The sequence below is a fragment of the Equus asinus genome, chromosome 11 (assembly GCF_041296235.1).
Source record: "Equus asinus isolate D_3611 breed Donkey chromosome 11, EquAss-T2T_v2, whole genome shotgun sequence".
Lineage (NCBI taxonomy): Eukaryota > Metazoa > Chordata > Mammalia > Perissodactyla > Equidae > Equus > Equus asinus.
This window is the reverse complement of record NC_091800.1, coordinates 2398157-2469165: the sequence shown is the minus strand read 5'-3', so window position 1 is coordinate 2469165 and position 71009 is coordinate 2398157. Positions and strand designations below refer to the sequence as shown.

Sequence of the window (71009 nt, the reverse complement as noted above, 5' to 3'; positions counted from 1 at the left end):
TTCTTATTATGGACTTACTACCAATTCTTCCTAGGTAACATTTGTTGGCACTTTCCACGTGCCAAGTACTGTCTGAAGGCTTTGTACATCTACCTAGTCCTCATCACCAGCCTGTGAGGTAGGTTCCATCACTGTCCGTGTCTTAGAGATGAGAAAACTGGAGTCGAGGAGGTTAAGTGACTTGTCCAGGGCCATGCAGCTGGTAAGACGCAGAGCTGGGTGTGAACCACCTTCTCCACTGCCTATAAAGCGGGGAACTTGAGACAGGTCCTCGAGCCCTAAGTGCTGTATGTTTATTTCCTTCTACAAGGAAGACCCCTGTGCGAGGCCAGAGAACAGCTTAGAGCATGCGATTGAAGAGCATGCCTAACCCCACCTCCGCCGCCCTTCCCCACTCTCCTCATGCGCCCGACACGAGAAATCTGGAAGACCTGATTTCTTGAAGCATCTACTGCTTATGAAGATGTCGGGGACTGCAGCAAGAAGCAACAACACACTCGACACATTTAACACAACCTGACGTCACCTTCTGTGTTGCTGGTTTGGGTGCGGTGGGCATGGCGGGGTAGCTTCTCCAGGCAGGGGTGCTTCTGTCTCATGTGGGCTGTTCTAGAGAGAGGAACAGGAAGCTTGTGCTCTGCCCTGCTAAGACCATCTCGGCCTGAAATACATGACAGTAATAATAAAGTAATATTTCAATAGCAAACACTTAGGAAGGACTTGCTATGTGTCAAAGCTCTTCTAAAGATTTAATTCTCAGGACATTAAATTACGTTAATTCTCATTTAATTCTCAGAACAACACCACGTGGGTATTGCTATCATCCTCATTCGGCAGAACCAGGAACGAGCGACAGAGGCTCCGTGTTACTGAATCTTTGCTACGTGCCGGTCATCACACTAAGAAAATAACTTGCAATATCTCATCTAATCCTGATGCGACCTGGTGACTTATATATTACTATCCTTTTACCAATGAGGAAACTGAGGCTTGGAGAGCTCGAGGAGCAAGTCCAAAGTGGAACAGCCCGCGTGTGTGGAGCTGGGGCTTTGAGGCCAGGCCCGTGTCCTGCGAGGCCTCCCCAGACCCCGGACACAACACGAGTCGCAGATGCTCATGGGCCTCCGTGCAAACCCTGGGAGAAGAAGGTGACCACGGATAGGACTCGTGTGCCACCTGAACAGTTGTTCCCAAATTCCTCCTGTCTCTCTCCCTGGCTGTGTAGTCCCCACCTCTCATGTTAGGTGTAGGATCCCTCACTTTCTACGACCTCAGAACCTCCTGAAAATGAAAATGATAAACCAACAAGCTTACCGTTTATACAATGCCAGCCACACATTGAAAGCTCAATGCAGTGTTTCTAATTCTACCGGCAGCCCTGCCAAGCGAGTGTTGTTAATCACCTAGTTTTACTGACGGGGAAACTGAGGTGCAGAGTTTAAGTAACTGGCTCAGAGCCCCTGGACCAGGAGGTGGCGGAGCTGGCAGTGAGCCAGGTGCTGGTCTCAGGCTGCAGCTCCTCTGGTGGAAGAGGGGTCCGCAGTGCCCGTGGAGTTTCCATTTGGTCCCAGCCTCATCTGTTGTGAAATGCAAATGCCTCGTTTATTTCTCCATTGCCCTGGGGGAGCATAAGCGTCTGTGGCAGCACAGGCCCTTTGTGCCTCTCTCTGCAGCGGGTTTACCCCTAGGAAAAGCCGAATGCGGGGGCTGTGAGGGTGGACTACCCCCTCTTCCCAAGGTCAGAACGCTTTCCCAGTGATCAAGACGGTGCTGGAGAGGACGTCTTTGCGTCAGTTCTCTGACCTTCCTGTCGCCGTAGCAGTGCTTAGGAAGTCGGGGCAGGCTGGGAAGCTGGACTGTCCTTGCGTGTGAGTGCTGAGTTACTGTTGTCAACAACACTGGAAGGGAGGAATGCAGGGCGGGGTGGGGCAGGGCAATGACCCGAGGCCCACCTGCGTGCTGGGGGCCGTCCCTCTTCTGGGGTAGGGACTGACCAGGCTGGGAGTGCCTCCGAACACGGAAACACTGAGGGGTTTCCCCTGAGACGCTGCCCATGAGGGGGAAACGATGGGGCCTTCTTTACAAAAGCAGCCGAGGCCCAGGGCTTCGCCTGGGCGGCAGGGCGGTCACTCTGTGCAGAGCCCAGCCCCAGAGCCTCGGGCTCACAGGACCCACAGGCATGCAGAGGCTCTCTGTGCGCAGGGGAACCTTACTGCCAACAAAATCTTCCGAGGAGGCAGTGTATGAAACAGAAAAAAAAGTTGCCTTTTAGTGCATACGTTATTTTATAGGGTTAAATTTATTAAACTAATTATAAGTAGTCAGTAAGAACAGTGAGGCTCTTGCGACAGACACAGACGTTCTAAGCGGGAGGCGTGGGCAGCGCCTACTGACTAGCTGCCGCTGATGCCTCACCTACCTGTTATTTGGTGGCACATTATTAAGAAAAGTCTGGATTCATACAGATCAACTACTATAAATTCCAAAAGTTAAAACGTCTTGCTTTTCAATTTCAGGCTATTTTAAAATTAGAGAGGGCAGGAGATTAATTTTGGAATCAACGTTAAAACAGACTAACCTAGCAGCTGAAGTTAAAACTTTGGTGATTTCGCGGCCGGCCCGTGGCCCAGTGGTTAAGTTCACGCTCTGCTCCGGCAGCCCGGGTTGGCCAGGTTGGGTTCTGGGCATGGACCTACACACGGCTCATCAAGCCATGCTGTGGTGGTGTCCCACATAGCAGAACTAGAATGACGTACAACTAGAATATACAACTACATACTGGGGCTTTGGAGAGAAAGAAAAAGATTGGCAACAGATGTTAGCTCAGGGCCAATCTTCCTCACCAAAAAAAATACCTTTGGTGATTTCCAATGATTTGTATGTTGGCTGTTCTATCTTTGAATATATTTTCTCAATTTTCAGTTTCAGAAATGGTTAAGAAGTTATACTTAGAAAGTGAAGGTGATCCTTGTAGAACCCTTGACATCAGCCCAGGGCAGACCCTAGTGTTCTGAGGAGCACGCACTGGCCCCAGCAAGGCAGAGACACCCCTTCTTTGGGACTCTGTGGGTACTGCTGGGCTGTTCATTACCAACTGCTTGCAGATTTCAGAACACTCACCAATGAAACCATGGCTGGGCACCACTGCACCTGGTGGTTAAGAAGGTGGGTCTTGTCCCAGACGTGGGTCTAAGTATGAACACGGCCACTTTATGGTGCTGTGGATCACTATTCTTCACCCTCGGCTTCCTCATCTGTAGGATGGAGACAGTGCCACGTAACCACTGTGATTCCTGAGGCTTAGATGAGACGATGGATTTAAAGCTCTTAGCCTGGGCTTTGGCATTTAGAAAGTACTTACTAAGGGGCAAGGGGAACAACCATTTTGGGCGGCTGCTCTGAGGTGAGCACTGTGCATGCCGCTGGGTTCTGTATGGATTCAGGGATGACGGGTGCACTGGGGGCTCTCCTGTATCCATCTCCCATGTCCCCCAAGCTCCAGCTTCATATGCACAGCTTGTACTGGATTTGGATGTCTAGTAGCAGCTCAAACTCAGGAATAAAAGGAGTTCATGGCCCCTTTGCCCTCCCAAACCCTGTGTACCCCTGACTATATTATTCTCCTGGTTAATGACCTTAAAATAATATCCACTTTCATTACCAGGCCTATGACCTTGGTCTCAAAGTGAGATCCACAGACTAGTAACCTGGGCGTCTCTCCTGGAGCTTGTTAGAAATGCAGACACTCTTGCCCCCCTAGAATCAGAAGCTGCATTTTAACAAGATCCCTGACAATTCCCTTGCACATGGAATTTGTGAGGCACTGAGCCCACCTTCCGCTCTGACTCCTCGGGGGTCACTCTGCTCTGGGCACATGAGGCCGAGCATTATGAAAGCCTAGACCAGCTGCCCCTCATTCTGGGTTCCCTCCTGTGGGTGAAGGGTGGTCTCCGAGTTTGCTAAATGTCTGGCTGCTCTGATGTTTGATTTAGGACCCAAGAGCTGGTCCTGAGCTCAGATCTGGGTGGACACGCCTCCTATTCCAGTTGACTCTTTCCAGGTGATCCTTCAGACTCATGGGTGGGACTCCTCTTGTAGACGATCCCTGAGGGCTCCCGAGCCTCTCTCTCTCAGCTCACTTCTGGGCCTCGGTCCACCCTGAACCACTTGTCTGACATGAGTACGGACAGACAGACACACGTTTGGGCTGTGTTTTGGTGTTCGATGGTGGCTGGAATGGGATTTCTAGGTCACTCGGGGGTCAGCAATGTCACTCCCAGAGGCCACTGGAAAGCAGCTTGAGTACATGAGGAGCTGCCTGGAGGCCCGGGGTCAGTGGGGAGACAGCATCATTGGTGACATTTTTCCCCCTGGAGTAGGGAGTGACCTCCCTTCTGTCCCAGCCCAGGGAGTCGCTGCCACTGAAAAGGACAGGAGTTACTCACCTCCACAGAGAACAGTGATGAACATTTCTGAGAAGGTTGTACCAGCCAGAGAAACAAAAACCAGCAGGGGGCAGCAGAGCCCTTCTTCTCACCCCTTGCCCACTAGCGAGGACTCAGCTGGGGACTTTGGCCCCTGTGGCCGCTTGCCCCTCCCTCTGTGGCCAGGAGCTCTGAACTGTAGGATCTTACAGGTAGAAGAGACCTTGGAGACTCACACCCCTTATGGCAGTGGCAGCTTCTGGCAGGGGGAGAGTCTCCCCAGAGAGTTTCCTCCTGAAGCATATGAGGCACGACAGGGAGTGGCCATGCTGACAGACCCAATGAACGGCAGGCTGAGGCTTCCTCCTCCAGGCCCTGTGCCTGCAGGACAGCTCCACAGAGGGGACTGAATGCATTTGACCAAGTTGACAAGCTATCAGAATCCAGGCGTGGCTCGATCTGGTCGCTGTGATGGCTGAGTGCCTTGCCTTGACCCTGGCCATCGGAAGAGGCTGGACATGGTCCTGTGGGCTGGCCTGGCAGCCTCAGCGCTGGCCTGGCTGTAGGCCTAGGAGCACTAGACTTTGCATGCTCTTCTCTCTCGTCTCTCTCTCTTTCCAGCCACCTAAGCAGCCTGAAATGCTCTCCCTTCTCCCTACCTCTTCCCAATCATCCATGTTTCCCACTCTGGAAGGCTTGGTCAAGTCCTAGCCCCTCCTTGAAGTGGTCCCAAGCTCCAGCCCTAGAGCCATCTCCCTCACCTCCAAGTGCCTTCCTCCGCTCCAGTGTGCCCACCAGGTTGGCACTCAGTTCTATGCTGTTTTCTTCTGCAGTTTCCCGTGTGCTGTTGTGGCCCCGACGTGATGGTGTGATTTCAGGGTTAGTGTCTGTATCCACGTGGCCAGTTAAATTCATGAATCATTTCTGGGTCATGATACCCCCTGTATGTGGGAAGCAACGTGCTGAATGGGGTGTGTGTGTGTCATACTTTCTGCCTTTAGGAAACTTATAGTCTAGAAGGGAAGATAAAACATGGCACAAACCACTATAGTAGGAATAAGACAAATGGTAGAGACAAGACGGCATGAGGATTGACAGAAGGAGAGATAGGGGAGGGGTCAGGAAGAGCTTCGTGGAGCGAGTAGCCTCTGGGGTAGGTCCTAGAGGGTGAAGAGAGTTTCAGCTGGCGTGACAGGAGAAAGGGAGGAGGGCCTTCGGAGGAGAGAACCGCTTGAGCACAGGCCCTGAGGGCAGAGGGCTCTCCCCTGGAGGCAGAGAGGCTCCTGTGGTACTGGAGGCCCTCAGAGCAGTGCAGGAGGCTGGCCCAGGGTACCGCCTGCCTCTCTGTCCTCCAAGAGATCACCAGAGCCAGCAAGGGGACATGGCCCAGTGATGGAAGATGGGGCTGGAAGCTGCAGCTGCACCTAGGTTCTCATGGTCCCTACCCCAAGCACATCTCACCCCTGAAGCCAGGTGCCCCAAGTGAGGTTTTGGGGGACCACAGCATCCAATGGCCAGTGCCCTGATGAGAGGATTGAGGGATGGACTCAGCGATGGGAACACACGTTGATATTCTCAACCTGTGTTTCTTTATTTTCCCTCACCCCAAAGGATCACAGATAGCAATCAGCACAAGCCGAGGTCCAGGCTCTGAAAGAAACCTGGGTGTTACCAGATAGGAGCATGCCATAACCGAGCTCACATTCCCAGCCAGGGCGGCCCCTGCGACGCCCACGTCTTCCTGCCTGGAGTGCGCAGAGTAACCTGGCCATGTTCTTTGTGGAGAAGGCACTGCCACAGATGGCCGCCGCAGCACCCTGGGTGACTCAGCGTCTCCCCAGGCTGGGCTGGCTCCCTCCTGCACACGTGCTGCCCTCTGCCACCTGGAGGAGCAGGGACAGCTCCCAGTCCAGGCCTTCGATCCTCTGAGCCAGGCAGGCTCTCCTCACCGCCAGGATCAGGGCCCGCTCGCTCTTCAGGGCCCAGGTTCCCATACTCTTTCTGTCTGGGCCGCCTGCCTCTGCTGGGTTAGGTCTGTCTTCCTGCTCTGCATGAGGGAAGATGCTGGGAACCACCTGAAAAGGACACAAAAGGAAAGCGGAGATGTGAGCCCTGAGAGTTCTGAGCTCTCTCTGCCCTGAACCCGCCGTGTGACCTGCCCATGACCTTGTCACCCTGGCAGTCTCTAGGCAACGACACTCATCCCAACTCTTGGGAAGATTACCTCCGGGGACTGACCCCGTGACTGATTAATGAAGACATTGTGTCCCCTGAGTTCATGTTGCCACATTAATGCACAACAACAACTAATTACGTCATTACACAATCGTCGTGTTTAATAGTTTGGAACATTTATTGAATAATTAAATCTTGTGGCATTCTATAGCCCCTCAGCTCATCCTGTTTTTTTCCTTCCTTCATACCAGGGATATTTATATAATGTCTCTTTAAGCATGAAGTTTTCCTGTTACTTTATCCTCACCAAAATCACTATCTTCTGTGCCCCTCAATACATCAGATGATACACCCTGCACCTGGTCACCCCACAGTGGCCCTGGCGTCACAGCTGCCTGTCTGGGGGCGGGGAGCTGCTTCCAGAGGAACTGACCCCACAGCTTAGTGTGCCCTCTGTGGAAGGAGTCTGGATGAAGCTCAGCGAATGTATGATGAACATGTTGAGAAGAGAACACAATGGGAGGCTGGCCTCTGCCTTTGGGTTTCACAGGGAGGACCGACCTTGGGGGTTCAAGGATCATGGGTTTCAGGGACCCTTTATGCCTTAGGAAACACTGTTTCTGCAGCCCCCCGGCTAGGGCATTTGTGCGTCTCATGGCTGTTACATGGCCCCGCCATACCCGGTTTGCATACAAGATAATTTTTCCTGCAGTTCTTTGAGAGTGACAAAGAAAAATGGCAAGTAATAGGATATATTGGAGTATATGAGGAAGCCATTTTGTGTAAACCTAATTCGGCCTCACCTTGTCTTTCCAAAAGGGCCTGACCAAGGCCGTTGAGCATGCATTGTATGTCTGCATTAGATATTCCCTATGGCAAGAGCAAAGGCCCTTGAGATAAAGGTGCAACTTCCCTCCCCCTCCCAACGTTGGCATTTCTTTAAGGATTAAGCATCTTTCCGCTCACCTGTGACCACCCAGCTCAAGACAATAGACTTGCCTCCTGCTACGCCCGCCCTCTGAGAGAGCAGACCCACTACCTGCTGTGTCCATCAAGTGCTGTGCTGACAGGGCAATCTTGTGACTATTGTGGGAGGGACATTTCAATCATATGTGAAACAGCCTGTTTGGGGGTATATAACCACTCTGTATACCTCACTTCTTTGGTGCCCTTTCTTCCTTCGGGAAGAAAGGCCCCAGGCCATGGTCCTCAGATTTCAGCTCAGAATAAACTCACCCAAATTTTCATTTATAGATTGGTTATGGATTATTTTTGTTGACAAGAGCATGGGTGCCTTTATTGTCATTTAGTCTTAAAAGAAAGGTGAGTTGACTAAGAAGAACTGATTTTTCCAGACCTCCCAACATCAAGGCCCAGGCACACAAGATGTTCTCATGGAATTCTCTGAACTCAGGGAGCATCGCAGCTCTCCCCATCACCAGCCCCTCAGGGCCCCACTCCCAGGGTCACTGTGGCAGGTGGCCCAGGTCACTGTGGCAGCTCTCCCTGGTCATGAAGAGGGGATCCTTGGTAACACAGGTGTCCCGGCACAGATGTCTGCTCCAGGAAGCTGGTGAGAGGAGGTGCCCACCCTGCCCTCCACCATCCAGAGTGTTGTCCATTTTGAGCAGCTCAGGGATGCGGGGATGAGGCTGGGACAAGGAAGGCCCTGGGCTTGGGCAAAAGTCAAGGGGGTGCCAAGAACTCAGGTCGAAAGAAATGGTGTTTTAATGCAGTATTTAAAAAATCAAACCGGCAAAACTAAGGCCTGCAAGCTGGCTGCCTGCTTTAGTAAATAACATTTTACTGAGCTCATGAAGACACAACTGAATGGTCACTTCTATCCCTTGTTTATTCCCCTCCAACCTTCCCTATGTCGACACCTTCAGAAGCCTGAGTTAGGACGGGGGACAATCTAGATGAATGATGCATCTCCTGGAAAACTCCTTGTTCCAGAACCATGCGCTACTACTTACGCTGCATCTGAATAGCTATTTTTATTGCTCCCTTTTCATGCCCTTCCTCAATCTTTCCCAACCATTCTTTTACTAATTGAGTGTGTTTCCCTGTCTCTGGATCCATTTGCCAAACCAAACAAGCAAAGCTGGACTTTGGCCGGTGGGCTTTCTGGTCAGAGCTGGTTGTTCTAATCCCAACCCTTCTATGGAAGGGGCTGAGACTCCATGAGCCCCACACCGTGAGCCCCAGCTCTCTGTGGACTCCGCGGGAGCTGAGATGGTGCTCTGCTGGGCTTACCGCAAATGTACTGTGTTTCCTTGGGGGCAGGTGGTCTGGCTGGTGCTCTTCTTTCTGGAGCTCTAGGGCTTGAGCAGTGAGCTGGAAGAACTCTTTATTCAGTTCGTCCAAGATGTCTTCCACCTGCCATATCTTTCTCTAGAAACAAGGGGCATAGAGTCTTCATTACTTTTACTTTTATTCCAATTTCATTAAAAATCCATTGAGCTCCTCTCCCAGACAGTGGGATCAGCATTGGGTAAGAGCTGAAGTCAGGTCTGCTCTGAAGGAGCTCAGAGCCTAAAGACAGGTAAACCCAGACCTACATTCCAGCATAGTAAAGGCTTTGTAGAGGAATGCACAGGGGCTACAGGAACAAAAAGCAGGACATCTAACCCAGGTAGGTGTGGTAAGGGAGAGCTTTCTGGAAGAGAGGACATCTCAACTGATTTTAATGATGAATAGGAATTAGCTGGGTGGACAATGGGAGAAGGGCATGCCAGGTAAGGGGAACAGCATGTATGAAAACACAAAGATATGAAAGAGCATAAGGAACATTTCTTCACCTGTCAGTCAGCCCATCCATCTATCCATCCATCCTCCCATCCATCCATCCATCCATCCACTCACATGAGACAGCACAGGGAACATTTGTCCATCTGTTGGTCCATCTATCCATCTATCCATCCATCCATTTACTCATATGAGAGAGGACAGGGAACATTTCTCCAGCTGTCAGTCCATCCATCCATCCATTCACTCACATGAGAGCGCACAGGGAAAATTCATCCATCTGTCAGTCTGTCCATCCACTCATCCCTCCATCCACTGATAAGTAAGGAAAGATTTATTGAGCACCCAGTATGTGTGAAGCCAATGGTCAGTTCTGGAACTCCATTAGTGAACTTCCATGGGGTTTACAGTCTGTCAAGAGTGGCAGACATAAGATAAGGACTTATGAATGATGAGTGTTACCGGAGGGGATGTTCAGCTTGTTGTGGGAAGTAGACAAATTTCAGTTTGGTGGCAGCATAGAATTTGTTTGGAAAAGTGGAAGGAGATGATGCTGTAGAAATGGAGGTAGGAGCTGGGCTTGGCAGGCCATGAGGGGCCTGGCATGCTAGTCTCAGCTACAGTGGCAGAGACTTTTGTTTGCAATTTGTAATTTTTGGGGGGATGTTTTTAATTTTTAAAATTTTTAAATTTGAGTTCATAATAGTTTACATCACTGTGAAATTTCAGTTGTACATTATTTCTTGTCCGTCACCACTTAAGTGCTCCCCTTTACCTGCTGTGCCCACTCCCCAACCCCCTTCCCCTAGTAAACACTGAACTGTTTTCTTTGTCCATGAGTTTATCTTCCACATACGAGTGAAATCATGTGGTGTTCGTCTTTCTCAGTCTGGCTTATTTCACTTAGCATAATTCCCTCCAGGTCCATCCATGTGTTGCAAATGGGATGATTTTTGTCTTTTTTTATGGCTGAGTAGTGTTCCATTGTATATATAAACCACATCTTCTTCATCCAATCATCAGTTGATGGGCACTTGGATTGCTTCCATGTCTTGGCTATTGTGAATAGGGCTGCAATGAACATAGGGGTGCATATGTTACTTTGGATTGTTGATTTTGAGTTTTTTGGGTAGATACCCAGTAGTGGGATAGCTGGGTCATATGGTATTTCTATTTTTAGTTTTTCGAGGAATCTCCATATTGTTTTCCCTGGTGGCTGCACCAGTTTGCATTCCCACCAGTAGTGTAGGAGGGTTTCCTTTTCTCTACAACCTCTCCAACATTTGTTATTTTTAGTCTTAGTGATTACGGCCATTTTACTGTTAGGTGGTATCTTAGTGTAGTTTTGATTTGTATTTCCCTGATGATTAGTGATGTTGAACATCTTTTCATGTGTTTATTTGCCATCTGTACATCTTCTTTGGAAAAATGTCTATTCATCTCCTCTGCCCAGTTTTTTTTTATCAGGCTGTTTCAGTTTTTGTTGTTCAGATGTGTGAGTTCCTTATATATTATGGAGATTAACCCCTTATCAGATATATGATTTGCAAATGTTTTCTCCCAATTGGTGTGTTGTCTCTTTGTTTTGATCCTAGTTTCTTTTGCCTTGCAGAAGCTCTTTAGTCTGATGAACTCCCACTTGTTTATTTTTTCTTTTGTTTCCCTTGTCTGAGAAGACATGGTATTCAAAAAGATGCTTTTAAGTTCGACGTCAAAGAGTGTTCTACCTATATTATCTTCCAGGAGTTTTATGGTTTCAGGACTTATCTTCAAGTCTTTGAACCATTTTGAGTTTATTTTTGTGTATCGTGTGAGACAATGGTCTACCTTCATTCATTGGCATGTGGCTGTCCAGTTTTCCTGACAGCATTCACTGAAGAGACTGTCTTTTCTCCATTGTATGTTCTTGGCACCTTTGTCGAAGATTAGCTGTCCATAGACGTGCGGGTTTATTTCTGGGCTTTCAGTTCTGTTCCATTGATTTGTGTGTCTGTTTTCGTACCAGTACCATGCTGTTTTGATCATTATGGCTTTGTAGTACATTTTGAAGTCAGGGATTGTGAGGCCTCCAACTTCGTTCTTTTTTTTTTCTTAGCAATTCAGGGTCTTTGGTTGCCCTATATGAATTTTAGGATTCTTTGTTCTATTTCCGTGAAGAATGTCATTGGGATTCTGATTGGGATTGCACTGAATCTGTAGATTACTTTGGGTAGGATGGACATTTTAACTATGTTTATTCTTCCAATCCATGTGCATGGAATCTCTTTCCATCTCTTTATGTCGTTATCTATTTCTTTCAATAACATCTTATAATTTTCATTGTATAAATCCTTCACCTCCTTGGTTATATTTATTCCTAGGTGCTTTATTCTTTTTGTTGCAATTGTAAAGGGAGTTGTAGTCTTGAGTTCTCTTTCCATAAGTTCGTTATTAGAGTGCAGAAATGCAACTGATTTTTGTAAGTTGATTTTGTACCCCACAAATTTACTGTAGTTGTTAATTATTTCTAATAGTTTCTGATGGATTCCTTAGGGTTTTCTACATATAAGATCACGTCATCTGCAAACAGCGAGAGTTTCATTTCTTCACTCCCTATTTGGATTCCTTTTATTCCTTTCTCTTGTCTAATTGCTCTGGCCAAAACCTCCAGCACTCTGTTGAATGAGTGGTGATAGTGGGCATCCTTGTCTTGTTCCTGTTCTCAGAGGGATTGCGTTCAGCTTTTTCCCGTTGAGTATGATGTTGGCTGTGGGTTTGTCATGCCTTTATTATGTTGAGGTAATTTCCTTCTATCCTCATTTTGTTAACAATTTTTTATCATAAATGGCTGTTGTAGCTTGTCAAATGCTTTCTCTCCATCTGTTGAGATGATCATGTGGTTTTTAGTCATCATTTTGTTGATGTGATATATCACATTGATCGATTTGCAGATGTTGAACCATCCCTGTGTCCGTAGAATAAATCCCACTTGATCATGATGTATGATCTTTTTGATGTATTGCTGTATTCAGGCTGCCAATATTTTGTTAAGGATTTTTGCTTCTATGTTCATCAGTGATGTTGGCCTGTAATCTTCCTTTTTTGTGTTGTCCTTGTCAGGCTTTGGTATCAGTGATGTTGGCCTCGTAGAATGTGTTAGGAAGTGTTTCATCTTCCCTGATTTTTTGGAATAGCTTGAGAAGGATAGGTATTAAATCCTCTCTGAAAGTTTGGTAGAATTCCCCAGGGAAGCCATCTGGTCCTGGGCTTTTATTCTTTGGGATGCTTTTGATTACTGTTTCAATCTCTTTACTTGTGATTGGTTGGTCTATTCGCTTTGTCTTTTTCTTCTTGATTCAGCTTTGGGAGGTTGTATGAGTCTATGAATTTATGCATTTCCTCTAGATTCTCCATTTTGTTAACATATAGTTTTTTGTAGTATTTTCTTATAATCCATTATATTTCTGTGGTATCTGTTGTTATTTCTCCTCTTTCACTTCTAATTTTATTTATCTGAGCTTTCTCTCATTTTTTCTTTGTAAGTGTGGCTAAGGGTTTGTCAATTTTATTTACCTTCTCAAAGAAATAGCTCTTTATTTCATCGATCCTTTCTACTGACTTTTTTTGTTTCAATAGCATTTATTTCTGCTCTGATTTTTACTATTTCTCTTCTTCTCTTGAATTTGGGCTTTGTTTGTTCTTCTTTTTCTAATTCACTTAGATGTAGTTTGAGATTGCTTATTTGGGATTTTTCTTGTTTGTTAAAGTGAGCCTATAGTGTGATGAATTTTCCTCTTAATATGGCTTTTGCTGCATCCCATAAGAGTTGGCATGGTATATTTTCATTTGTCTCCAGACATTTTTTGATTTCTCCTTTAATTTCTTCAATTATCCATTGCTTATTCAATAGCATGTTGTTTAGTCTCCACGTCTTTGTCCCTATGTCAGCATTTTCCTTGTAATTGATTTCTATCTTTATAGCATTGTGATCAGAAAAGATGCTTGTTATTATTTCAATCTTCTTAAATTTATTGAGGCTTTCCTTATTTCTCAACATATAGTCTATTCTTGAGAATGTTCTGTGCACACTTGAGAAGAATGTGTATTCTGCTGTTTTTGGGTGGAGTGTCCTATATATGTCTATTAAGTCCAACTGGTCTAGCTCTTCATTTAATTCCACTGTTTCCTTGTTGATTTTCTGTCTGGATGATCTATCCATTGATGTCAGTGTAGTGTTGAGATTCCCTACTATTATTGTGTTATTATTAATATCTTCTTTTAGGTTTGTTAATAGTTGCTTTATGTACTTTGGTGCTCCTGTGTTGGGTACATAGATATTTATGTGTTATTTCTTCTTGATGGAGTGTTCCTTTGATCATTATATACTGCCCCTCTTTGTCTCTCTTTATCTGTCTTATCTTGAAGTCTACTTTGTCTGATATAAGGATGGCAACACCTGCTTTCTTTTGTCATTAGCTTGAAGTATCATCTTCCATCCCTTCACTCTGAGCCTGTGTTTGTCATAGGAGCTGAGATGTGTTTCTTGGAGGCAGCATATTGTTGGGTCTTGTTCTTTAATCCATCTTGCCACTCTGTGTCTTTTTATTGGAGAATTCAATGCATTTACATTTAGGGAGATTATCAATATACGAGGGCTTAGTGCTGTCATGTTATCACTTGTTTTCCGGTTCTCCTGCATTTCCTTTGTTTCTCATCCTGTATTTTGGTCTACCACTCGAGGTTTTTAGTTTTTTATGATGTGTTTCTTTGTTTTCTCCTTATTTACTATTGGTATCCCTGTTCTGCTTTTTTGTTTAGTGGTTACCATGAGGTTTGTATGCAAAATCTTGTGGATAAGATTTTCTTTTCTGAGGGCCTCTTGTTTCCTTAGACTAAACCAATTTAGTCTCTCCCCTCATCCCCTCCTAAGTTGTTTTTCTCACATCTTATTCCATCTTGTGTTATGACTTTGTGGTTAAAACAACAAGATTATCTTTGTTTTTAGTGTTTTCCTTCCCTTTGTCTTTAATGCCATACTTGAGTATTTGCTATCCTGCTCTGATCCTGTCTACCTATTTATCTCCTTACTTTGTGCTTTTTAATCCCTTTCTCCCCCTGCCTTCTTTTTTTCAGGTATGAGGACCTTCTTGAGGATTTCTTGTAGGGGGCGTCTTGTGACTATGAACTCCCTTAGCTTATGTTTCTCTGGGAAAGTTTTTATTTCTCCATCATATCTGAAGGATATTTTTGCTGGATAGAGTATTCTTGGCTGAAAGCTTTTGTCCTTCAAAGATTTGAATATGTCACTCCAGTCTCTCCTAACCTGTATGGTTTCTGCAGAGAAATCTGGTGAAAGCCTGATAGGGGTTCCTTTATAGGTTATTTTCTTCTGCCTTGCTGCTGTTAATATTCTTTGTCATTCACTTTTGCCAGTTTCACTACTATATGCCTTGCCATAGGTCTTTTCACGTTGACATATTTAGGAGATCAGATAACTTCTTCCAAATGGATTTCTGTATCCTTCCCTAGGTTTGGGAAGTTCTCTGCTATCATTTCTTTGAACAAGCTTTCTGTTGCATTCTCCGTCTCGAATACCTATAATTCTTATGTTGCATTTCTTATTCAGTCAGATATTTCTCAGAGACTTTCTTCACTTCTTTTCAGTCTTAGTTCTCTCTCCTCCTCTATCTGGAGCATTTCAACATGTCTATCTTCGATTATGCTGATATGCTCCTCTATGGTGTCTGCTAAAGTGTTCGGAGAATCCATATTTTGTTTTATTTCTTCCATTGTGTCTTTCATCTCTAATATTTCTGATTGATTCTTCTTTATAGTTGCAATCTCTTTTGTGAAGTAGCTGCTGAACTTGTTGATTTGTTTCTCTACATTCTCTTTTAACTCATTGAGTTTTTTGATGACAGCTATTTTAAATCTTTGTCATTTATGTTATACATTTCTGTGTCCTTGGGACTGATTTCTGGGTACTTATCGTTTTCTCTCTGGTCTGGAGATCTAATGTAATGTTTGATATTGCTAGAGGGTGTAGCTCTGTTTTTTGACATCCTGGTTTTTTCGGTAGCAGTTACCACCTATCGCCACTGGGTTGGGGTCAAGATCCACGTATTCTGAGCCCTCTACCTTCAGCCAAGATCCCAGGCTCTGGAGCTGGTGCTGTGTAGGTTGGTGAGGGGTGCCTTCTCCCGCGTGCTCTTGGGATTTTCTTGCTCTGCCCTCACCATCTGCTCTCCTGGGGTGCTGGCTTGATGAGCCTCATGATAGCTTTCACCCCCATAGGGGGCTTCCCTCTAGGCTGCAACAGCCCACCACTGACCCTTGATGTTCCTGTGAACAAATGTCCCCTCCCCCTTTCCTTCCCTCTTGTAGACCTCCCGCGGTCCTGGATTACAGTCTTTAGGGGAGGGAGTGAAGTTTTCTCTTACCCCATTCCACTTCCCCTGAGGGGTCCAGCCTCTCCACCCTCTGTTGTATGACTGCGTGGGTCTCTTAGACATTTTTTGTGTTGTGTCTGCATGTCCTCTGTCAGAGTATGGATGTCCTTTTCATTGTATGTTGGAGGAGAGAGATTACTGGGGCAGCTCACTCCACCATGATGCTGACATCACTCCTGGCAGAGACTTTGTTATTAATAGAACTCAATTTGTTGGGAGTGTCTTGTGCCCAACTGAACAACTGCTTATCTCAGAATCTCTTATATATAGAGATTACCATATGACTAAGTTTTGGCCAATGAGATGTAAAAGAAAGTTGTTGCAGGGGTGGATTCTGGAAATCCTCTTTAAAAAGAGAGCTCATTTAGTTGGCCTGTGTGCCCTTTTATGTTTTGGCCCTTCCAGCAGCCATCTTGTGACCACAAGTGACCATCAAGATGAAAGTCATGTGCTAAGGGTCATGAAGCAGAAAGATAGAAGCAAGGATCCAAGAGTTCATAGGACATTGTGGATGCTGATGGGTTTGCTTTTGAACATATTAAATTGAGCTATCTGTGGGGCATCCCATGAGTTAATACAACGTCTGATAGCAGGGTGAACTCAGCTGTCACAGAAAGCCTACCCTTTGCTCCATACATGAAATGCCAGACAAAATACAAATACAAATTCACAGGGTCTGGCCTAGTGGCACAGTGGTTAAGTTTGCATGCTGCTTTGGCAACTTGGGGTTTGCCTGTTCAGATCCTGGACACAGACCTACACACTACTTATCAAGCCATGCTGTGGCAGGCATCCCACATATAAAGTAGAGGAGGATGGGCACAGATGTTAGCTCAGGGCCAGTCTTCCTCAAATAAAATAAATAAATGAATGAATAAATAAATAAGTAAATAAAAATACAAATGCAGGACCACATTTGAATGGGAGTGAGGAGATGAAGAGACAAGTCAGAGGTAGGAGGGAGTTGAAGGCATGTGGCATGTGGGTATTCCTCCTTAGAGGCTGAGGCGTTAACTCCTCCCTTTGTCAGGCCTTGAGGCCACAAGGTCATTTATGGTAGGAACTGGTCCAGCACTGCCTGCTTAAAGTCTGGACCCAAAAAGTGGCTGTCCCTTCTCTTAACTGGAATAAAAAACCTGCATCTGGCTGTGCACATAGCCCCGTGGCTGAGCAGGCTTCTTGTTCAGGCCTGAGGTTGGAACAGAACTGATGTGAGAAATTGGAACCATGGGGCTGTGCAGCACCCTGCAGGAGGCCAGAACTCTCTACCCAGGTGGGAGATGTGGAAACTAATCTACAAACAGGACAGAAAGCAGGGAACCCCATAGCATGCGAGTAGAGACAACCACAATTGCTCCACAGGGAGGCCCGCACAGAGGACAGTCCCACTGAAGGTGAAAACACAAAACATGGAAGGAAACCCAATGGTGAGAGAGCCAGTAGACACAATGAAAATACACCAAAGAAACTAGAGATAACTGTGAGATCTAAGCATGATTGGCATATAAACATGTTTAAAGTGTGAAGAAAGACAAAAGAAGGAATAGAGTCCATAAGGCAAGAACAAGAACATTATGGAAACAAAGAGAAATCTAGAAATGAAAAAATGTCAAGAGCATAACAATGTGATTGAAGGAACAAGTGCTCTTCTCATAGAAAGAGTTCCTCAGTCCGTGCCCACCCAGCCGCACGCGGGAGCCGCGCCAGCGAGAGCCGGAGGACGTGCTGCACCTTTAGAAGCAGGGTCACTTGTAAGTGAGTGAGCCAAACAGGGATTTCTGAGGCTGCTCTGTTGACAAAAAACTATGTTTCATAGGTTTACTTCCCATTTCTCTTCCCTTTCACACAGATCTGCCCTAGTATCTTTTGATTAAAAAGACAATGAAAAACAAAAATATGCCGGAACAAAAAGTCTCCCAAGTTTCGTTTTTCTAATTTGAAAGGCAACCCTTGTTCAATATGGAATATTAGTAAATATAATATGTAAGCATCTGAATGAGTGCATTAATGGCATCCTAATCCACTGAGGTAGGCTGTGCTGAGGGCCCTGATCTTTGCCCCTCTCTGTGCCCTCCCACTGGGGGCACATTTTTCTCACCCCTTGATGCTGGGTTCCAGCTTCTGACTTGCTCTGGCCATTAGAATACGCAGAAGTCACTGTGCCAGGCCTGAGCCTGGGCCTCAAAGCCTTTTGGGATTCTGCCACCGCCATGAGAAGGATGTGTCCAGACTAGCCCACTACAGCGCCCCAGGCAAGCCCAGCTTAGAGCTGGGGCCCTGCCAAACGCACACACCCTGAGATCTGGAACTGGAGCTGTCGGGCGAGCTGGACCGATCAGCTGAGGCTGACACTTACTCTTGTGGACTGCTGAGGTTTTGCCTGGTTGGTCCTGCCGCACAGGCTAACCCATCTGCCAGTCCTCGCTCTCACACTGCAGTCTTTCTCCCTGCCTTGGCTGGGCTCGCTCTGCCTCCAGGGCCCTCTCTTTCTCTGCTGTTCTTTTCTCTCCTTTTAAGATACGCAGATACATATGAAACTCTGCCATATATGCAATTCTCTGTCCTCATCTTTTACTTTAAAGACATTAAAACTTCTCTATACCATCATTTTTAGTAGAAGCATTAATATTTCATGATAGGTCTCTACCATAATTCAGATAACTCTTATATTATTGGAAGTTTAGGTCAGCTCCATTTATTTTTATATTACAAAAAATTGCAATTAATATGTTTCTTCATGTTTGCTTGCATTTAAAAATTATTTCCCTGGGGCTGGCCCCGTGGCCGAGTGGTTAAGTTTGCGTGCTCCGCTTCAGCAGCCCAGGGTTTCACGAGTTCAGATCCTGGGTGCAGACATGGCCCTGCTCATGAGGCCATGCTGCGGTGGCGTCCCAAATAGCACAGCCAGAAGGACCTACAACTAGAATATACAACTATGTACTGAGGGGGCTTTGGGAAGAAGAAGAAAAAAAAGAAAAAATTGGCAACAGATGTTAGCTCAGATGACAATCTTTAAGAAAAAAAAAAATTATTTCCCTTAGAGAGCTTCTTAGACCTGGAGATACTGAGTCAAACGGAAGGAATATTTTAGAGGCTTTTGATACAAATTGCCAGATTGCTTTCCAGAAAGGTTTTAACTTTTTGCCCTTCAACTAGCTGCATGGGGGGATGTCCATCTCTTTAATCCTCACAAGCACTGAGGACTTTGTGAAACATTTTAGGTAGATTAAAAAAGGCATCTAGTGTAGTGAACGTTTTTCAGATTCTGTGAACATTTTTCTTATAATTTTACTTCTTTGTATTTCCTTTTCGTGGGACCATTGACATATTTTTCTAATAGAGTAAAAGTATCTATTAATGGTCAATTTTTGACCTAGAGAATCCTGTTTTACATTATTATGTGATCACATCTATTGTTGCTGTCCTTTGGGATTTTTCCCATTGTTGTGAAAATTCTTTTAAACCTGCACAGGCTCCACGCCAGCCCTTGTGAGTATTCTAACAGTCAATGAACACCTGTTGATGGAACGAGTGATTTCTTGACCAGTGGTCTCCAATCCTAATTTTTTTCTCCACAAAATCTCTTCCCAGTCACTTTTCTCAATGTTATACTTGCTTTCTGTCTCCCAGAGTGGCCTACGGTGTGTAGGTAACAAGCAGGTAGGAGATGGGACAGCTGGACTGCGCCAAACCCATGTGGGGTGAGGGGCTGGAGGACGCGGTGGGCCAGGCGCCCCCTGATGTGGAGAGGACTTGGGTCACAGAGCTGGGCTCCTACCTGCAGCTCAGGAAAGGCTCCGTGCCTGTGTCCGGAAACTGGGCTCTCAGTGTCCCCTCCTTTGGCATCACCCTGACGGAGCCATCCAGGTCCTGGGGTCTTCTGGGGGCTGGAATAAGAGGAGGAGAGGCACCCTTTTGGGCCTCTGCTGCCCACTCGTACATCTCCCCTACCAGAATAAAAAAGACATTGGCCACTTTTAACTCCTCCCCGAGATGTCTGAGATTAGAGAAGGACGAGATGTTAAAGTGAAGGAGAAACTGAGAAACCTTTAGGTTCCTTGAAGCTAGACTAATGCACCCCCACAGGCTTCACTGCCTCACAGGTGAGTGATCGCTCGGTGACAGGTATGCCACCCCAAAATATGCCAACTTGGCATAAGGAGCATTTTGAGCTGAAGGCACTTGAGAAGCAGCAGATACAAGAGAGGTGTCTGCCCTCCCCTCTTTGCCTAAGAGCAGGACGAACATTTTAAAGGTGTCCCCCTCCCCTCTCTACCAGGAAGGACACAAGCTGGTCACCAGAGTCAACTCTAGATCCTTTCAGCGCAGAGACGGCATCAGAAGAACCTACACAAAACCCTGCTAAACCAGCCCACACCTGCCACGCGTCCCTCTCATGTTTACCTTCTCACAGTTTGCCACCCTGGACATTCAAAGTCCTTTTCTTTGTCTTCACTTTTCTGCAGAGTTATGGTTCTTTGGTCAAGCGGCTACTTGAGCCCCAGTTCCAACCACCCCTCTGAGCCGCTCATCCCAGGGCTCCATGTGTCTGGGCCACGCACATGCCACTGCACTGCGGTTTGTCTTTCTCCTGTTGATCTGCCTTTTGTCAGTCTAATTTACAGGGACCCAGGCGGAGAATCTGAGGTGGGTAGAGGGGAAGGATTTTCTCCCCTTCCCTACATCAGGCTGGCTTTGCCCTGCTGAAGGCTGCGGCCGTCAGGGCCTCTCCACATGGTGCCCCTTCTGTGCTCCAGTCACTGCTCTCTGTCTTTCAGGCTTAGGGAATTGTGAGGTCACCCTAGGGAACTGCACTGACCTGCGTGGTTACATGTATCTGCCCACACCTTTATACATCGCCCCGTATTACACTGTCATCAAATTTTTCATCTAGAAGCTGCCAGCAGCTTCATGCTGGGACCCTGGCCAACACATTGCTGTACTCTCCAGAGACACCTTGGGCAACTCAGTTCTACGTCTTAATCTTAGTGTCCACACCTTGAAATGAGAGGGCTGCACTGTCTGCAGGGAGACTTTGGGCCTCTGGAACGGTCTCAGTCCATGAGCCAGAACTGGGCTGTGTCACCTCCACGTCCCCGTCAGCACCACCCCTCCAGGAACACCCTTTCCCCACACCGCTGGCCCTTGGGGCCCCAACCTTGCTGTACAGCTTGTCTTAAACGGTACAACTATCACAAAGCCTTTCTTGATCCTTGCAGACTTCTTTAAACCTCCAGAACCTTTTACTAGAATTATTTGTTCTTCCTGACGCCTCCAGCCCTGCGTCAGAGACAGCGATAAACATCTGCTGAGTGACAGTATCCTCACGCTGTAGCTCGTGGAGCTGGTGGGAAAGGGTTTGCTCAAGATCCACGGTGTTCAGGGCAGAACCAGTCTGGAGTCCAGGTCTCAGGATCCTGAACTTGCCTTTCCTTTTCTGACCCTTCTTTCTGGAGTCCCTGATCCTCCAGGGCCCTCAGGCCCTGGGACTTCAGCAGGAGAGTCTAGATTTCTCTCCCCTGGCCTGCAGGAGACTTTAATTATTTGTATAAGCTTCCTAGGCGCCTTCAAAAAGAAAATCAATAGAGATGTTTCTGGGAGAAAGGGGTGTCCGAGGCTTTGGTTAAGGGATTAGAGGGGAGGTCAGCGCAAAGAAGCAGTGAGGGTGGGCTCTGAGAGCCAGACCTCCTGGGCTGGAACCCCCGCTCCGTCCTTAATTTCACCCCTGAGCCCGTTTCTCATCTTTTCAATGCAGTTAGCAATGGCGGTGTCTACTTCATGGGGCGGTTGTGAGAGTTAAAATAGAAAGCAGATAGAGTGCTCATCTTAGCAGCAGTAAATACAGCCGGCAGCCGTTGTTGGCAGCCACTGTTACCTCATCGTTGTTAAAAGAAGATGCAGGGGAGAGCAGACTGTGCATCTAAACACATGGATAGAGATGCAGCCAACACAAGCACACAAGCCACCACTAGCCTCGGGGTCAGCTCGGAGGAAGAACAGAGCCCACACAGCTTCCCCAGGAGAGATGTGCACCAGAGGAGGGAGTGGGACAAGGAGGGGTGGGTCAGCCAGAGTGAATGTGGTCTCACTCCCATGATGGGAACAACCTGAATAAATGACCTGAGTTCTGACAAATCACTCACGTCAGCGAACCCCTTGGCAGACAAAGCGCTGGTTACCGTGGGCAGGGAGCCCCGGACACTTGTCACTGGATTTGAGCGGGTTAAGGCTTTAAATCAGTTTCTGGTTATGAATGAAACTAAGATTCTCGGCGCCAGGGAGCTAAGGGCCACCCCTAAGAACACGGCTGCGGGGGCCTTGGTGCCACTGCCAGCCCCCACCTTGCACTTTGATGCTCCTCATCCGAGGGCTGAGGCCGGGACTTCAGGAGTGTGTCACTCACCAGTTGAGGGTCTTGTTGACAGGAGGGAAGAGGCTGTTCACCCCCCTGAGCGGAGGCCTAGGAAGAATGGACAGTCCTGTAAGTTTTCTTCGGCTCTGGGCCCAGAAGAGCACAGTGATGAACGAGGGCAGCGCTGCTCACCAACACAGCCACGTGCGCTGATCTGAGCTTGCGATTGCATGTCTCAGTGTGGCCCGGCTACAGACGGCCTGGCACTCCTGGGGGCCCCAAGTGCCCGCTGAGGGCTTGTGGTCTCCCTTTTTACTGCCTCTAGGCCCCTCGAGGACACGTGCCACCACAGATGCTGCCCTATTGCGCTGTGAGTGCACCGTGTGGGGACTCCTTGACAGAGGCCCTCTGCACCCCCCTTCCCTGTGACACTCTGTGCTTCCCTCCCGGGCTCTGTGTGAGCGGCCAGATCAGCTAGCAGGCTGGGGAGATTGTCTCCGACAACCGTCTCAGAGGAGATCCAGAGCCGAAGCCAGGGGTGAACCTATGAGCACAGGTCGCGCACCTGGGTTTCTGGCCAGAGTGCAGGGCCACCTGAGGGTGTGAGGCCCGAGTGAATGTGCGTGTGTGGTGTAATGTGTGTGTGTGTATGTCATGTGTGAGTGTGTGATGTCTGTGCACATGTGAATGTGTGTAGTCTGTAAGAGTGGGAACGTGTGCATGTGTGTGGTCATGTACCTGTGTGTGAGTGCATGTGTTTGCACATGTGGAGTGTGACTATATGGCCTGAGTGTGTGGTGCATTGCATGTGTGAATGTAATTGTGCATGTGTGTGGTTGTGTGTGGTGTGCACATGCATGTGAGTGTGTGTGCGTGTGCACGCTTGTGTGTGTCTACTGAATCTCCATGGGGTCAGGCTGACAGGGGAGCTGTTCTGTACACACAGGCCCTTGGGGATCTGTCACCTTTCTGCTGGCCCTGGCTGGTTGCCCACGTGCGTGAGAAAGTGCAGATGCCAGGGCTGCAATCATTCTGTCGAGCTTCGACTGAAAGCCCAGTGGAGACATGCTGGGGGTGCCGCCTGGGGGAGGACAAGGAGAAGGACCTCAGACACATCATCTTGTCTGACCACAGATGCCCCGCCTAACACTGACTTCACTCGTCCCTGTTTTCGGAGGCTCGTGTGTGGTTGTGTGTGCCTCTCGCCTCTTTATTTTATGTTTCTCTCTCATCCCAGACCCCACTTCCATCACTCTCTTTCCTTCAGGCAGTCGCTCCAGTGTGCTACGTGTATGTGGAATGAACCATGACGAACCCTTCATGGTGTTCTGTGTATGAGTGGTTCCATTTTTATACAGGGTCTCTTCCCTTCCTACACATCTCACTCTGTTTCTTAGTTTTTTTAAGCACAGACATGTTTACAGATCTACCCATCTTTTATTTATGCTTCTAATCTGCTACCTGTGACTGCTCTATGCTTCTAAGTGCTGTGTTCTGCTTGCATGTCTCCCAGGCCACCCACGACACCCCGGCCTGGGCTGCGCCGTGGCTCTGCACGGGCTCCCCTGGCTGCGCAGTGACACTTCCTGGAAGACCCACCCGGAGAGAGTTTTCTGGGTTGTAGGATAATTTCGCCAAAGTGTTGATTAACTGCTTTTTTCTTTTTAATTTGCCAAAACTTCATCACATAACTTTTTTGGAAAAAAGTGCCCCCCACCAAGAAAAAGTTGCAATCGTTGGCTTCAGTTAGCAGTAGCTGGGAATGGAGTAGGCTTCACTCAGCCCTCCACACCCAGCTCCCTCTGCGCCCATGGAGAGGGTCTTCAGGACACAGAGGTTTACAGCTTAGTCTCAGGTGAATTTCCGAGGAAAGCAGCTTTCTTTGTCCTTCTCTTACTCATGATCACTTGGCCACATGTCCCAGCCTAGAAGTGTATGGCTGAGAAATTTAGGAAGGGGGAATGGTTTGGAGAGAAGATCAAGGAAGGCTCTTGGCATCATGGCTTGGTCTCCAGGGTTCTGCAGGCCACACACAAACATGCACACCACACACACATACCACATACATGCACACATAGGCACGCACACACCACACTCACACACCACATACATGCACATTCATCACACACACACAAACCAGGGAGGGTCTCTGGCACCTGTCTGACCTGTTCCCTGACTCTTCATCCCTGGGGCTGGGTTCTGGAAGGCTGATGAGGACAGATGGCCCCCTTATTCCAGGACTGCGCTCATGCAAAAAGTGACACAAGTGCCTGGACCTCAGCCCCAAACACCCCTTTGTGGAGAGTGATCTACACTGAGGAACAAGGGATGAGACCCCAGGCCGGGCTGGCCAGCCCGCCTCCCCAAAAGGGCCAGGGAGCTGTGTGGGAAGGACTGTGCCCGGGCTCCGGGAACTGGAGCCTGGTGGTGAGTGACGGGCCCTCGGGCTAGTGAGCTGAGTTCCTTTATGCCCTTTAGCTAGGGGCATAGGGGCGCGTCAGGGATGGAGCAGAGATCAGGACTGGCTCTGTCACTCTCTGTGTGACTTTTGGGGGGAACTTTAGCCTCATTAGGCCATAGTTCCCTCCTTTATAAAATGGAGATGATGACAATATCACTCAGAGGTTTCCTGTGACAACTGAGTGGGTTAAATGAGGTAATGGTTGCCCAGAGTTTACAACAGCGCGGGGCTGCAGAAGACAGCGCCCTCCGAATCTGTGGTCTCAGAGCCCCCAAGAGCCCCAGGGCGCTGTGCACAGAACCGAGGGGCAGGCTCTCCTACTATTAGCCTTCCTCCCAGACAGTGGCTTCCAAACTTCTGAACCAAACCCACTAAGACTTCATCGCTCCTACCCTCCTGTGTGTGTGTGTAAACAGCAAGGAGAGCTGTGGGAAGCAAGACTAGCTTTTATACATGTGTTACTTCCGATAGTTTCAATTTTATTCCTTTCTAGTTTTTTTTTTTAATGCTAGTTGCAACCCACTGGTTTCTAAGAAGCCAACAATCTGCTGTCTGACAAGCTGCTCCAGGAGACGGAAGATCAGCTGTTTTTATGCTGAGGAGTAGATTCAAACATGGATGACCTGCGGCAACGACCTTGGATTTTCCTGCCTTGAGGTTAGGCCTTCACACATCACGCTATGGGGCTGGGGAGTCCTTGCTGAGCCCACGGCTGTTTGTTCCTAGAAGGGAACAGCCTCCTCCAGCGCCCACAGATCCTGGCCAGGGAGGCACGAACACTCCCCCTGTCTCAGAGCACAGGAGGGGCTTGCAGAGTCTCCGGCAGTGTGCAGCCACTGCCAGCGAGAGCTGAGGGTGGGACTGGCTGGTCAGAGTTGCTGGGTGAGGGGACCACAGAGCCCTAAGTTCTGGACTTCCCTGCCTGTGGGGACTATGACAAGGCCTTGCACACAGCAGCTGCGGACGCCCTTCCCTCCCCAGGCTGGCCCCTGCTGGGCACTCACAGGGTGGGAGAGGGGCCAGAAGCAAAGTGGGGTGACGGACTCAGACCACTTACAACATGAAGGCAGGGTCACCCTCAATGGCAGTCGGAGCTGTGCTTTGTTCAGTGGCCCAAACATGTGGACATGAGGGCCATTTAGGGGTAGCTGGGGGACTGTACACCCACAGCTGTCGTCTGCCAGAACTGCCCAGGGTGATGCGTGGTTTGGGACTCTGTAATCTCTGAGTTTGGCTGAAGCCAGAGAGCATGCAGGCGGCCAGGGATATCCCTCCACACCATCCCCGTCCTGCCACACTTTGGGAGCCCCAGTGGGCACTGAACACGTGCTTCCCTGCAGCGAAGCTCAACCCCCACATCCTGCAGGAAGAAGCCTCGACAACCAGGAAAAGCTCTAGAGTCACCTGGGGGCAGGAGCATTTCAGAGAATCAGCTGTTGTGGGAGGGGCCTTCCATGGGGTTCACAAAAGAGCAAATGAACGTTCAGAATATTCGCTTACAGACCTGCGGGGCTGCCGGGCTGCCAGGGCAAGTGGATTCCAGCTTCCCATTTATATACTTTCTGCACTAATGGAACACTTGTAAGGGGTGTGTATGACTTTTGCCATTTAGAAAAACAAAGCTAAAGTATAAACTAGGGAGACTGCCAAGATCCTTTGGGCCCCTGTCACCCTGGCGCCCTGCACAAGGCCAGCCCTAGAGCACGGCGGTGGGCATGGCAGCAGGAGAGCTGGGCCAGACCTCACTCTGACATGAGGCATCGGAGTCTCCCCTCCCTCGCAAATCACGCCCCTCCCTGGGCCCAGAACAGTCTTCGGTGCTCAGGGTCGATGCTGTCAGTTACTGCACAGGAGTGCTGAACACCAGGCGAGATGGTAAATGTGAGATGCACAGTCAGGCGCTCTACAAAGTTAGAGTTAATATTATGACTTTCCAGCTAGTGTCACAGCCCCACCCCGAGGCCCTGCCTCTCACCTAGAGGATGCTGCCAGCGCACCCTTGGAGAAGCCGCAGTGTGACCACTGCACCATTCCTCTCTCTGCCCAGTGTCTGTCCTGGCAGTGGCTTTGGCTCCCATCTCCAGGTCTCCACCTCTGCCCAGATCTTGCCGCTCGGTCATGCTGAGGCCCTGCAGAAAGTCCTGGAAGAACCAGGGCTGCATTATGAGTGTCCTTCTTGGCTCAGGCAATTTCCAGATGGGGCTGAGTGGCTGTTCCCCAGGGCAGTGGGGATGATAGTGGCTTGGTTGTCTGGGAATTGGGGCTGACCTTGAGCCCCTGGAGTTGCTGGCTGGCGCCCCTGTAGAAGGCCAGTGCGTCGCTCCTGTGCTTGCTTAGTTGGGCCACCAAGTGCAGGCTCTGGTCCTCAAGCTTGTCATAGAGTGTGCGGACGCTGAAGTCCTCTAGGGTCTTCACAGGGCATGGCTCCCCTGCAGGAAGAGGCCTTGGAGTGAGACTGTGAGATGAACAGGAGCCAGGAGCAGAGCACTGGGCCCAGGGGTGCAGGCGTAGCCACTTCCCTCCTCCCCTCAGAGCTCTGCAGCAGGATCAGGGGCCGAGGAGGGCAGAGGTCTGCCTGCAGGAAGCAGATGCTAGGAGGAGCGTCGGCTCTGGTGAAGAAAGGCGGAGGTCAGTTTTGACAGGAGCATGGGGAGGAGAGAGGACCTCAGGGGCAGCAGAGAGCCCCTTCTGTGGTGTGGGTGTGACTGACAAGGACCTGCAGCCTGTCTGTCTGGGCCTGGCGTCGCCCCAGAGCTCTGCTGAGGGTGGATCTCCCTGTCCTGGATGACCTGCCAACCACCTGGGGCGCTGTTTGCTGGGTCCTCCAGGCTGTGTCTGACTGCGTGACCTCCACCCCTTCCCTCCACCTGAACTCATCTCACTGTCCCCACATTCCCACAACTGTCCTGTGCTCCCCTGTGCAGGTCTCGTCCCAGCTGGCCCCCTGCTCTGTGGACTCCTGTCCAGCCGGGCTGAAGAGCTTCTCCTCGGAGTCCCACAGTGCCCTGCGCACGCTCCACAGACGGCAGATGCTCACCACGTGCTTCTCTGGCTAAGGGGCCTCCTCTGGCCTTCAGGCTGCGGCGTGTGACCCAGGCCACCTCCAGGAGAGCGAATCGGGGCCCCTCTATGGAGGCCGCTGCCTGCCCAAGTCTCTGGGCCCGAGGGCTTCTCTCTCATCCACAGGAATGTCCCTCCGCGAAGAGCCTTAACCCTTTGACCTCTTTCTCCCTCAAACGCCCTCTGCTCTGCTAGAAGGACATGTCTGGGGGACGGAGACCCCTGTGCAGCTGCCTTTCCCCTGTGGAGTGTGGAGCTGGGTCTTGAAGGCAGAAGAAGAAACGTGGGGTGAGGCCCCATGCTGGCCTGGGGCTCAGCTGGGTGGCACCTGCAGGAACGTGGATGTGAAGCTGAGTGAGCGTCTGCTGCCAGTCCCTAGGCCGCCCTGTCCCAGGCCTGGGGGTGCATGTGGGGAGAAGGGGAAGTCCCATCCATGCTGGCGATACGACGGGGCAGCTCTCACTCTGAGAGCAACACCCGCCCGACCCGGACGGAGCCTGCTTTCCATCCTCCCTCTCTGTGGCCAGCTTAGGACCTGTCCCCTGAGCTACCAGCTGGTCAGGTGGGAAGAGGGTGGGAGTGCAGATCTTCAGAAGACAGGACTGGGTCCTCCCACTCCATCGAGATGCCCCTCTCCATCTGCCCTGTCATACGCCCCACAGCAAAGGGGCACTTCACCCTCCCCTCAGGGACCAGTCCTCTGAGGAAAGGAACCCTGTCCTGGCACCCCAGGTCAGACCTGCTGGGCCCCCTCCTCCCATGGGAGCTCCCAGCAGTGAGCCGCGGCCCTGAATAGAGGCTGCATTTAAAGGTTACAGTGCCAGGGGCAGTCTCTGGCTCTAGCAGCCCCTCACTATGTCCACACTGTCCACACTCAGCACAGCCCACCCTGTAGATCACCCATGAGGGGCGCCATGGGGTGAGAGGGGCTGACTTGTCCTGGCTTGTTAGTTTTTGGTGTCGGCCCTGTCCAGAACAGTCGCCAGCAGAGGGATGACCAGCCTCTAAGCCCCATGCAAAGGCATAGTCAGGACAGCACAGAGCCAGCCCAGCCCTGGACAGTGTGTATGTGTTCTGGCACGATTGTGCATGCTTCTGTGCATGTGTATGATGCATATGCACGTGTGGGCATGTGTGTGTGTAAGGGGGTGTGTGTAAGGGGGTGTGTGGTATGGGGAGGCCTGTGTTCAGGTTCACACAGCTAGCAAGACTCCAGTACTGGTGTGATCCCATGATCATGCTTCTAACCACTCATTTCTCTGCGCCCCCTCCCTGGCCCTTGCACGTTCAGCCCACTTCCTGTGGTCCCTGCAACTCTGCAGTTAAGAACCAGCGGCGTTGACCTTCAAGCTGTGTGAACCCAGGTCAGTGAGGACTTAGGGCCTCTGTCCCATCGTCTGATGCTGTCCCAAGCAGGTGAAGGGCCCACTTCCATGGAGCCTCCCTCCATGCCCCTCTGCATGTACTTCCTGCTCACAGTCGGGGCTGGGGGCCGGGGCCACAGGGGGAGGGTTGGGTCCCCGAGGTCCTCCTGAGCACCAAGGCAACACCCAGTTCTCCAGGTGTGAAGAGGAACTGACAGGCGTGGGTGAGTGATTGTGTAAAGGGAGCCTGGAGAACGGTCCTCGCTTCTGCCCCTGCGGTGAGCTAGGGCAAGGTAGCCACCAGCTGGAGAATTGCCCTGGGGCCCCAGGAACTCCTGACCAGCACAGGGAGGACCAGAGAGCTCTCGCCTCAAACCCAGTGGCACCCTCTCTCTAGTGCTTGCCGCCTGGGGACCTTGGGCAAGTCACTCACGTCTCCCTGAGCCTCATTCTATAACATGAGGACAGGACAACACCTGAAAACACTCACTTCTAGGCTCTGTCGTGAGGATCAAAGGACAGCATGAAGTGTCCTGCAAACTGTCAGTGCTGCACAAACATGAGACGCTCCCCAGAGTGTGTGGCTGGGGTGCAGGGGGTGTGGAGGGCAGGCTGAGCGGGGACGGGGAGAGGGACGACTCACTGCACGCCGGCGTGGTACCTGTGTCCCGGGGAACGGCTCCCTGCCTGCAGCTGGCTCCTTCCCCAGAGCCCTGAGGACCGAGGTCTTCACGGACGGTAAGGCTGGAAGGAAGCCCCAGCCTCAGCGCACAGACACACACGGCTGGCGCAGGGCTCACGTGGACCCGGGGAGCCGGTGACGAGCGCCACAGGCCAGCTCAGGAGGGCGTTCCTTCCTGAGTCCACAGGGCAATGCCAGGCTCAGGAGTGTAGGCAGGGCCAGAGTGGGCAGTGGCCGTCCCTAGGCTGGGGCAGGGCTGGGAAATGTGTGAGGAGCAGAAAGGGACTCACTTGTCCCCGAGAGGCACGCAGTCAGCAGGCACATGAGGCTCCCTGAGGCCCCTCCCCCGGAGTCTCCAAGCTCTGACGGGGCAGGTCTGGGCCAGCGGGGGGCTCAGCACAAGGCCCAGGCCTGTCAGCAGTGCAGTTGCCAAGCCGACAGCCAGCAGCACCCCTGAAAGTTGCGGGGAGAGCGGAAGGGCCACATGATGACCACTCAGAACCTCCCCAGGCTGCGCGGCCGGAGAGCAGCGTTTTGCATTTGCCCCTTGGCCCTGGTCTTTTGGTCTTGCTGCCTTCAGGCTTTAACTCCTCATAGCTCCCTGTAGATCAACCTCATTCCTGCCTCTGGGGCTTTGTGATGTCAGGTGTCCTCCTGGGAATGCTCCTCTCCCCACACCCCACCATGTAAGACCCCTCCGAGGACATTGCTGCTGGCCTTCCCGGCACATCCCAGCACTGCCCTGCGCTTCATGTGGCTTGCTGGCTGCCCTGTGCCCAGGTGGCTTAGCACCTGGCCCCTGCAGGGCAGTGTTCTCTGTCCCACCTGGGTGGGGGCCATGAATGCCCCATGCTCTGGGCTCTGCCGGAGAGCTCAGTGCAGACTGCTGACTCACGAAGACAAGAAGGAAACAAGATGAGAAAACCCAGAGAGGAGGTTAGAGGAGGCACCCCTGCGATCCTGGTACTCTACCGTTCGACTCACTCACTGCGCGGGGACTCGCTCCCCAGGGAAGCTCCCAGGACTGAGGTGGAGGGGAAGGGAGGGTGAGAAAGGAGACCCTAGTGGAGGAAATTCAGTTTTCTTTGTCTGGCAAATGAAGCCCCAGTTCAAGGGCAAGCTTGTCCTTGTGCACACCTGAAGTCTTTGGGGCTGTACCCAGAGTCACAGATGGGACTGGGGGCTCTGCTGTGCCACACTCCTGGCACCAACCCCAGGTCCTGGCTACTCTGGTCTGGGGTCAGTACCTGTGATCACTGCCCAGTCTGGGCCCAGGGTTGGCAGCCTGTGCCTGACGATGCCATGCCTGGAGAGCTGGAACGGGGAGGAGGGCTGCACAGAGGACAGGCCAGGGCCGCAGGCTATCCCCTTCTCCTTCACCGACACCACCACAACGCTCTCGGGAAGTGCGTTGTCTCGAAACACGTATGTGCCCGGATCTAAGAACTGGTGGACAAACCTGGGGGTGAAGGGCCAGAATACAGAGAGTCAGCCTTGGTGGGCTGCTCTCAGCAGGCTGAGTCTGGGTGACGTTGAGCCGTGGCAGGGCCTCCCCCACAACACACATGAATAATGTGGTCCAGGGAAGCTGCCTGTGACCCCGCCCCCCCACCCCAATGTGTGCCCTCAGGAGGCCTCGCCTGCCTGTGGTCTCTTCTGGCCTCATCTCCCACATGGTCTGCAGCCTCCCCTCCTCTCCTGAGTCTTCCTATTGGCCATGGAGGAGGAGGCTGTGACCAAGTGAGTGGCCCCATGGCCCCTCGAGTCCCCCAGCAGCCCAGCTGCATTACCTGGAGAAGTTGACTTGAGTCTCTCGCACTAGGTGGCCGAGCCTCCTGAAGGCCCCGAAGTCCCAGTGGGGGTTGCTGTTGAACAGGTGCTGCTTCTGGTACACGGGGTAGTGACTGGCTGGGCGATCTGGGGAGCGAGCCGGGGCTGGGCTGGGTCCCAGAGGCCTCCCCAGCCCCAGCCTGGGGCAGCCCACATCCGGGGAGCTCAGCATCCTGTGCTCACAAGAGTGAGTGGCTGAGACACAGTTCCCCTCTCATGTATGTAACGTGCCCTTAGTAATCATGCTGCCAGGCAAGACTCTTCTTCCCTCTGCCCACAGAGAGGGCATACTCTGAGCAGGGGGCACCAGGCCTGACGCCCCTCTGTGGGTGAGGCCAGCCTGATGCCCTGGGACTCTCAGAGCAGGGACGTGTTCAACTGTGCACCCCTGGAAGGCAGCACAGTATGGGCATGCAGCAGGTACTCAATAAATGCTATGGGATGGCTGAGAGAATGAGCAGCTAAGGAGGTGGGTGGGGCTGCCATACAGGCAGGCGCCACCTGGTTGTTCCCACTGCACAAGGAGGCCTTACCTGTGTGCAGGTGTTAGTTCTTCTTCCTGAGCCCCCCAGCCCCTCATGATGGGGCTCTGATCTTACCTCCCTCACAGTGGGGAGAAGGGGGAACGCAAATGGGTTCACTGGCAGAGGTAAATATCAAGGTGAAGAGAGGGTGGAGGTTACCCCAGTTCCCAGAGGTTTGTGGAAGAGCTGGGCCTAGAAACCAGGGCACACATGTCCAGTGTGGAGCTCACTTTCCAGGGTGTGTTCCCCTCTTTGACACTCATTGCCTTGGCACGCGTCTCGGGGAGGTACATCAGTGGTTACGTGACACGTGGAACGAAACACTTCATTGACTTCTACCTGGGCCAAGTGGCCATTTTGTGTAAATCTGAAAAGCACGGGCTGTGCCACACACCCAGCGATCTGGCCACAAGCAAGGATGCTGCCTACATTCCAAATGCCAGAGACTGAAGCCTCAGCCTCCCCAAAGGGAGGACCTCGATCTGGAGCCTTCAGTGTGTTGTTCCGTACAGGGCATTCTCTGTACTAATCTGCCATGGTTATAAGACAGCCACACAGGTTACATTTATATTTATTTTCTATTCCATACCTCTCTGCCCCATGTTTTTTCTCCTCAAAATCCATTCCCCCCAAGGCACAGAAGTCTGACACCTCCACGGGCTGCAGGAGGAGTCTCAGAATGCTGGAGCTGAAACATCTGCTCAAGATATGGAATGAAGGCCCCCAGGGAAGTGACTGAACAGGCCGAGAGCAGGGGACAGCACCAGCCTGTGCCCCACGACTTCGAAGGCACGGTCTGTACGTGATGTCACCAGGCAGACGGACAGGGAGGGATGAGGGAGCCAGAGCGGGAGGGCGGGGCCGAGGGGCAGACTCACTGTCAGGGTGAATCTGAAGCTGGAAAAGAATCACGTCCTCTTCTGTCAAGCAGATCACTGGGTTTGGAATGTGGGGAGGGATGCTGGGGGCCTGGGGGACAGGGTATGCCGGGCCTGCAGTCCAGCGACGCCTTTGCATCCGGGAGCTGGACACAGGTGGTCCTGGAAGAGTTTGGGGGGGAAAAGCTGAAGGACCTGGCCTGTCTGGGGAGGCACACACACCGCCTGTTGGCCCCACCCTGTCTCGATTCCCTTTTAAGAGCAGTTCCAGCCCTTCCGGGGCCCTTGCCTCCCCAAAGACTGTCTTCCTACCTGGCCTTCTATGTCCCTGCCAGACCCTGGCCTCCTGAACCCTGGGACAGAGCTGAGAGATTTCTAGGGGCTGCAGTTGCGCCTCGCAGTGCGGCCACCTTCCCCTTCCAGGAGGAAAGCAGCCACGCCCTCACTCCACCCACTTTCTCGGGGAGAGCCTGGGCTTGGTACCACGTGCTTACCAAGGAGGGAGCCAAGCATGGCCATGCTGGAGATGACAAGGCCGAAGATGCCGTGGGGGCCACACTGGACCAGATGGACCCTGGCGCTCCCTTGGAAGGATGGGTCTGGGCCCAGAGCGCTGGCTACTTCCTGAGAACACGCATCACAGCATCATATGCCCGGGGAGAGGAGGAGGGGCAACGAGGCTTCCAGAGGTGGGGGCGCAGAGACCAGACTGAGCCCTTGGGCACAGCCCCTGGTGAGGGGGGCTCAGCGATGTCCACTGTCAGCCTCCTTCCTCACTGAAACTTGCCCGGGTGGCCACCTGTGCCTGGGTCCCTCCCATCTTCAGAAAACACTGCTGACTTAACTCAGTCCCTATACTGAGCCACTGTTTGCCCCTTGTTTCTATCTGCCTGCAAATGTCCTACTTATGGAACAACTTAGAAACATGTCCCTATCACCCCAAATCTGTTGTCCACTCCCATGCCAGATGATCCTCCCTACCTTTCAGTGACAAGCAGACAGAGCCACCCAGAACCTTCTGGCAGACAAATATCCAGGGCTGGCCCTACTTGTGCCCAGGCCCTGGTCCTATGCCACTCCCACCTCGATGAAGCATCGGGGCCCTGAAGACAGCCACGGCCAACAGTATGGTGGGCAAGAGACGGACCTGCCCTGTGGCCAGAGGTCCAGGCTGGGACCAGAGGCGCAGGCTTGGCTCTGGCAGGGTTTACACCATTTCTCTGACCATGGTGAGTGGTTTCACATCGCTGGGCCTCACTTCACACTTCTGTAAAGTGAAGCTGATGTTTTCTCAGATCCCTTCTGGCATTCAGACTGAATGGTTGACATTGACCTAAGAAATACCTCCTTCTGCCCTTCCCTCCAGCTTGCAGAATGGAAATTCATGTGGATAGCAACAGATGAGGCAGGGAAGACTGGTTATCAGATGAACTTTCTCTTCCACCACCTGGTGTCTTTAGACTTGGTGCCTGGTTTTTCTGCAGTCACAGGTGCCCAGGTGGCTCTCTCTCTTGTCCCCATTGGGCAGAGCTGCCCTTCTATCCCAGCCCTTCCCCAGCTGGGCTCACCCTCTGGATGCTGTCTCCGGCCTCGCCCTTCACACTCAGGATCAGCTCTCTGTTGGGGCCCCAGGCCAGGGAGAGCTGGGGGGCCCTGGCCAGACACCGGGCATCACAGAGCTCTTCTGCTGAGACGTACTGCCAACACCGGCAGCTGTGGAGAGGAGAGGGTGAGAGGCCTGCCCGGTGGGTGTGGAGCAGCTGTCTGCTCCCTGATGCCCCTCAGCCCTGCAGGCCTGTCCAGAAGGACACGAGCCGTCTATGCTTCCTAAGCAGTGACTGCACTTTTAATGGAGGTCCACGAAGGACTTGTGACACTGTGCTCTCGCCCTGCCTCTGCACGAGCTGGGCATCTCCCAGAATGCGAGCAGTGCCTGGACAGAGGCACCGCTGAGGCAAGAGTGAGGCGAGAGAGCTCCTCAGCCTGGAGGACTCCTATTTATTCAGCAGACCTCCCGGCACAGTGCTCCCCTGCCCCGTGCCTCCCCTGCCTGGGGGCAACTCTGTCCAGTCCACAGGTCAGCTGGAGGACTAGAACTCAGGAGAAAACCGGGGTCCCCCTTGGCTTGACGTCTAGTCAGGGTCAGCTCCCGGCAGCTGGCTGAGGAGCCCGGGGAGCAGACCTCGCTCTTCCTTGCTGCCAGCACCTCTCCAGCCCTGTGCTGCTTGCCCTGGCTGGTGTTGCCTGGCCCCCCACCACCCTGCCCCTGTCAGGGAGCGCTGACATGGGAGCTTCTGGAAGGAGCTTGCACTCAGCTCAATGTCCCATCAGGGCTGAGTCCTGCCAACACCCTTCTGGACGGGCCCTCTGGGGACGGTCAGGACCTGTCTGGAGATGGTAGATTCATTCTGTTCTCTGTGGCTTTTTGTCACTCACATGCCCAGTTCATCGCTGAGCTCCCCACCCAAGGGGTGACAGGAGGAGGAGCAGTTGTGCTGCTGAGGGGACACACACTGGCGGGTGGCAGCCAGGCGAACGTCTCCAGGCGAGCAGCGCTCTGCCACCTGTGGGAGGAGAGTCCTGGCTCTGGCACCCTGTAGGCCTGGGTGGGGGCGCCCTCCGCGGCAGAGACCATTCCAGAGACAGGAGCAGGGCTGTGAGGAACCAGGCTCCGCTGAGAGGTCCTTAGTTAACACGCTAAGACTAGGGCTACCTTGAGGGTAGAGGGGAACCATGAAGTGATAGAAGATAAGTTTGCTGCCTTGGGGGGATTTGGGAGGTCTGGCTGGGGAGGCTGGACAGCTAAGATTACATCCTAGGAAGTGAGGATCAGCAGTGACGGTGGTGGCTGGTCAGGGAAGGCTTCCTGGAAGAGGTGAGGGTGAGCCTAGGTCTGAAGCGGGATTGTTAGAGCAGGACACTACAGAGGGGGAGGGCCAGAGTGTGTCGGGGAACAGGCCCGGTGACTGGCTGGGCTGGTACGGAGGGGCTGCCGGAGGAAGCAGCTTTGGGTGAGGCTGGAGAGGTGGCTGGGTGGTCGTTCCCATGTTACCCTGGGCCCACATTATCTGCCTGCCTCCTGAAAGTGTGGAACCGCGGGAAGGAGACAGGGCAGCCACAGCCCCTTCCCTGGGGGTCACGTCAGGAAAGACACAGGCCCACCTGGACAACCCAATTATTTACGCCAGTGGTAGCTAGACTTTCAACCATGCCCCCCAAGAATAAAAAATTATTGTAAAATATATTACTATAATATATACTGTACTGTATATAAAATATATATTAAAATACTTGTGAAAAGCTGAAGAGAAGGAAGATCACTGTGAACAGTTTTGATGTCTCCTTCTTGAGCACACCCATTTTGGGATGGGCTTGGCGAGGCCAGAGCCTTCCCTGTTCTCTGACCAGGTAGTAGGGGTGACAGGTGAGGGAGTTTGCCTGTTAAAATCAGAGATGAGTCCTGGATGATAGCCATGAAAGAATCCATTCCTCTGGTTGAGGATCTGATCTATACGACCCAGGCCACATGTCAGAGTCGAACCCCATCTCTAACTGGCTGTGTTACGCCTCTCTGTGTTTCGCCCTCTTCATGTGGAAAGGAGGCAGAGGTGGGCCTTCAGGGGCTCGAGGTGGGCCAGGTAGTAGCCTCAGGCTCGACACAGGCAAGGCCACTCCAAGGCTGTGGGCTAGGAGGCAGCTCTGAGCGGGATGGAGCCAGTCAGTTGTCTTGGCTGCTCGGTCCTGAGGCAAGGGGTCCTGTGCCCGAGGGAAGGTAGAGAGATGCAGAGGGTGGGGGGGATTTGGTGTTCTTGTCTGCGAAGGAGGGAGGGAGGGAGCCCATCTCCTTTTGTTCTTGTAGGGGCCCTGGCCTTGCCCTGAGTAGGGATGCGGGGAGCCAGCACTAGCTGGTGACATGAAGGACAGGTGCCCAGACTGCCCTAGGGAGCCAGCTCCTTGTCCAAGCTGAGCATCCTCGGCCAAGCTCAGACTTGAGCAAGGCTTGGGAGCCAGGTTGACTAGAGGTTTTCAAACTTTAGTGAACATCAGAATCATTTGGAGCGTTTGTGAAAATCCAGATTGCTGGGTCCCACCCCTAGAATTTCTGAATTCAGTGGATGTGGGGTAGGGCTCGAGGATTTGTGTTTCTTAACAAATTTCCAGGTGATGCTGACATTGCTGGTGCAAAGACCACACTATGAGAACCACTAGGCTAGAAGTAGGCAGGATGCAGAGCCATTTGTGCAACGGGAGAAGGGCACGCACAGGGAGGGAGTGCTGGAAAGGTAGGGCCAGATGACGGGAAGCCAGCAGTGCTGGGGCCACAGCCAGGGGCTGGTAACTATCTCTATCTGGTGGAGAGCAAGTGCGTGACTCAACCTGTTGACTGTTCTCCTGTCAAGGGGCAGGGTCTTCGAAGGGCAAGGCAGAGCTGCCTGACGAGGGATACAGATGGCAGAGGAGAAAGGTGGTGGGAGAGCACCTCGTTCCTCCTCAGGGTTTTGGAGGAGCTCCTATTGGCCCTGGGTGGCATAGGCCAGCCTTGGGGTCCTGACTGTCATCTTGTTCTCTGTGGCTCAAATGTGGGATTGGGAGTGACTGATAATGGGAGATCTGGATTCAAAGGGGAAATGCCTGAACGGGCCAGAGCTGTCTGAGATGGAGCCTGGGGGAGGGGCTGTGTGTCAGGGGGCAGCACAGGGGGCTCTCTGTGCCACAGGGCTGGTTGGGTGGAGAGCCCTCCCGAGATGCTGCTGACTTTTAAAACGAAATCAGATCCAGAGCTTCCAGAGCTGGCCATGAAGGGAGGGCCTCCAAATCTTGCTGCCACCAAGGCTGCACGCCTGGTGAGGGGCCGCTGTGCTCATCAGCTAGCCTGCCACTCATGCAGGGTGTGGCCCTTCCTGACGCCTGCAGTGCCTTGTTTTGCCGTGTTCCAGGGACGGACATGGGAATGCTCACACTGTGCAGGGGCGACTGTGCAGGGTGCTCACCCTACAACCCACAGAGCGGCCCTGTCAGCTCCCACAGAATGCTCCTCAGTTCAGCATAGAACAACTGAGTTACTCTCCTCAGACCCTTTATAATGCTGAGGTGCTGAAGCTCCATGATAAGCAGAAACACGAGTCTTATCATGACGTGAGCTCTCTGAGGTCTTCTCATTTGTGCAGGAGGCAATCCACCCGGACAAAGGACTGAACTCCAAGCAGACAGCCAGTGAAGGTGCCTGGCTTGCAGGGCAGCACCCGGACGCTCCCTCCCGTCACTCCCCTCAAATCTTCCTCTCCTTGAGGCTGCAGGGCATTACCTGGGGCTGGCAGTCCTCAGCACCATCACTCTCGTCGCTCTGCAGGCCCCTCTTATCGGAGGACTCATGTCCTGCCTGGCAGATGCAGGAGCCGTCTGACTTCTGGAAGACCCTGTTCAGGCCCCGACATGTGCAGTGGGAGGCACCTGGGGACAGAGAAACCCTGTCGTCTGTCACAGGCACCTGGCAGTGAGCCAGAACCTGAGTGAACCCTCCGTCCCTGTCCACAGGGCACCTGTGGTCCAGGGGGCAAGTAGACACCCACCGTCCCCAAAGTTGGGGCTGAGACGGTCTTTGTGGGGACTGAGTGGGATCTTCTAAATCAGTCATTCTCAACCCTGACTTGCACTGCATTCATCTGAGAAGCTTTTAAACAACACTGCTGTTCAGCGCCATTCAGGCCAATTAAGCAAAAATCTCTGAGGTGAGGCCAGGGCATCTCCTTTCTGACAGTCCCTTGAGCACTGCAATGTGCGGCTGGGGCTGAGCACTGCTGATGCCGTGGAAAGCACTTGACGTCCTGTGGAAGGCGTTGTTCCTTCCACGATCACACAAAGCCATGTGGGGTCGGTCCTGAAGGACTGGCACAGGCCTCTGTCTCTGGACAAGAGGAGAGATCTGCAGAGCCTGAAGGCCGCTCAAGAGGCCTGAAGGATGGATGGGATTAGAAAGGCAGAGCTGGGAGCACAGGAATTCTCAGCAGAGAAGGTGACAGGTGAGGAGGTTCGGGGTTTATTCAGGAGGCAAAAGCAGTCCAGGTGAATTTGTGATTCAGGAGGGGCAGTGGGAGGAAGGGTAGAGAGTGGGCCGGTGTAGTGGCCTGGGGTTCCCTGTGATTCTGAGGCCTCGCCAGGGCCAACCGGCCTGCGTGCCTCTGTGGAGACTGGCATCTGCTCAGGAATGAAAACACTCATTTCAGGTTCAGCCCTTGTCAGATTGCTGAGGATGACCACTCACACACAGGACACAGCAGCCCACAGACCCTCGGCAGAACTTGTTGAGTAAATGGATTGAAAGTTGACATTTTTTTGCTAACATGGTCGCATTCTTCCCCAAAAGAATTTAGGGACCGTTAACAAGAGAGAATTATTTCTACTGTAGAGAAGGAAGGGAGTTACTCAGTACTGAAGTGACACAGGGAGTATTCTCCCACCAGACAGGCTCTACACGGTTAAGCCCTCTCTACTGTCCTGAACTCTGGAATGTTCTTTGGCCCGTCTGGACCAGGTCCTTGCTGAGACTCTGTGCCCCCGGAGTCTTCCGCGTCTTCTCATGGTCCAGAGCGCTGGGCTTCAAACCTTGCTTCGTGCACCCTGTGCTTCAACAGAGGCGCCTGGGGGCCTTCTTAGGGGAGGAGTGACCTCACGGCAGCAGTTACAAGACCTCACCCTCAGTTCACTTGGAGCCACTCTACTCTGACATGTATCATATTAATTCCCTAAATAAGAATTCTTTTGAAAGAGTGTTTTCTTGCTAAAGAATACTTTGAACAGAAGTCTGAACTCTTGGTCTGGCAATCATGACTACAGAACTGACCACGGATCTATATTAAAAGTATCATTTTTAAAATATCTTTTCCCCATTGTCTTAGCCCAACAAGATTTTACTTCCCCTCAAGTTCCTGTTTAAATACAACCTTTTCCATAAAGTTTACCTGAGCCTGCCATGCAGAAGCAATTTCTTCCTGTTTTGAACCGTCCGGACTTTTTTCACTTCTTTTCTTGTGGCATTTGACACGTCTGCCAATTTGTTATATATTTTTTTCTTTCCTCCTATCTTAGTATCTTCCACAGTGCTTTTGTGTCACTTACAACAATAATTTGAAGTTAGTGTTTGTAAGATAACCTTCAAGATAAATTAACTAAAAAAAAAACCTCTCCACCTATCACAAAAGGGAAAGAGGCAGTTTACAAAAGTGCATATGCTTACAGACTCGAGCAGCGGCAGAATAGCTCACAGTGGTCCCCCCTTATCCACAGTTCTGTTTTCTGTGGTTTCAGCTACCCGCGGTGAACCTTGGTCGGGAAGCAGACGATCCTCCTCCTGACGTATTGTCAGAAGGTCAGTAGCAGCCTAACTACATCACAATGCCTGTGTCGTTCGCCTCTCTTCACCTCCTCACGCAGGCACTGGATCATCTCACATCATCGCAAGTGGAAGAAGGGTGAGCGTGCACAACAAGACATTTGGAAAGAGAGAGACCAGATTCACAGAACTTTTATTACACTTTATTGTTATAATTGTTCTTATTTTATTATTACTTATTGTTGTGAATCTCTTCCTATGCCTAATTTATAAATTAAACTTTATCATAGGTATGTATGTATAGGAAAAACATAATATATATAGGGTTTGGTACTATCCATGGTTTCAGGCATCCACTGGGGGTCTTGAAATGTGTCCCCCATGCATAAGGGAGGACCACTGTATTTCAGGCCAATATTCCTATGAGGCACAATTAGAAAAGCCAGAAAAAAATATAGAAAATATCTGACTGAAGGAATGAAAAACTTAATTGAGGATTTAAGGAAAAAAAATTCTGGAGAGAAAGGAAATCTGGAGGGATTAGCCCCACATTTGGCCCCACATTTCCCCTAAAGGCATTTGCCACTTCAGTTGAGAGGCTGAGAAGATGAGCGCAGCCTCAGGATGTCTCATCAGGCTAAGGGGACAAAAGTTGGGCCCACCAAGAATGGCAGTCTCAAGTAAATGTCTCAGCTTTCAGTTGGGACCACTGAAGGGCTACACCCTAATAAGCAGTGACTGCAAGAACACCAACTCTCTGAAACCTGGAGCCAAGCACTAATTTTCTAAATCCCTGATGAATTGAGGTGATCTGTTCCTACTGTAACTGCCTTCCAGAATGAAAGTAATCCCTCTCGGGGGAAAGATAATAGCATCCAGAATTTCAATTTTCATTGATAATGTTTATCATTCAATAAAAAATAACCAGGCACGCAAAATAACAAGAATTGTTAAGAAATTAAGAGAAAAACTCCCAGATGATAGATACAGGGTCTCAAAGATCCAATTATTGGAGTTATCAGATGTGACCTGTACTTTAAACTGTGATTAGTATGGTTGATAAATCAAATGACAAGACGGAGAATTTCAACAGAGAATAGTGAACTATAAAAGAATATGTAGAAATTCTAGAACTGAAAAGTTCAGTGGAAAAAAATAAAATATCAAGAGATATATTTAATAGGAAATTATATGGAGCCAAAGAGAAAATTAACAAAATGAAATATAGGTCTGAAAAACCTATCCAGATTGAATCTCAGAAAGAGAAAATAAAAGATAAAAAATGCAGAAAACAGTGCAAGAGACACGTGCATGTTAAAAAGAGATAACGTACGTGTAGGAGGAGATCCAAAATGAAAGGGAAAGAGAATAGGGCAGAATATTTTAAAATATAATGGCTGAGAATTTCACAAAATTTATGAAAGACATCAAACCACAGATTCAAGAAGTGCTCGAGAACCACAAATAGGATAAATACAAATAAAAAGCTACAGGAAGAAAAGCTTAGTGATATTACTACAACCCAAAGACAAAGAGAAAAATCTTAAAAGCACCAGAGAAAAAGGACATTTACCTCCAAAAAGCAAATATAAGACTTTTATATAGAAGACTTCTCAACAGAAATAATGGAAGGCAGAAGCAATGACAGCCTATCTTTGAAATGCTGAAAGAAAATAATTGTCAAGCTAGAATTCTCTACCTCGCTAAAATTATCTTCAAGAATAAAGCTGGAAAAAGACATTTTTAGACAAAACATTAGAAGACGAAATTTTAAAGACCTAATAGCATTTGCAATAACATCAAAATATATCGAATATCTAGTAATAAATCTAATGAGATATACACAAGGGGTCTACTCAGGAAATAAAACAAAAATCATTATTTAGAAAAATTAAAGAGGACATAAATAAAAGGAAAGTTAAGCCACATTTACAGATTAGAAGACTCCATGCAATAAAGCTGATTAGGATGGGGCAATGCTTTTAGAAGGATAGGATGAAAGACAGTAGAACAGAATAGAGATCCCCAAACAGATCCACATGTAGATGGGATGTTTAATTAATGACAAACATGAGTGATCTTTCAACAAAGGTGCCATGCCAATTGGACATCTATTTGAGAAAAATGAATCTTGACCCTTATCTCATACCCCACACAATAAATCAACAAAAACTTTAGGCAATAAAAAGTGAGAATATATTAACCGGAGTGGGAATTTTTCTTGTAGATGGTAAGAAGCCTAATCAGAACACAAGCCTGAAGAGGATGTTGGCTTATTTCAGCATTCGACCCACAGGTGATCAAGGGGCTGAACTGTGTTATGGACTGAATTGTGTTACCCCCCAAAAGTTTGTGTTGAAGTCCTAACCCCCAGTATCTTAGAATGTGACTGTATTTGGAGATAGGTCCTTTAAAGAGGTGATTAACTTAAAATGAGGCCTTTAGGGTGGGCCCTAACTCAATCTGACTGGTGTACCTATAAGAAGAGAAAATTTGGACACACGAAGAGACCCCAGCGATGCTTGCACACAGTGGAAAGACCACGTAAGGACACAGCAAGAGGACGGCCATCTGTAAGCTAGGAGAGAGGTCTCAAAAGAAACCAAACCTGCTGACACCTTTATCTTGGACTTCTAGCCTCCAGAACTGTGAGAAAATAAATCTCTATTGGTTAAGGCACCTAGACTGTGGTATTCTGTTATGGCAGCCCAAGGGTTCTATGTCACAGAGAATGGCTGCAACAATTTTATCCTGAAAACATTAAGCTAGTTAAAAATATACTTCTCAACCACTAAAGCAATTGGCCGTACTAGGTTGTTATGTACAAGTCAGTGACATGTAATTTAGATGACACAACGATTGGGACCCACTTCACCCAGGCTCTGATCTCCAGGTAATGGGGGTCACAGGATTCAGGGGGTTGCTCACCTAAGAGATAGAATGCCTTATCCAGAAGACAAGAAAGGATGGCAGGATCTCTGACAACCTCCAGTCACACCATTTGAAGGTGGTATGGCAGGGTGATCAAGAGCAGGAATTTGGGAGTCAGCTAGACTGGCTTCAAATCCTGGTTTTGCCACTAAATGTTGGAATGTGGGCCAGTTATTGAAACTCTCTGTGGCTCAGTTTAGTATTTGTAAACCAGGAATGATAGTGATTGTGCCGTTTCATGGAATTAATACAAGAACGCCATGAGTTGATGCTTGGACAGCACTTAGAGCAGTGCCTGCCTGTGGTAAGTGCTCTTATTATAACCATGGGCCCTTGAGAACCAGTTCAACTGACCCCGTCTTATCAACAGAGTAATTAAGAGTTACCTTTCAGGAACTGAGACTCCTCGTCCAGTTCAGGCCAGTTGAGACCACCAATCCATCAACTGGACCTGCACAAATGCTTGATAAGTGACCTTTTTGACGTCAAGGAGCTAAAAACTCCACCCTCAGATCATGGTAATGCCGCCATTTTGTGAACATGTGTTCTGGGAAGAGCCATGAAGCTTGACTACACTTGTGCAGATCATCAATTACCTCACCTCCAATCATGAATCTCCACACTTCAGACCACCCTGCCCTTCATCCCATAAATTGTGCCCCAAGCCCTGCATCAGGGAGACAGATCTGAGAGCATGCCCCTGCCCCCTTGCAGATTGGTCTAGCAATAAAATTGTTTTCTTTTCCCAAAAGCTGATGCTGTATTAATTGGCTTTTTAAATGTGCATCGGGTAACAGTTTTGGTGACCATGAAGAGACAAGGTCCTGTGAGTGCCTGCCTGAAGCTCTGGAACCCCAAGTGGGCTGCGGGGTCTTTTCATCGACCCTAAGTGGCTGCCTGGAAAATTGTGTCTAGTGGCTTGGGTGATCAGATTACCTTTTCCCACTGTGGCGCTCCAGGCCACAAGGCATTTTTTTTTTTTTTATTTTGGGAGAAGAAATAGCTTCTGGATCAAGATGTCTCTGGGCTCTGGGTGAGTAACTTTAAGAAAGTGTCCTTTACCTGTCTCTCTGGTTCGAGTCCCTAAAAATATAAGTTTGACTTTTATTCTGGGGAATCTTGGTGGGCTGAGTCCTGAACCCTGGGCCTAAACCACCCAAGGTAATTAGTGGCAGGATAAGAGGTTCAGCTATGAAGTTGCTTCTGGTTCTGAGTAGCTCCTGGAAATCCAGTTCTGAGTAGCTCCTGGAAATCTGGTCCTGAGTAGCTCCTGGAAATCTGGTCCTGAGTAGCTCCCGGCAATCTGGTTCTGAGTGGCTCCTGGCAATTCGGTTCTGAGTGGCTCCTGGCAATCCGGTTCTGAGTAGCTCCTGGAAATCCGGTTTTGAGTAACTCCTGGAAATCCGGTTCTGAGTAGCTCCTGGCAAACTAGTATTCTGGTCTCTGTTATATGTAGAACTGTATTGTGTGTTAATGTTTGTCTAAATTGACTTGGCTGTTTTGGGGACTGAGTTTCTCAGTGGCTTTAACAAACTCTCTTTAGAAATTACCTTCTTGGTTGTGGCCACCTTGCAAAGAGCCCCCTAAAGTAGAAATAACTGTAAACAGCTGGTAAAATAATCTGGGATCATTTGAAATTTCAGTGGACACTTTGGGCTCCTTTTGAGCTTTCAAACCAAGAAATGAAGAAATCTTTAATCTTTAAAGAGTCCAGTGTTCCATCTTCTGGCATATTTGCTTAAAACCTAGAGGTTCCAGAAGCTGCAAATATTTACAAAAACTGCCAAATCTTACTAAGCTCGTTTAGTGTCTTGAGGGCTTGGCTTAATAATTGTCAGATTGGAGGTCCCCAAAATGTGATTGGACAAAAATGCAGTTTCACCCCATTTTGTGGTCAGAGATGGTTGGACACAAATGTGGGTTGCATTCCCTTCTGTAGCTGAGGGTCCTACCAAACTGCCACCAGCCTCAGGGGAACTCCATTGGCCAGTAGAAGGAACATTCCAACTAGATGAGGTCATTTAAAAGTGCACTTAAAAGCAAAGACTTCAAAATTCCAAAGTAACCTTATTGAAAGTTTCGTTCCAAAAAGGAAGAATAAGCTATATAACTTACCTAAAAGAAAAGCATATTAGGTCATGGCTTTACAGACACCATGTAACCAGAGTTAATGAGACTCTGAGAGATTTTCTGGGAATGTGCTGTTCAATACTTCCAAGTAATTACTCCTTGTCCCAGCTGAAATCTGACAAGATATTTGAAAGGATTTAGCAACTTACAACCAGAAATTCAGCCAAACTGGGAGGTGATATTCAGAGCCTGACAAGAATTTCTTTTTGGCTTCTTCCCTAAGTTAAAATAAAACTAAGCACCCAGGGAGAAAGAAGCAAATTAGGGATGATGTAGTAGTGTAGGTAGATCAACCTATAATTTTATTTCAGTTACAATCCAATTTCTGAGAAATTAAGAGCAACTTTCCTGGTCCAGTCTGGTGCTTCAGTAGTTAAGTTTGCACACTCTGCTTTGGTGGCCTGGAGTTTACAGTTTCAGATCCTGGGCAAGAACCTACACTACTCATCAAGCCACGCTGTGGCGGCATCCAAAATCAAATATAAGAAGATTGGCAACAGATGTTAGCTGAGGGCCAATCTTCCTCACCAAAAAAAAAAAAAAAAAAAATGAACTGTCCTTAAAAAAAAAATCCTTGCAAAACTTGTAATGCAGCTCTGGAGGCAGTTCAGCTTCCACCCATTTCCTTTATCTAAAAAGGCTTATAGCCTCTCTGGGAACTGTTATCTAGTCCATCATCAATTCATAAGACTGAAGAAAAAAAAAGAAAAAAGGAAAGAAGAACTACCTATAGAGCACCCTTGCTCAACATCTAGCATCTGGGGTGTCTTCTCTACAAATGTTAGTAGAAAAAGCTTAAAACAAAATTTGGATTCCATTATTCCTTCATAACTACATGATTCATGACAGTAATTAGGCTTATTTGCTATGTGTCTGATTTGTAGCAGTAATTTTAAAAACAATATCTATGGAGTCTCTGTGTATGTGCGTGTCTATATATCTCACATGTGTGTGATATCTTACATCCGGATGGTATACTTTCCAAAAAGCTCAATTCAGTTGGCTTAATGTAAGCGCTTCCATAAATTATTTCTATATGTAATAGAAACTAACTCAAATGTCTTTCAAGTTCACATGATATAAGTTAATCTTTGGTAAATGAAAGTGTTTTTAAGTTTGCTGGTTTGATTGAAGTAAGCATGTCCTTAGAGTCATCAACATTGGACATGATATAGACATGCAGCCTTCATTAGTTAAATAGGCTCAAGTCATCACTGACAAAATTTGTCATAAAAAAATAATAACTTAGAATGATAGCTGATTTCATTGAATGTCTCATGAAATTTTTGTAGGGAGTCTAAATAATTACTGGGAACAAGTAAACTAAACAAATATAAGCAAAAGTTTTTAGGTGAACTTTTTAACAATAATTATGTGTTATGGCATGTATTTAAAATAACTTCCAAAATCTCTTTAGGAACTTGAAACTTTGAAGTTTTGTTAGGTGAAATTAACTGATAAAAAATGCATTGAATATCTAGGTCATTTTCAAATAAGGTAAAATACTGAAACATCATTGCTAAATATATCTAGGTTTATCTACTTTTGGTTTCTTATTACAGAGAAACTAAAAGATGTTTGGACCTATTAGTAACCATGTCTTGTAATTTATTAAAAGATTGCCCTATGAAGTAGCATGTTTCTAGAAATTATAAAAAATATTTATAAATTTGCCAAGCCACAGAATGCACAGAATGTAAGAGACAGTTTATAATTGCTTACTTCTTAGCTTTCACTAAAAATTAAGGTACATAAGGATTAAGAATTTTAATTAATATATGTGATTAAAACTACTAAAAATTAATAAGGAAAATATCTTTGTATTCAAGGAAAGCAAGATGTATGTTTTTAGTAAAGAAGGTATAAAGAATGGAAATATATTTTATTTCTTATTTTAAGAAACATAAATTTGTCCTCAAGTACTAGGAGGGAAGAAAGGAGGAATGGGACAAATTCTGAATGTAAAAAGAAAATTATAGAAAGTTTTTAGAAGAGGAACCCTGAGGAAAGAGTTTTGTACATGGTCAAATTGGCTAAGATTAAAGTGAATTAAATTAAGTAAATAAGTTTTAATATCACAAGTAAGCTGGTGCAAAATTAGAATTCAGTTTTCTCTCTCTTAAAAGCATAATTTTCTTGAACTTTTGGTCTGCTCTTTTTTTTTTCCCCTAAAGATTGGCACCTGAGCTAACAACTGTTGCCAATCTTTTTTTTTCCTGCTTAATCTCCCAAAATCCCCCTGGTACACAGTTGTATATCTTAGTTGCATGTCCTTCTAGTTGTGTCATGTGGGACGCTGCCTCAATGTGCCATGTCTGCACCCAGGATCTGAACTGGCAAAATCCTGGGCCTCTGCAGTGGAGTGTGTGGACTTAACCGCTCAGCCACAGGGTCGGCCCCTAGTCTGCTCTTGAAAAAGAGATTATAAAAGGTTTTTCTTTATTTTTGAGTAAGGCTACCTAAAAAATAGAAATTCTATGCTTTGTCAAAATAATTTCTTATGTTCCAAAAGGCTGAAATCTCTCTATTAAGACAACTTACAGTTTTTTTTTTTAAAAAAAGCTAGTTAACTCTATGTTTGCCTTTAACATCTTCTGTGTCACTTTGGTTAAATGAATGACTAAGCATTGTGTCACAGTGAGTGTTGTTGCCTATTTGACCAAGTGTTTTAAAACCTTTTGATATTTTTGACTTCCCTCAAATTCAAATTTTGAGAATTTCCAGTGGGCCCCCAGGACTTCTCAAAGAATTCTTTTTCTCTTTATAGAGAGGGAGATATTAAACTAATTAGGCTTATTTGATATGTTAAATTACATGGGAAGCATTGTTAAATAAGTGATGATAAGCCTTCTTAGGTTATATTTTGTGGGTGAATGTTTTTAATATAAATGTTTTTTAAAAATTATACAACATTCCTAAAATTCTAATCTGTCCTGGTTGTCAGCCATAATTCTAGTTATTATCTTAAAGTGTCGTATGTCACAGAAATAATCAAGTTTCTTTGTCAATTGCCCTTTTTGAGTCTTTCATCATTTGCAGACAGTTGTTTTACTCTGATATTTTTACAGATGTATTTCATATTCAGAGAGATTCATGGAAAGGACTCTGACATTTGCTCTAGAGTGCAGGTTTCTGATAAACTTTCAGATTATAAAACTGAGCTGGGTAAGAAACTACAGAACTATAATGAGGAAATTGATGGCCTCATAAAACTACTAACAGAAGATCAACATCAAGAATTGATTACATGCAGCTAAATGAACCAATAAGGAGGATTATAATTTTTATGACTTTTTGTTTGAGATTGCTGATTTTTAATGTTTTGTTTTTCCATATTTAGGAAATCTTTTTCTTTTTTCTAAGTCAGCTATGACTTATAGCAATGTGGTAAAATTACACCTTTGTAAGCAAAATTGAAACATCTACTTTTTCTCCCTGCCTAATCTCTCTAGAATTTGGAAACTCTTGATGAGTGAGTATTCTTATTTTCATGGCAATATAGTTATTTGCATAAATTCAATAAGAATCTGTTCTCCTTAAAGCAGGACACAATTGGAAACATTGGTTATAGTACTAAGGCTTTGACTGGGATGTCATATTTGAGAGAAACATTCATAGACTCAGATATGACCAGACAGCTTTGAGGAAGAAAGATTGACTTTATGGACTAAAGCTGCTTGGAAATATTGACCTGGTACCTCGCTTACGGGACTCCCAGTCACCTTACCAGGTGAGTAAATATGGTCACTTTCCTGGCACGTGCAAGGAACTTCAGGATATTTTGGGGAACCTCAGGAGAAGAGAGGAATTCACCCACATCTAAAGGTATTGCAGGCGGAGTCTGAAGACAAGTCCTTGGGTAGGTTTTCCTGGCTTCAAGGACCTTTAAAGTTCAGTCTGAGATTCCTTATGAAAAGTTCCAGCAAAGCAGATTTAAAAGCTATAGTAACCAAAACAGCATGGTACTGGCAACAGACACACAGATCAATGGAGCAGAATCAAGAGCCCAGAAATAAACCCACACCTATATGGAGAGCTAATATTCAACAAGGGAGCCAAGAGCATATGATGGAGAAAGGAAAGTCTCTTCAACAAATGGTGTTGGGAAAACTGGACAGCCATATGCAAACGAATGAAAGTAGACTGTTATCTTACACCATACACAAAAATCATCTCAAAATGGATTAAAGACTTGAATGTAAGACCTGAAACTATTAAACTTCTAGAAGAAAACATAGGTAGTACACAATTTGACATCGGTCTTAGTAGCATATTTTCAAGTACCATGTCTGACCGGGCAAGGGAAACAATAGAAAAAACAAACTGGACTACATCAAACTAAAAAGCTTCTGCACAGCAAAGGAAACCATCAACAAAATGAAAAGACAACCTAACAATCAGGAGAAGATATTTGCAAGCCATATATCTTATAAGGGGTTAATATCCAGAATATACAAAGAACTCATACATCTCAACAACAAAAAAACCAGCAGCCCAATTTAAAAAACGGGCAAAAGATTTGAACAGACATTTCTCCAAAGAAGATATACAGATGGCCAACAGGCAGATGAAAATATGTTCAACATCATTAACTATCAGGGAAATGCAAATCAAAACTACAATGAGATATCACCTCACTCCCGTCAGAATGGCTATAATTAACAAGACAGGAAACAATCAGTGTTGGAGAGGAGGTGGAGAGAAGGGAACCCTCGTGCACTGCTGATTGGAGTGCAAACTGGTGCAACTACTGTAGAAAACAGTATGGAGATTCCTCAAAAAATTAAGAATAGATCTACCACATGATCCAGCTACTCCACTGCTGGGTGTTTTCCCAAAGAACATGAAAACACAAAGATACACACACCCCTATGTTCATCGTAGCATTATTCACAACAGCCAAGACTTGGAAGCAACCTAGATGCCCATCAAGGTTCAAATGGATAAAGAAGATGTGGTATATATACACAATGGAATACCATTCAGCCATAAGAAATGATGAAATCCTGCCATTTCTGACAACATGGATGATCTTTGAGGGTATTATGTTAAGTGAAATAAGTCAGAGGGAAAAAAGTCAAATACTGTACGATCTCATTCATAAGTGGAAGATAAAAACAACAACAAACAAACATGTAGAGACAGAGATTGGATTTTTGGTTACCAGAGGGGAAGGGGGGAGGGAGGAGGGTGAAAAGGGTGATTAGGCACATGGTCATGGTGATGGACGGCAATTAGTCTTTGGGTGGTGAACATGTTCTAATCTACACAGAAATTAAAACATACAATGATGTACACCTGACATTTATATAATGTTATAAACCAATGTTACCACAATAAAAATAAATACATAAAACAGTCCATATGATCAACTGCTATCTTGCTGTACTTATGTAAATAATTGGGCCAAGTTCATTGAAGCTAGCTTATTTTGCAAACCAATTAGTCTGAATTTGGCCATCTTTGGTAAACATGAGGGTGCTTTTAGAGAGAAAAATTGTATTTCAATAGGAACTACAGTACATATTTGTGGATATTAGATTCTAGTTCTGTTAATTGTCTTTGAGGTGTTGTTTTCTATCTATACATTTGACTGGATCCTGAATTCGTCTAGACTGCTGAAATATCTGGCTACAAATCTCCAAACTAACGTTTTCAATTTTTTCTATCATTTTCAATTGGAACCACTGAAACTGAAACCATCTTTTTCCTGTAGCCCTGCAAACTGAAGCTGGACAACTTGATATAAACTTAAGAGGGGCAGAGGTGATGTCAGTATTGTGGTGGAGTGAGCTTTCCAAGTAATCTCACTCCTCCAACATACAATGAAAAAGACATTCATACTCCAACAGAGGACATCCAAACACAACACAAAAAATGTCTGAGAGACCCACACAGCCATACGATGGAGGGTGGAGAGACTGGAGCCCACTTCAGAGGAGGATGGAATGGGGTAGGAGAAAACTTCAGTCCCTCCCCTAAAGACTGCAATTTGGGACCATGGGAGGCCTCCGAGAGGGAAGGAATGGGGGAGGAGATGTAAGTTCATGGGAACATCAAAGATGTTCGAGGGCCCCCACAGCCTAAGGGAAAGCCCCTACCGAGGTGAAAGCAAATGCAGAGAGCGACCTCATCAAGCCAACACCCCAGGAGAGCAGAGAGCGAGGGCAGAGCAACAAACATAGAAAGCACGCAGGAGAAAGTGCCCCTCCTCCCACCCGACCAGAGCCAGCTCCAGTGCCTGGGATGTTGGTGGATTGTAGAGGGTTCAGAATACATGGCTCTTGCCCCCCACCAAGTGGTGATAGGTGGTAACTGCAACCAAATAATACCAGGATGCCAAAAAGTGGAGCCACCCCTCCTAACAATATCAAACACTATATCAGACCTCCAGACAAGGGAGAAAATGACAAGTACCAAGAAATCTGTCCTGAGGATGTAGAAATATGTAATCTAAACAACAAAGAATTCAAAATAGATATAATCAAAACACTCAATGAGTTAAAAGAGAATGTAGAGAAACAAGTCAACGAGTTCAGCAGCGACTTCACAAAAGAGATTGAAACTATAAAGAAGAATCAATCAGAAATATTAGAGATGAAAGACACAATAGAAGAAATAAAACAAAATATGGATTCCCTGAACGCTCAAGCAGACACCATAGAGTAGTATATCAGCATAATCGAAGATAGACATGTTGAAATGCTCCAGATAGAGGAGGAGAGAGAAGTAAGCCTGAAAAGAAATGAAGAAAGTCTCCGAGAAATATCCGACTCAAGAAATGCAACATAAGAATTATAGGTATTCCAGAAGAAGAAGAGAAGGAGAATGGAACAGAAAGCTTGTTCAAATAAATAATAGCAGAGAACTTCCCAAACCTAGGGAAAGAGACGTAAATTCATTTGGAAGAAGCTATCTGATATCCTAAATATGTCAACATCAAAAGACCTATGGCAAGGCATACAGTAGAGAAACTGGCAAAAGTGAATGACAAAGAAAGAATATTAAGGGCAGCAAGGCAGAAGAAAATAACTTACAAAGGAACCCCTATCAGGTTTTCAGCAGATTTCTCTGCAGAAATATTACAGGCTAGGAGAGATTGGAATGACATATTCAAATCTTTGAAGGACAAAAACTTTCAGCCAAGAATACTCTATCCAGCAAAAATATCCTTCAGATATGATGGAGAAATAAAAACTTTCCCAGACAAACATAAGCTAAGGGAGTTCATAGCCATAAGATCCCCCCTACAAGAAATCCTCAAGAAGACCCTCATACCTGAAAAAAGAAAGGGAGAAAGGGGTTAGAAATCATGGAATAAGGAGATAAACAGATAGAATCAGAAAAAGTTAGCAAATACTCCAGTATAGCATTAAAGACAAAGGGAAGGAAAACACAAGAAACAAAGATAATCTTGTTGTTTTAACCACAAAGTCATAACACAAGATGGAATAAGATGTGAGAAAAACAACTCAGGAGGGGAAGAGGAAAGAGATTGAATCGGTTTAGTTTAAGGAAATAAGAGGCCCTCAGAAAAGGGACTATCTTATCCATGAGATTTTGCATACAAACCTCACGGTAACCACTAAACAAAAAAGCAGAACAGATACACGAATAATAAATAAGGAGAAAACAAAGAGAAACAAATCATGAAAAAGTACATAATTCAACTGGTAGACCAAAATACACAGGATGAGAAACAAAGGAAATGCAGGAGAACCGGAAAACAAATGGTAACATGGCAGCATTAAGCCCTCATGTATCGATAATCACCCTAAATGCAGAAGGATTGAATTCTCCAATAAAAAGACACAGAATGGTGAGATGGATTAAAGAACAAGACCCAACAATATGCTGCCTCCAAGAAACACATCTCAACTCTGATGACAAACACAGGCTCAGAGTGAAGGGATGGAATAGGATACTCCAAGCTAATGGCAAACAAAAGAAAGCAGGTGTTGCCATCCTTATATCAGAAAAAGTAGACCTCAAGATGAGACAGGTAAAGAGAGACAAAGAGGGGCAGTATATAATTATTGATGGGACACTCCATCAAGAAGAAATAACACGTAAATATCTATGTACCCAACACAGGAGCACCAAAGTACATAAAGCAACTATTAACAAACCTAAAAGAAGATATTAATAACAACACAATACTAGTAGGGGACCTCAGCACTACACTGACATCAATGGATAGATCATCTAGACAGAAAATCAACAAGGAAACAGTGGAATTAAATGAAAAGCTGGACCAGGTGGACTTAGACATATATAGAACATTCCACCCAAAAACAGCATAATACACATTCTTCTCAAGTGCGCACAGAACATTCTCAAGGACAGACTATATGTTGGGAAACAAGGCAAGCCTCAGTAAATTTAAGAAGATTGAAATAATAACAAGCATCTTTTCTAATCACACTGCTATGAAGCTAGAAATGATTTACAAGAAAAAAGCTGAGAAAGATACAAAGATGTGGAGACTAAACAACATGCTATTGAATAAGCAATGGACCATTGAAGAAACTAAAGGAGAAAACAAAAAATATCTGGAGACAAATGAAAATGAAATCCTACCATACCAACTCATATGAGATGCAGCAAAAGCTGTATTAAGAGGGAAATTGATCGCAATACAGGCTCACCTTAACAAACAAGAAAAATCCCAAATAAGCAACCTCAAATTACACCTAAGTGAATTAGAAAAAGAAGAACCAACAAAGTCCAAAGTCAGCAGAAGGAAAGAAATAACAAAAATCAGAGCAGAAATAAATGCTATTGAAACAAAAAAGAGCAGTAAAAAGGATCAGTGAAACAAAGAGCTGTTTCTTTGGGAAGATAAATAAAATTGACAAACTCCTAGCCGGACTTACAAAGAAAAAAAGAGAGAAAGCTCAGATAAATAAAATTAGAAATGAAAAGGAGAAATAACAACAGATACCACAGAAATACAACAGATTATAAGAGAATACTATGAAAAACTATATGTGAACAAAATGGAGAATCTAGAGGAAATGGATAAATTTTTAGACTTGTACAACCTCACAAAGCTGAATCAAGAAGAAAAAGACAATCTGAATAGACCAACCAATCACAAGTAAAGAGATTGAAACAGTAATCAAAAGCATCCCAAAGAATAAAAGCCCATGACCAGATGGCTTCCCTGGGGAATTCTACCAAACTTTCAGAGAGGATTTAATACCTACCATTCTCAAGCTATTCCAAAAAATTAAGGAAGATGGAATGCTTCCTAACACATTCTACGAGGCCAACATTACTCTGAAATCAAAGCCTGACAAGGACAACACAAAAAAGGAAGATTACAGGCCAATATCACTGATGAACGTAGATGCAAAAATCCTCAACAAAATATTGGCAACCAGAATACAGCAATACATCAAAAAGATCATACATCATGATCAAGTGGGAATTATTCCAGGGACACAAGGATGGTTCAACATCTGCAAATCGATCAATGTGATACACCACATTAACAAAATGATGACTAAAAACCACATGATCATCTCAATAAATGCAGAGAAAGCATTTGACAAGATCCAACAGCCATTTGTGATAAAAACTCTTAACAAAATGGGGATATAAGGAAATTACCTCAACATAATAAAGGCCATATAGGACAAACCCACAGCCAACATCATGCTCAATGGGGAAAAACTGAACGTCATCCCTCTGAGAACAGGAACGAGACAAGGACGCCCTCTATCACCACTCTTATTTAACATAGTTCTGGAGGTCCTGGCCAGAGCAATCAGGCAAGAAAAAGGAATAAAAGGAATCCAAACAGGGAGTGAAGAAATGAAATTCTCGCTGTTTGCAGATGACATGATCTTATATATAGAAAACCCTAAGGAATCCATCAGAAACTATTAGAAATAATTAACAACTACAGTAAATTTGCGGGGTACAAAATCAGCTTACAAAAATCAGTTGCATTTCTACTCTCTAATAACGAACTTATGGAAAGAGAACTCAAGAATACAACTCCCTTTACAATTGCAACAAAACGAATAAAGTACCAGGAATAAATTTAACTAAAGAGGTGAAGGACTTATACAATGAAAGGTATAAGACATTATTGAAAGAACTAGATAATGACAAAGAGATGGAAAGAGATTCCATGCACATGGATTGGAAGAATAAACATAGCTAAAATGTCCATCCTACCCAAAGTAACCTACAGATTCAATGCAATCTCAATCAGAATCCCAATGACATTCTTCACGGAAATAGAACAAAGAATCCTAAAATTCATATGGGGCAACCAAAGACCCCGAACTGCTAAGAGAAAAAAGAATGAAGTTTGAGGCATCACAATCCCTGACTTCAAAATGTACTACAAAGCCATAGTAAACAAAACAGCATGGTACTGCTACAACAACAGGCACACAGATCAATGGAAGAGAATTGAAAGTGCAGAAATAAAACCACACATCTACAGACAGCTAATCTTTGACAAAGATGCCAAGAACATACAATGGAGAAAAGACAATCTCTTCAATAAATGGTGTCGGGAAAACTGGACAGCCACATGCAAAAGAATGAAAGTAGACCATTATCTCACACAATACACAAAAACAAACTCAAAATGGATCGAAGAGTTGAAGATAAGTCCTGAAACTATGAAACTCCTGGAAGATAACATAGGTAGTACACTCTTTGACATCGAACTCAACAGCATCTTTTTGAATACCATGTGTTCTCAGACAAGGAAAACAAAAGAAAAATTAAACAAGTGGGAGTTCATCAGACTAAAGAGCTTCTGCAAGGCAAAAGAAACTAGGATCAAAACAAAGAGACAACCCACCAATTGGGAGAAAACATTTGGAAATCATGTGTCTGATAAGAGGTTAATCTCCATAATATATAGGGAACTCACACAACTGAACAACAAAAAATGAAACAGTCCGATAAAAAAAAATGGGCAGAGGAGATGAATAGACATTTTTCCAAAGAAGATATACAGATGGCCAATAAACACATGAAAAGATGTTCAACATCACTAATCATCAGGGAAATGCAAATCAAAACTACACTAAGACACCCCCTTACACCTGTTAAAATGGCTATAATCACTAAGACTAAAAATAACCAATGTTGGAGAGGCTGTAGAGAGAAGGTAACCCTCATCCACTGCTGATGGGAACGCAAACTGGTGCAGCCACCAGGGAAAACAGTATGGAGATTCCTCAAAAAACTAAAAATAGAAATACCATTCGACCCAGTTATCCCACAACTCGGTATCTACCCAAACAACTTAAAATCAATAATCCAAAGTAACATAAGCACCCCTATGTTCATTGCAGCACTATTCACAAGAGCAGAGACATGGAAACTATCCAAGTGCCCACTGACTGATGATTGGATGTGGTATATATACACAATGGAATACTACTCAGCCATAAAAAGGACAAAATCATCCCATTTGCAACAACATGGATGGTCCTGGAGGGATTTATGCTAAGCGAAAGAAGCCAGTCAGAGAAAGACGAACACCAGATGATTTCACTCATATGTGGAATATAAACAAATACATCAACAAAGAAAACAGTTCAGTGGTTACCAGGGGATAGGGGGTAGGGGGTGGGCACAGGGGGTGAAGGGGACTACTTATGTGGTGACAGACAAGAAATAATGTACAACTGAAATCTCACATTGATGTAAACTATTATGAATTCAATTAAAATAAAATAAAAGTTAAAAAAATACTTAGGAGAGATTCATGCCTGGTGCTATGTAAGCCACTCAGAAAGATACCTGAACACATGATGGCATCATCAGAGGCATTTCAAACTGCAAAAGATGCTTCAACTTTGACATCTAGAAATCTTTTTTACTGGTTTCCCCTGGGCTCAGACACTGTTTATAATTTGCTCCAACCATTAAGCTTATTTTTCTTTTTGTTTCTCTAGAAATGCTTCTTATTAAATACCTGGTTGCTTGCTTACACAATATAGGCCCAACCTTGGGATCCCATGTGCATCACCGCCTTACTAAGGGACTGGTTCAATGAGATGGAACAACCTATGCCCTTTATCAGCAGGAAGAAGCTAGAGCAGTTGTCACCCTATATCCCTCAAGATTGAGGAATGAACAACAAAAATCTGGAGATTTGTAACTACGGGTCCTTTAGGACCAGTTCAACTGACCTCATCTTGTCAGCAGAGTAATTAAGAGTTGTCTTTCAGGAACTGAGAGTCCTCCCTTGTCCAGTTCAGGCCAGTTGAGACCACCAATCCATCAACTGGGTCTGCACGAACGCTCGATAAGTGACCTTTTTGACATCAAGGAGCTAAAAACTTTACCCTCAGATCATGGTAATGCCGCCATTTTCTGAACACGTGTCCTATGAAGAGCCAGATCATCAGTTACCTCACTTCTTCTCACCTCCAATCATCTATTCCCACTTCAGATCACCCTGCTCTTCATCCCATAAATTGTGCCCCAAGCCCTAGATCGAAGAGACAGAGCTGGGGCATATGCCCCTGTCTCCTTGTAGATTGATCTAGCAATAAAGCTGTTTTCTTTTCCCAAAAGCTGATGCTGTAATAATTGGGTTTTTAAAGTGCATCAACAAGAGAAACCCAGTTTTGTGTGATAACATCATTACTGTTCCAGATAAAGTCTGCCAGCACCATCAGTGGAGATCAGGGGTCAGCCCTCAGCAGGGGGCAGGATTGGAGGGAGCCCCCAGTGAGGTTAAATGTGATATGGTTGACTTTTAAATTTCTCACTGTGGGATTATCTGGTTACTTCTCCTGCTTGCACAGTGGACCATGTTCACTTGTTGCAAATGGTTCACACAGCAAAAACCATGTGAAGACCACTTGTTGAAATGAGGGGAGGGGAAGGGGATCAGCAAGAAGCCATTGGCCTAAGCTGAAAGCTGTGCTTACAGCTCCACACCTGATCCTACCTTTCCAAGACAGACACGGGCTTGGGGAAACCGGGCCAGGCTGATGCTGCCATTAAGAGCCTTCAGCAGCCTCGGAACCATGCAGAGACTCAGAGCAGAGCCCCAGAGCAGAGCCCCAGCTCCCCTACTAGCCAGGTCATCTAGAGCAAGCTGCTCAACCTCTCTAAGCTGGTTTCCTCATGCTCACTCACTTGCTTGTTGAAATTGCACAGACATTTCATCCCCACACACACCACACACTGGAGCCATGGAGTCACAGGATGTCCATTCTCTCACCTATTGCAGCTTTAGGAAAACAGCTATGCTCAAAGATAAGATGGCTTTCTGAAACCTGGCACTGTTGACCCTCAAAGCTGCAGTGATAGGAGAATTGGTGTGTTTAGAGCCAGTGTCTGCCGACAAGGACAATTAGCCAGTGGGGTGGTGGGTGTCAGTGAGACTCACCGGGTGGGGAGAAAGCAGAGCTCCCGCAGGGGAGGCAGCCAGTCTGACCAGGCCTGGCGCTGAAGGTGCCTGCGGGGCACGGCAGGCACTCTCCCACTGCCCCCGCCTGGCTGCTGTTTCTAAAGGTTCCTGATGGGCAGGGCCTGGGGTTGTGGGTCCCAGCAGGACAGTAGTGCCCCATGGGGCAGGGCTGGCTGTGGTAACTCTCTGTCCCTGGAGGGAAATGGAGGGGAAATTCTGCGTCATGAACTCTGGCTGAGGTGGGGGTGGATGAGAAACGGCAGAGTCCAGGGGAAGAACAAGTTGCTGGAGGGTGTGGGGGTTCGGGGAGACAGCAAAGCCAACACAGGGAGACTCTAGGATGGGGAGGAGAGTGGAGCCTCTGTACCCTATGGTGTCCACCCCCCCAACAGTCCCCTTGGGCTCCCGGCTGCCTCCGAACATGCTTCTGTCTCTCTTGGCAGACGCGAGGGCATAGCGGGCAGTGCTGACACACTGGGCAGTGGGGTCCTGCTTTGGGGAGCACCTGGGCTGCCGGCTCCACCATGCTAATCTGCACGGTGCTGTGCACCCTCTGTAATTCAGAGGCTGTTTAAACCGAACATCACACAGACCATGGCACCTGCTGCTCTGAATCCTCCTTCGCATGTGTTCTCCTCACTTCTTGGGTCTTTACCAGCTGAGAAACACTACAGGCCCCTTCCCCTGCACACTCCCAGGGCCCGTGGGGTCCCCCCTGCCTGCCACCTCCATCCTCCACACTGGGCTATGCCCACTTCTGACTTGAGGCCTGGGCCCCCCTGTCTTGCTGTTACCCAGGTTTCCGAACTCACCCTGGTGGCAGCTGAATCCGGCTGGGCAGGGCTGGCAGGGCAGGGCGTCCAGGGCCCGGTTGCGGTAGGTGCCAGCTTCACAGAGGTGGCAGCAAGACTCCTTGGAGATCCTGAGGCCGCTCCCATTCAGGGCCTCGGAGCCCCCAGGGCATGCAAGTGGATGGGTGCTGCCCGGTGGGCAGTAATAGGGAAACTCGCAACTGCACAGAGACATGGACCCCCCAGACCTCAGCTTCATGCTGATGGGGTCCGTGTGTGCTATTGTTCTCATCTCACTAGCAGGGCCAACATTCTCCAATCTGGGTCTTAAGCTGGCAGGGGAAAGGGATACCCTGATATTAGCCCAGACAGGGGGCCCTGGCGTGGCCTTGCATCTGATGGAGCCTAAGCAGGTCAAGCTGCCTTCTCAGAGGAGGCCGAGCCATGCCCAGGTGGCCAGGCCATTGGGCAGTGTCCAGGCCTGTGCTCCCTGCCTACTTCACCCTGGAGAAATCCCTGTGTGTGTGGAAGGGACCTGACTGGCTTGGGGTCACAGTCAGGTGTGCTGGGAGAGTCGGTCCTGGACAGAGGATTGGGGTTGCCAGACGACGTGTGTGATGCCCAGTCATATTCGAATTTCAGATCAACAATGAGTAATGAACAATGGGTAAACAATGAGCATAAATACATCCCAGATATTGCATAAGTCATACTCATACTGCACATTGATTTGTTGTTTACCTGAAATTTCAATGTAACTGGGTTTCCTGTGTTTCTATTTGCCAGATCTGGCCACCTCACACAGGACAGCCCTGGAAACTTATGAAGGGCATCTCAGCGCAATCCGCTTCCTCACCCTCCCTTGCCCGGGGCAGAGGCAGGGGCTGCGGCATGGGAAAGTCCCGCTGGGAAGCACCTGCAAAGGGTTATCAGTACTTGTCTCTGGGCCCTGCTGTTTGGCCTGCGTCCTGTGGAGGCTGAGGGAGTTGACTGCTATCTGGAGAGCCCAGAGGCTGAGACATGGAGGGAGCCTCAGACTCACACAGACAGGGGAGGGTACTCACAGCTGCCCGGGGCCAGAGTAGGTGGAGGAGCCGGCAGGGCAGGCATAGCCCCCAGGGCAGAGAGGGGGGACTCCAGTCTGGGGCCCACAGTAGGAGCCAGCCCTGCATGAGACCTCAGCCACAGCACCTTAGGGAGACAGGAACAGACCAAGACACCCTGGTCTTGGGGAGATCTAGGTCCACAGACCCAACCAAGCAAGCAGCAAGCAGAGAGTTGCTAAGGCAAGCAGGTGATGTGCTCTGCTTGATAAGGGCCTCCTATGTGAGACCTGGCTTAAGCTTCAGGGGTGTGGGCGGGGGCTGGGAAGTGAGGGGAGGGCCAGCAGTCTTACCTGCAGGACATTCAGATCCAGCTCTGCAGGCGATTGGAAACACAGTTGCCTGGCCCCTCAGCTGAGCCTCGGGGCAGTAGTAGCCAGGGGGACAGAGCTCACAGTCTTCCCATAAGGATGCCCCTGGCTCTGTCCGAAAGGTTCCAGGTGGGCAGAGAAAGGCACCCTGATCACCTGGACACCAGTGGCCTGGAGGACAGGGATGGCCTTCGAAGGAAGAGAGACCTGGGGGCAAAAGCAGCAGGCAAAGAAGGGATGCCCCACAGCGCCTCCCAGTGACCTCCCATCTCTCCTTCCTAGAGGGCTCTGCATCTGGCCTGGAGAGAGCCTCTCACCTGGGGATGAGCAGTGGTACCCGGCAGGGCAGGGGAGGCATTCTGCCTGACTCTGGCCTCCTTCTGCTGCCAGGTATGTGTGCTCAGGGCAGGCCTGGGGGGTTCCTGGGTGGGTCTCACTCCCTCCCGGGCAGTAGTGACCTGCAGGGCAGGGGTGGGTGGCCGGGTCTCCTGGAGAGCAAGGGCTGTGCTCACTTTCCATCCTCCCCCTCCTGCCCAAAGGGCCTCCCCGTGCCCTTGGCAGGACCAGCGCACTCCAGGCTGTGGCACGGGTGCCTCACCGGCTTTGCACCAGCGCCCCGGGGGGCAAGGCCTACAGTCCTCTTGCTGCTTGGCTCCGGGGGCAGCTGTCACGGTGTTAAGCGGGCACAGGGTGGGTCCTCCACTGCCCTCTGGGCAGTAAAAACCTGAAGCACATGGGGTTGAGTTGGGTCCTGTGGAAAGCAGGGAGGCTGCTCCACCATGGCAGGTGGGGGACTGCACCAGGACTGTGGGGAGCACGTGTCCAGGGGTGGCCTGGGGGATTCTACGGGCCCAGGAGTTGAGAGGCCTGGAGGCCAGTCCTAACTCCACTTGCTGTTGCATTGGTCAAATCAGTAACCATCTGAACTGCATCAGGTACATATTCACACTGCATTTTACATACATATGACGTATGTAATTACACACATGTGTGTACGCACATACGTATTAGACTCACAATACTGGGGGTCAACTATTTTTAGAGTCTGCTTTTGACCAAAAAACTTCCTTTGCCAGGGTAGGTCCTGTGGTGACAGCTGGGCAGCCTTGGTCTCCGCCTCTTTTACACCCCAAGGATGAGGAATGGGCTGTTACCTGGTGGGCACTGCTGGGCACACAGCTGTCCCTGGAGACAAAGTGTCTGGGACTCCCTGGGACCTGGTGTCGTCAGTTCAGAGGTCCCAGGTGGGCAGAAAAAACCAGCAGGACATTTTCCCCACACCTGTCCACCTCTAGCAGCCAGAGAGAGGGGAGAAGAGTGAGAAGACCGGATGGACAGCTCTTCTGAGCCCAGGGCCCCAGCACCAGAGGGGCACCAGGCCCTGTGTTCAGAGTCTCCTTGTGACCCACAGTGTGACCTCTGCCCCGGGGGAGCACATGAATATATCCACGTACACGATCGAAGCAGGATGTGACACTTCACCCAGCAATAAAGCAGGCGGGTGTGAGGCTCAGACCCAGGGGTCCTGGGGCCAGTGCAGCGCTGAAGCCCCGGCCTGCATTCTCCAGGAAGAGCTGGGTTCCTGGGTATCTTTCCTCCGCTGAGTTTGTGGAGCTCAGTGGATAAAGAGTAGGACTCAGGGCTGCCAACAGCAGGACAAGCCCCTCCTGGAGAAGGCGGGGGGATGGGGGGGACCGGGCCGTCCCGCTGCTCTCACTGTGGGAATGGGGAAGGAGGGCCTGGCAGGTCTTCCACCAGCTTCCTGCACGGCCTCCAGTGGATGCCTGCACTTGCTGGTCCTGCCAGGTCCCTGGGCCTGGGCTCCGAGAGCCCAGTCTGATCTCCATCTCCGCAGCAGGAGAAAGTAGGCTAGACCTAAGGATGGACTTCCTGAGCACAGGGAGACGAACCTCCAGAGGGAGCGTCTGAGGAACCTCTGCTGTCACTTTTTGGGTAGAAAAGAATCTGCTCTGAAGCAGTTTTACCTTTGTGTGAAATACAGAGCGACCCTTCTTTGACCCCCATTCCCCGTCTCAGGAAATTGTAGCTGTGCACCTTCAGCAAATCCTGGGAGCTGTCCCTGGACCACAGACCGCAGCGTGCTTTCATTTGGTCTGGCTACTCTGGGGGAGTCGGGCCCAGGGCCTGCCCCTAAGTTCTCAGAGGAGGCTCTGAATCTCTGAATCCCAAATACAACATTCTTCCAGTGACTTCTGTTGCTCCAGTGAGCATGTCCCAATAGCACGGAAGCGGAAGCGGGGCACAAAGCACGTGTCTCATACACCCGAGTGGAATCTGGGCGCTCCGAGACCTGTTCTCTGATCATTCTGTTTATAGGTACCATTTATTGTCTTTGCAGCCCAACCGTTTACCAAAGCTATTCGTACTGTGGAAAGTTCAGGAAGAGAGGGAGAAGGGAGGGTTGTCCATCTCCCCCAAGTGTGTATGGACCTTGGGGATTGCCCAGAGGCACAGAGGATCTTGCCTCTAAGGAACTTCCCTGCATTTTTAGGTGGGGACTGAGCAGAGTTTTTGTCACGTCAGACTGATGCTCTCTCTGTTTGAATGTATCTTGTTTATTTATTTTTAGATCTAAGTCTGTGCTGACTGTCCTGGCTCTCTTCACCTAATTGTCAGGCTTTTCCCTCCCTCTTCAGGCCTGTGCCGCTGGGTGGGGCTGTGGTCTGACAGGCGGCCCCTCACACCTTCACTCCCCCAACATGGTTCGGGGCCTTGGGACAGGCCAGGGGGTCCGTGGGGCCTCATCACCCGCAGGGTGCACTTTGATGGCAGCGGCAGGAGGTGAATGACTGGGCTGTTACTAACCTGCAGTAGTGACCGGGGGGACAGACGGAGCAGTCACCCTCTTCCTGGAGGCCTGATGCATCCTGGGGAGTGAAGGTTCCTGGGGGACACAGACGAGGGGACCACGTTCCTGGAGGATGGGAGCAGTTAGTGAAGATGAGTGACTGACCAGTGCCTGTGGACCCGCCTCCACTATACCTGGACTGATGCAGAACGGGTTTCTGTGCTGGGCTCCCCACCCATCAGCATCCTGCTACCCCCGATGGTGCAGAGTTCTGTGATGCTTTCTCAGAGCCGATGAAGTGATGAAATGGTAGTGGCTTCAGTCTCTCTCCCTGGGATTACTGTCCCTTTACAGCAGAGTAGCTCCCTCCTGGAGGATTTCCAGATAGCAGGGAAGCTATATGGGGCAAAGGCCATTCATCTGGCCAGTGAGGTGCTTATTGGGTGCCAGACACTGCGGGCTCTCTGGCACTAAGTTGGAACCATGTTGGTCCACACCAAGCACGTCTCACGTGGGAGCCCCCTGGCCCCCTGCGCCGGCTGCCCTGCCTGGGTGTGCCTGTGTGGTCCCCTTGTCCTCCACCCAACCCCATCCTCTGGCTTTGGGGACCTCAGCACTTCCTTGAGCTCATGGGCTGTGCTGCTAGGTGCCAGGGGCACACAGTGCACACACCTTGAATGGGAAATAGGAGAAGAAATCCTCCAACAGGGGAAAAGCTTTAAAGGGAGCAGCTGGATCTACTGAAAAAAAATTCTGACCAGGAATGGGAGTAGGAAGCTGAAAGATGGGAGTTTAGTCAGAGGAGGCAGAGAGTAAGAGAGTCAGCCCCTCAGCAAGGGTGGGCTGAGGGTCTGGGCGGTGGGCTGGGGGTGCAGGAGCACGGCACTTCCCCGCAGAGGTGCCGTCCTCCTGTGTGTGTGCGACTAGTACAAGATGTAACCATGGGGACAACAGGCCAGGCTCTTTGCACTTGGAATGTTGTAAATGTTCTGGGTAAGAGGTCACTCATTTAAGGGGCACATAAACCTTTCACACCATAGTCACAGTAAAGACAAATGTATGGTCACATGTGGATCAAACACTTGCAAAGCTAATGTACTCAGAACTCCTGAAATTGGCCAGATTTCCCGTCAGATTTACCTAAGATGTGACAAAGATCATGAACTTCTGTGGACACCTATTTGTTTGCTGGGCTGCCTGGGGACAGCATATGTGTGTGTGCGTGCGCTGAGGGAGTGTGCCTGTGTGTATGTATCTGCATATGCCCGTGTGGGTTTGTGTGTGTGTGAGTGTGGGCTCATGCACAGTGTGTTCAGGGGGTCTGGACTCAGCTTGAGGCCGAGACGTGCGGTGGCCGCGGCACCACTGTTGGCCTGCGGGGCTCCGTTTCCGCAGCTCCAGCCTCAAGGCACAGCCTTCTCCCCGCTGTGCTCAGGAGGCACTCCCCGATCATGGCCCAAACTGTTGGCATAGGCGATGACTCCTGTTTGCTGTCCTCTCTGGTCCAGGTACTCGCCCTGGGCCCCCAGGTGGACTGGAGGGGAGAGGCAGGGCATGGAGCACGGGCCAGTCAACAGACGAAGAGAAGAGAAGCAGCAGGGGTTGGGGTGGTAGAGGTGAGTGGAGGATGAAGGCTGTGAGTGTGCTCTTCGCCGTTGGTGGTCCTCATGCCAGCATAGCGCCCGGCACACAGTAGGCACTCCGTGGATTTTGAATGAAGGAATGAAGGAATGAATGAGAGGGAGATGGGGGTGTTGGGGAGAAAGCAGAGGGCCCGGGAGGCATGGGGGATTGAGGATCCTGGGCATACCGGCTGGGCAGTAGGCATGTGCTGGGCAAAGCCTGGGCACTCCGGTGCCGGCGTGCGGGCAGTAAAAACCAGGTGGACACAGGAGGCAGGTGTCTGAGCCCAGGGAGGGCTGGTACTCCCCTCGGTGGCATGGGGCAGGCCGAGCAGCCCCTGGTTGGCAAAAGTGACCCTGGGCATTGGACACAAAGTGACATCTCTGAGAACCAGGCTGGGTGTGATTGGGGAGCTCAGGGCTTAGGACGGTCCGTGTGTGGTCCTGCCTTCTGGCTTGTTCAGGCCGTGGTGACTGGAGTGCAGGAGGCCAGGAGGCTGGGTGGGGCAGTTGGGGAAAGAAGGAGCCTGGGAGATGGGAGTATTGAGGGTCCTCCTGTGAGGCACTGAGAGCTGGCCTGAGGCCCACAGTTGGAGGGCTCCAGACTGAGCTCTGGGCGGGGGTCCCTGGCTTCTTGGGGACTGAGGTCCCTCCCACAGCTCCCAGGGACGTACCTGAGGACAAGGGAGAGCTGTGGGGCTGGAGGCCCTGGGGTCCGAGGGGCATTTGGAGAGGGTCACACAGGAACCGGTAAGAGAGCTGAGACCCAGGCTGGGGCAGAAGAAGCCAGCTGGGCAGGGCCTGCAGCTCCCCTCAGAGATGCCACCTGGATAGGGGGGATCAAAGTGCATGGGCTCTGTGTCCCCATATTGGAATATCAACCTCTGAGGACAGGGGCCTTTCACTGCTTGTCTCGCTGCTGTACCTCGGTGCTAGTGTGCAGCCCGGCAGAATGTGTGTTGAATGAAGCAGCCGCTGGCCACGGCCTCCTGCAGGGCCCGTCTGCCATGCGTTGGCCAAGGGCACAGCCTGCGTTTTGCGGGCAGAGCCCAGCCTATGGGGTGGAGGAGTGGGCCCTGTTCTGCGTGTGGGAAGCCCTCACATCCACACCATGGCACAAGCCTATCGCCCGGCTTCCTGTCCACCCCAGTGGGAGCACCAGAGACCCTGACCACCCCTGCTCCTATTGTGCTGTTTGTATCCACTCCACAGGGGAAGGAGGAGGGGCCCACAGCCATGAGGGGCGGGGGAGACACAGGGCAGGTGCTCACCTGGGGTGCTCCTCGTTGTCCCCACGGGGCAGGGCACGGGGTGGAGAGTCCCCTGTGGGCAGTAGTGGCCGTGGGGGCAGGGTCCGTTGAGGGGGAAGGCAGAGTCTCTCCAGGGAGTGGGGCTGGCAGCGCCCCCCTCACAGTAGTAACCAGCTGAGCAGGGGCCTTGGATACAGGAAGACACGGCCCTTTAGGCAGCAACAGAAATCCGCCAGCTCGTGCTCAAACCCTGCGTGCACTAGAGTAGGCCCAGACTGTGCCCTCCCCGGGGCCCTGCTTGCCATCCCTAACCTGGGGGAATTGTGGAAATTCAAGTAGGATGAAGGAAAAAGTCAGGGAAACAAGGAATTACTGAGCAGCCGTGCGGTCCTTGCCTTGAGCTGGGGCTTCCACATAGAATCTAGGGTGAGGGTGACAACAGGAGGTCACAGCTGTGGGCACTTACTGTGCACCAAGCACTGTTCTGAACTCCTGATCTGTAAGGACTGCACTCCCCAGAGCAGCTGTGTGTGTGAGTGTGTGTGGGTGTGTGTGTGTGTGTGTCGGGGGGTACTGTTATAGTTCCCATTGTACAGGGAAGGAGACTGAGGCCAGACAGGTTAAGTGACTTGTCCAGGGTCATACCTGCATCAAGTGCAGAGTGGGGATGAGAATCCCGGTGGTGGCGACTGAGGCTGCTGTTGGCCCGAGGCTGGGGCCTCTTAGTGGAGGGAGGGAAGGAGGAGCAGGGCTCAAGGGAGGAGGTGGCAGGAGGCCACACTGAGGCGGGCAGCCAGACTCAGACCTATGCTGTGGCCCTGTGGGGGAGAGCCCTAGGGGAGCCATGCAGGGGGCCAGGACCCAGCTGTGCTGGGTGCTCGTACCTACCCTCAGGCTTCCCGTTGCCCTCCCCAGGGCAATACCTCCCTGCAAGGCAGGGCTGGCAGGCCCTGGGGGAGACAGCGCCTTCTCGCGGGTTCAGGGTTCCCTCTGGGCAGGGAAGAGCGGAGGGCGTCCCCGCCGGGCAGTAGTAACCTGCGGGGAAGGCCCGAGTGAGTGAGCACTGAGTGCCCGGGCCCCACAGCTGTTCCCTATGCCCCACAACCTCCCATCATTTATGGCAGAGAAGTGAGGGCAGCCCCAAGGGGTGCAGAGAGCATACCAGGGGGCGTGGGAGGGGATGCTGGGCCAGGTGTTGGGAAGAGGGTATAGAATTCAGGCCAGTGGGGTGGGGGCTCTGATGGAGGTCTGTCCGTGCAGCTAAGGTGTGCCTGTGTGTGCACATGTGCGAGTGTGTGTGCATGGATGTGTGTGTGTACATGTGTGCGCATGCGCCAGGGACCTCAGCACTGAGGTCTCCGGGGTCATTATTCAAGGATCAGTAAGTGAGAGGTGTGTGTGGCTCTGTAGTGCTGAGGGAAAGGGCATTTCTTGTCCTGGAGAAAGTGAGGTCACATGCTCCCCTGTAACCTCCAGGGTTTCTTCTGGAGAAGTGGCCGCCCCAGGAGCACCTGACAGGCAGCCTGGCCACCAGGTGCTGACAGTCTCATACCAGAGACGCTGCAGTGTCTGGGGTGTTTCCTGAGAGGGGGTCAGCCCCTGGGGGGTTCTCGCAGGCCCCCTGTCCTCGCTGTGTAGACAGGTGGTGGCTGCCCAAGGGCAGCAGCATCTTAGAATCAGGGCAGGACTGACCAAAGGTCCTGCCTCCCAGGCCTGTGCTCTTCCCTCCACAACTCGTGTCTGCTCACCTCCTGGGCACCCACCGCGAACCTGTGGTGAGCAGGAAGGTGTGGACGTGCAAGGCTGCTCAGACATCATCTGGCATCCCCTTCCTTCACCCACTGGACAGCCGCAGGCTGAGGACCAGCCAGGTGCTGCCCAGTCACAGGCTGTGTGAGGGAGAGTGCTGGCAGGTGCTGGCACCTGGGGAGTGTGGGTCCCTGACAACCTTCACCTCGTGTCCTCCCCATGCAGCATGATCAGCCCCCTTTATAGGCAGCTGCTGGCTGCCAGAGAGGGCTGAGATCTCGCCATCAAGCATGGAGTTCTGAAACAGAGCCGAGGAGCTGGGAGGGGTCCCATTTACATTGACCCCTGAGTTGCACTGTCCACTGTGGTCATGCCCAATGTCCCTCTGCCCCAGAGAGCCAGGGCAGAAGCCAGTCTGAGGGCATTCATTACCTTTGGGGCAGGTGGTGGGTTCTACGGTGGCAGCCTTTTGGCAGTAGGTGCCCCCTGGGCAGGGCAGGCAGGTGTCAGCCCCAGGCAAGGGGCTGAAGGTGCCAGGCTCACAGGGCAGCTCGCTGTGGGCCCCTGAGGGACAGCGGAAGCCAGGGGGACATCTGTATCCATGGGTTCCATCGGAGGGTGAGGGGACAGCACTGCCTGTCAGGCAGATGTACCTGAGGAAATGGAGAACTGTGGCTGAACCTCCTCTAGCACGACCATGGGGTCCTGGCCAGGGAGAAGAAGGCAAGAGAAAGGGTAGCCTTTGGGACCGTGGTCGTCAGAGTTGTGCTGAGGGTAAGGCCAGTGTGGCCACAGCCACGGACGATCCCTGGGGGAAAAGTAGTCCTCTGGTCCTCAGGGCTAACACATGCTCTGGCCCCTTGATAGGAAACTAAGTAGTAGGGGCTCAGGGAATCAGTTCTGGGAAGGGCCTGACATTTCCCAGAACAGGTACGGGCCCCTCTCCAAACTTTCTCTGTCTTCAGGGCCCCTGAGCGCATGGGGCAAGTCTTCCTTCGCACAGGACCTGGCCAAACTTCCTGGTGGCCATGGCCAGTCGTCCCTAGTCCTTTTGACCATGAGAGGAAAATGCACCTGTCAGGAATCTCAGACACCTGTTGGCAGAGGATATTGGCCAATGGGATAAAGGCCAAGGCCTGGTCGGGGCCACAGAGGGTGTGGAGGCTGCCCAGGGGCTGAGTGGGACACCCAGAGCTCCTTGGACCTCAGAAGGCTGGTGCTGAGAGGGCCCGGGAGGATGCATCTAAGGGATGGCTCGTCGGAGGCCCACCTGCCTCGGGGAGAGAGTCATCCTGGCCTGGGCTCCTCAGAGGGGCTAGGGAGAGCCTATGGGGATTTAGGATTAGTTTGCTACCTGTGGGCCCTGGCAGGCCTGAGCTAGGGACCCTCCTCCCTCCTCAGGCCACTGCTCCCCAGGAGTGCCGGGCCAGGGCCCCTCACCCTGCATGGCAGGGCTGTGCCTCCAGGAAGTGGGACGGCCCAGGACGGCTGCAGTAGTGCCCCCGGGGGCACGGCTGGCACTGGTCCTCGCTGGCCAGGCCGGGGGCAGAGGAGTAAAACCCAGGCAGGCATGGCACTGGGGAGCCTGTTCCCCTGGGGCAGAAGAAGCCAGGGGGGCAGATGTCATTTCCAGAAAGTCCTGGGACCTCCACCTGTGTAGCCAGAAAGAAGGAAAAAAGGACTTCAAATCAGAGCTGTGGTCCCAGGCTACCAACGCCGCTGCTGGGGAGAAGCTAGGGACCAGGACTGTCCTGAATGAGGCTGCACTGCACACAAGAATGTCCCATGCAGAACCACCCCATTCACATGCGCTTTTAGCTGTGCCAGCTGAGACCTGAGGAGGATGAGCAAGGAGAAGGCTTGGGAGGGGTCCCTACTTTCTAAATCAGAGCGCTGACTCTGGCCTCCTGCCCCTCCCTTCCTCGTCTCCAGGCCTATTCTCTTCTCTGTGGCATTGATGTAGAACCGGTGACTTCCAGAAGAAGGGGCAGTGTCTGTTCTAAAAGGGAAGCCAGGGCCCAGAGAGGGCAAGGGGCATGTATGTTCAAGTTCACACGGCAACTCAGTAACAACGAGAATCAGAGTCAGTCAACTAACACACCAATGCCCATCTGTCGATCTGTCTGTCCAGCACTGGTCCGTGTGTCTATCCACCCAGCCAACTCTCCCTTGCACTGCTCTAGGGTATAATCATCCAATGTGCTGACAGTCGCTTTCTCGCCGTGTGGCCTTGAGAAAGTCCATCACCACACGTGCTCCTCAGTTTCTTCACGTCTAAAACGGGGTGGCTCCGGGGCCTCCCACAGGGCTGTGTGGGGACTGCTGAATCAATGTGTATGCAGCACAGAATGCTGCCCAGCAGTAGTCAAGGCTCTGTATGTGTTTTCTGCTATTATTGCCACATGCATGTCATCTAACCCAAGATGTCATCTGCTGGAAGATGAATGATTTAAAAGAAAAAAATCACTGCCATTGATTGCCAGATGCCATGGATTATAAGATGCTGCTGACTTTAGTGATGTTAAATGTGAAAAAGATGCACATCTCAGAATCATTGAAATAAGATATCACCAGGCCCTGTGCCAGGCCTTGGGAACACGAAGGTGAGGAGACCCCTGCCCTCAGGCAGCTTCAACCCCAGCGGGAGCCCAGCAG

The 71009-nt window shown here is 49.3% G+C and overlaps 1 protein-coding gene and 1 long non-coding RNA gene across 2 annotated transcripts; both read right to left on the bottom strand.

Annotated features, from left to right (window-relative positions):
• Nucleotides 1-5992: 5992 nt before the first annotated feature.
• On the bottom strand, nt 5993-19722 carry LOC106827636 (uncharacterized). Its single transcript, XR_011506795.1, has 3 exons — nt 19554-19722; nt 8856-8993; nt 5993-6499 (listed from the first exon to the last, which is right to left on the bottom strand). It is a non-coding gene; the product is annotated as an uncharacterized lncRNA (long non-coding RNA).
• A 6677-nt stretch (nt 19723-26399) lies between these two features.
• LOC123288801 (uncharacterized) lies at nt 26400-61282 on the bottom strand. The gene is made up of 10 exons (XM_070520254.1): nt 61242-61282; nt 59532-59731; nt 38232-38377; nt 35363-35490; nt 34495-34639; nt 32638-32708; nt 31485-31697; nt 30942-31153; nt 26857-27017; nt 26400-26729 (listed from the first exon to the last, which is right to left on the bottom strand). The coding sequence occupies exons 1-10, from the start codon at nt 61280-61282 to the stop codon at nt 26532-26534; spliced, it is 1515 nt and encodes a 504-aa protein (XP_070376355.1). The 3' UTR covers nt 26400-26531.
• Between the last annotated feature and the right edge of the window lie 9727 nt (nt 61283-71009).

What these genes read in the sequence shown, in the direction of transcription:
- LOC123288801 (XM_070520254.1), bottom strand. Translation starts at nt 61,282, where the DNA reads ATGCCTCCCCTGCCCTGCCGGGTACCACTGCTCATCCCCAG. An exon ending in CTGAGGACTGCCAGCCCCAG is followed by an intron (nt 35,491 to 38,231) that starts GTAATGCCCTGC and finishes CTCCTCCCACAG; the next exon opens with GTGGCAGAGCGCTGCTCGCC. An exon ending in AGCAACTCCAGGGGCTCAAG is followed by an intron (nt 26,730 to 26,856) that starts GTCAGCCCCAAT and finishes TGGTTCTTCCAG; the next exon opens with GACTTTCTGCAGGGCCTCAG.